This window comes from Meriones unguiculatus (assembly GCF_030254825.1).
Source record: "Meriones unguiculatus strain TT.TT164.6M chromosome 13 unlocalized genomic scaffold, Bangor_MerUng_6.1 Chr13_unordered_Scaffold_64, whole genome shotgun sequence".
Taxonomy (NCBI): Eukaryota; Metazoa; Chordata; class Mammalia; order Rodentia; family Muridae; genus Meriones; species Meriones unguiculatus.
This window is the reverse complement of record NW_026843669.1, coordinates 10,749-82,837: the sequence shown is the minus strand read 5'-3', so window position 1 is coordinate 82,837 and position 72,089 is coordinate 10,749. Positions and strand designations below refer to the sequence as shown.

The following is a 72,089-nucleotide window of genomic DNA, read 5'->3' as shown; positions in this document are numbered from 1 at the left end:
TATTCTTAATTCACTAATTACTTAGCATATAAAAAATCCAACTGGGTTAAGTCTTGACATCTCTCCATGCGTTCTCTGGTTGAGCAAACTGGAGCTTCCAGCTTTCCTCCATGTCCTATGGGCTTCAATATGGGTACCCAACAGGAACAAATCCCTCCAGACACGAAGACCCCACTCCCTTTTTGACACAGGTCTCACTCTATAGCCTAGGCTAACCTAGACCTCTTTTTGTAGCTCAGGCTGCCCCAAGAACTCTCTTTGTAGCCCTTGCTGGCCTGAAACCAGTAATTCATAAATAGATTCATACCACATCGGTTGGTTCCCGTGAACTGTGAGCAGATTTGAAATGTTCCAGCTGTTCACTGTCCTTTCAGATGTCTCAGCCACAGATACCCACATGCCCTGTGGGCCGGCCCTAGCAGGGCCACCCAGCAAAGAGAGATCACAGGTCCTCCCAATCCATTTCAAAGGGCTGGCATTGCCTCATGCATCACCGCCTCAGTCCCTTCTCATAGTTTGTCCCTCTCAGTCAGGAGTGCCTGAGTGTGCAAATTCTCTCTGGATTCTCCTGCTCCCCAGCAGAGTTACTGTTTCTTCTCCTCCCACTCGCCTTCTTTGCACACTGTGAGTTTAAGGCCAGCCTGATCTACAGAGTACTGTACAGCCAAGGCGACACAGAGAGAACCTGTCTCAAGAAAGGAGGGGAAGAAGGAGGAGGAGGGGGAGGAGGAAAATTAGGAAGAGAAAGAGGAGGAGGAGAAGAAGGGGAAGAAGCAAGAAGAGGAGGCAGAGGAGGGGCAGGAGGAGGAGGTAGAGGTGGAGGAGGAGGGGGAAAGGAGATGGAGAAGGCAGAGGAGGAGGGGGAGGAAAAAGAGGGGGAGGCAAAGAGAAAGTAGAAAGTTTTGTAACATGAAACCTTGCTGCACAGATTTTCCCAAAGTGTTACATAAAAAAAATACAGGAAAAAGTGTATGATGCATACATGAGATATGTAAACTTTCTATTTAAACTTGCTGCCCATCCCCAGGACATCTCATCAGAAACACATACAAGGGGGCTGGAGCGACGGCTCAGAGGTGAAGAGAGCTGGCTGCTCTCCCAGAGGTCCTGAGTTTGATTCCCGACACCCACATGGCAGCTCACGACCATCTATAGTGAGATCTGGCGCCCTCTGCTGGCAAGCAGGTGTATATGCAGGCAGAGCACTGTATACACTGTATATATAATAAATAAATCTTAAAACAAACAAACAAAAAGAAACACATACAAATACTCTAAAACCTGAATAGCCCTGCTTCCCGATATTGCATCTGTCCTTGTGACTTTGAAATTCTGATGAGGAGCTTAAACAAGAACGCAGACAGACAACAGCTTTGGCAGTGTGGTGCCATACAGCTTAGGCAAGCAGGCACCTCCCCCCTCCTCTGCCTTCTCTTAGCCCTGATTCTGAGCACACAGCCCTGGGTGAAGGAGGGACCCCTTGACTCAGAAGCTTGCCTCTTGCTTGGCTACAGGCAAGGGCTTTTACAACAGCCATTAAGGGACATTGACCCAAAAGGCCCATATGTTTTCATTCAAGGGATGTTTAGAAACACCCTGGCTCCTGATTCAGCCGGCTTGTCATCTGGATGACTTTCTCCTCCTAGAGGAAGGGGGTAGAGGGAGGAGGAGGAGTAGAAGATAGAGATGTAGGAGGGGAAGGAAGAGGAAGAGAAAGCTGGATCAGATCTGCCTGGAAGTAACTGGTGTATTCCAATTTCAAGCTAAGGTCTCTCACATTACTCCATACTACAAAAGCTTGGAGCTGGAAGGCCTTATCTCACCAAACTCTGAGTTCTCCACCACCCATTCACCAGTTCTGTGTTTCTGCCCATCCATCCATCCATCACGGGCTTCCCAGACAAATGGCACAGTGCTTCTAGGATTCCATCACGTGAGACTGAAGAGAAACCGTGGCACCAAAAGTTCACCTCTCAGGGCCAGCAACTTAGCTCAGTTGGTAAAGCACCGGCCTTGCAAGCACAGGAACCTGAGTTCAAGTCCCAGAACCTACCTCAATGTGAGATGGAGGCAGGAGGATCTCTGTGAGTTCCAGGCCAGCCTGGTCCACAGAGGGAGTCCTCCAGGACAGCCCGGGCCACACCAAAGGACCCTGTCTCAGAGGTGGGGGAAGAACTCAAATATTAAAATGTGAACATTTTTCCCATGACCTTGATGACTCGGCACTCACTCTCACTTCTCCTAACCATGGTGGGGACCGTCAGGTTGCATTTGTTGGACAGATGAAGGGAAAGTGGCCTGCACCAGCTCCTCATGGTATTTTGCCACAGCACTGCACACTTTTGGGGGGACCACCCATATGTGCCCGGAACTTCTTGGCCATTATAATGATGTGCAGACCCTTTTAAGACTGAAAGCCTGCTAGTCCAACTTCTTGACTGTTATAATGACATACAGACCCTTTAAGACTGAAAGTCCTGGGCTGGAGAGATGGCTCAGTGGTTAAGAGCACTATCTGCTCTTCCACAGGACCCAGATTCAATTCCCAGTACCCACATGGTACCACACAACTGTCTATAATACCAATCCCAAGAGATCTGACGCCTTCAAACTAATGTGTATAAAATAAAATTAAATAAATTATTAAAAAAAGACTGAAAGTCCTGCTAGATCTTCAAGAAGTTGACCTACTGATATAACCTCAGTCCTACTTTTACACTTGCTTTCATTTCAGTACTTATGTATGTGTGTGCATCCTTGTTCACACATCTGTATGTTATATCCGTATGCCATATGGCAGACAGTAAGTGAACTCCACAACCGTAGTGTGTGCTCTTCACAGCTGTGTCTCCAGCCAGGAGATGGGCAGCCTGTCTAACCACCTCCAAGTCTCCTTCAAGTGAGGCTGAAGATGAGAAAACCTGGATGTGCTTGCCAGGGGGACAAGAAAAAGCTATGCAGATCATGGGAGCTTTTTCTGATCTTGCACTTTGTGCCTCTTCCAAAAAAAAAAGTGGCTAGTAGAGGTGAATCCCATTCCCATGAGTGTCTCTGTGTGTTGAATCAGGATGAGAGGGGCAGTGCCAGGTCCCAAGTGACCCTTAGGGTACACCCCACTTTCAGTGCTATCAGCAGCCATGCCAGGGAGATGGGCTGGCAGATGGTACAGCTTTGCATTCTGGCCATTATGAGGCATCTTTAAAGATGATTCAGGATGCTCCTGGGTGGTCATGTGCCCTGTGCCCTTCAGAGTACATGAGATCACTCCTCTGTTTTCTGTTTATGTGATGAGAAGATGTCCACCTAACAGATGAATATTGGCAGGAGAGATGGTTTGGTGGCTAAGAGCACCCACCGGCTGCTCTTCCAGAGGACCCAGGTTCAAGTCTTAGCACCCACACAACTGTCTGTGGCTTCTATTCCGTGTGAGGATCTGACACCTTCATGCAGATGTGCCTGCACTCAGAACACTGATATTGGTACATGAAATAAAAATTGAAAGAATCAGACTAACTTTGTAACCTATGTTTCTTTTAATTGCCTTATAAATTATATTTGCAAGTTTTAGGCCCATGTTAATTAAAGCCTCTTAGTGCTTCTCCAGAGAACTGAGGAATGTAAAAGTTCCTGACATTAGCCATCTCTGAGGGCAGAGATAAGGAGGAGAACAAGCAGAGATCTCTACTAAATGGAGAAAAAACAGCCGGTGAGATGGGCTTTGTTTGGAAGCTGGAACAAATGGCCCTTATCCTTCTCCTGACCTTTGATCCAAAGCCTGTAACCCCCACTCCTCAGAACAGACATGGGATGAGTTAATCACACCTCCCCCACATTTAACTGTGCATGGCAGGAAATTCCAAATTGACTTGAAGATCAGATATTTACGACAGGGCTGACTAGACCTAAGGGTGACCAGAACTAACCAATTATTTTAAAAGTTAGACACTTCATCCAATCCTAACTTGCCAAGAAGTCAACCCCAGGAGATTCCCGCCTTGTGTCTTTTAAAAACCTAAGCTCTTGGTCTCCCGGTGCCACTCCTAGCTGATCAGCAGGGGTGACCCCATTGCAATGGTTAAGAAGAGTGAGTCTCTTGCGTTTTTGCATCGATGGATGATTAGTTTCCTGAGTTCTCTTCATACCTTCTTATATTTAGGCTCTTGCTGGGCCTAACATTATGGGGGCTCGTCTGGGATTTAGGGGTACTGAGGAGAACTCTGGACACTGGCTATCGGAGGACTCATCTGAGCTCAGAAGTAGGTACCGCAGTTGTCCTTGTCCTGTGTCTCTTGTCTGTTACATGTTTGTTCTGTTATACCAACAGTGGCAGTATTGGGTTTATGGTCTGGCTCGCAAGCATCTGTAGAAGGGGTTCGAGTCCCCTGAGTGGTTCGAGGCCACTCGCCTGGAACGGTCTCATTAAGGCAGACAGACGTGTCATTAATGCTGAGACCGCGGGGCATCCTGTAGGATGCTAAGCTTGTCCCTTTCTGTGAAAAGGGAGGAGGCGGAGAAATTCCGATCCTCCAAGCTGGATTGGGGGCTGCTCCCCCAACAATCTGAGTCTGTGCGCCTTGGCCAAATAAGGCAAGCTGGCAATTCCTGTGTCTCTCATGTATGTATGTGTTTTTCTGTGTCTGTTTCTTTGTAGACTTGGACTGACAAAAATTTGGACAGAGGACAGTTAAAATTAGGACTTGTTCTCGGCTGGGGAGGGCACATGGCTGCATGGCAGGTGATACCAAGCAGTGTGCTCTCCCTCCCGAGGAGGAGGGAGTGCTTTCAGGTGGCTGGGGAGACGTGGTGGAGCTGGCTGCTGGGGCTGAGCTTGGGCACTTGAGCCTCCGTGGAATAACAATGCACACCCAGCAGGGCACGGGTTTGATGTAGCCCCTTATGATGGGCAGCCAAAGAGGGAGAGGCCCGGCTGGGAAGCGGGTTCAGGACCTTTGGGGGAGGTAAGCTAGAGTGAAGCTCACAAGAGAGCCAAGGGAGCAGGCAAGGCTCATGGGCTTCCTTGGTGGAAGTCCTTGTACATGGCTAGGCAGGGAGCAGCACCCGACAGGAAGTGCTCAGGCCACTGAAAGTGAGGAAAAACTCCTCCCCCTTGCCTTCAAGTCAGCTCAGCAGGGAAGTGAGCAGCAGGAGCTCACCAAGGCCTCTTGCTCCTCTCTTCCCTCCTCCCACCTAGGGGGCATGAGTCAATTGCAATTTACAGATCAAACAAAGATGTAGGAAGAAAATTGCAGTTGCTGTAATGTTTAGAGTTACAGCTGAGTCTAAATTTTTAAAAAAAGTTTTGTCTGTCTATTTAAATATATGGCCATTTTATAATTATTTTCAACTGGTCTTAAATGGTTGGTATGATAAAAAATAATTGGGTATGTTTTAAGGTTAAAATTCAAATTCTTGTTTAAAACATGTATATGTGCCTATGTGTTTATTAGGTTGTTTTTCTAAGGTTAAATTTAGGATGGGTAACTATGAAGTTTGCCTATATAGATCTACTTGAAATTTGATTCTAAAACATGCATCTAAGAAATATGCCAAATTAGAGATTATAGCATTCTGTTTTATAGGACACAATTTAGAGCAGATGATAAAAATAGACAAAGAGTAACTCAGATATGCTGGCCCTCAAGCTTGTCAGAGATCTGATGAATATGGCATTTTAACATGTGTAAGTTCATTGTGAAAGAAAGTCCCAAAATCTTGGCAGTAGCTCCCCAAGGTCTCCGAGAAGATTTGGACAACGACAGATGACTGTGACTCTGGATTGTGGTATGCTAACCACTGGGCAATACTGCCTCAACTGGCCCACTGCTAGAGCCCAGCCTAACTGTGGATGCAGCTGTGGACACCTGCAGAGTCATTGTTTCACATTGTCCGAGGTGAGGTGAGGTCAATCTCTCCTGTTCCTCTCTCCACAGCAGCAGTTTCTCATCCTCTATGCCTGATGGCTGGATTGCCTCTGCTCCGGAAGCCAGGAGACCACATGAGCCAGGGACACTGCCTAGGTAATGGACTAACTAGTCATCTTTGTCATTTTAGTTGGTACATGGATTGGTACATTTACTTAGCTCATAATTTATCCTTCTCAGGCCTCTGATCACATTGATAGCTAGGCTGGAAGGCTAGGCTAAGTTAACTGTAGCTTGGCAGCTAAAGAGCAGACAAATAGGTCCACTATCAGCTCATTGGACAGTTCATTAGTTAGTTAGAACTACTAGGTACTATATCTTTTGTGTAAAAAGAAAAACAGGTTTGCCCTGCTCACAGGCTTTATATCAGTTGCCTGTGTCTTATGATAAGTAGTTGGATAAAAAGATATAGAGCTTATGTAAGGTCTGAGGATATAGGAGTTTAGGTTATGATGATTTAATTATTTATTGCAGAGCTGGGAATTGAACCTAGCACCTCAGACTTACTAGGCAAGTTCTACCACTGAGCTACATTCTCAGTGCTCAGAAGTTTAGGTTATAAAAATAAAAAATGTTGTTTGGTCTAAAAAAAAATGTTTCAGGGTTGATTATTGCAAAAAATTTAGAGAGTCTAAATGTTTTAAAATATATAAAAATGAGTTATAATGATAGAAAAATGATTTAAGACATATTAAAAAGGGGAGATATTTTAGATTTCTTCTCTTTGCTACCCTTGTGCTTATACTGGTATAAGATTTCAAAAGTTCAGAATTTTGGCATTGATCAATCGACTTCTGATAAGTTGATGAGACGCTGACTGCTTACTATTCAGTCACAAGCTTGAAATTTTAATTTCCTTTGGTTGTTTTCTGAAAATAGATTTAAAGGTACTTATCATCATGCTAAAAACATCTGTTTAATGTATATATCTGACTGAAAAGTCATAGCTCTTATTATGGTATTCTTAATGTCTGCCATTTCTGAGGTAGACTTTGACACAGAAATATCTTAAACCTACTCCTTCTAGTTTCTTTGTTAAGAAAAATCTGAGCATCCAGGGTTTAGCAGTAAAGCCATTAATGTATTCCTGTCTAAATGTACAAAAGGTAGCTGAGCTCCTTTAATGGCTGATTACCAACAGGGCTCACAGTTAAAATGTTAGAGTTTCAGACTGTGGACAAACTTAAGTTGTTTATAAAAGGTACAAAACAAACACCTGACTGGTGCCCATTCTGTTGGATATAGTTTTACCTGTTACTCTCAAAATGTTGTTGTATTAGATTTGCTAATATGTTACTTTTCTGAGTCTTTTAATATATATTTTCTTTTGTGCATGAAAAATTCATATGAGTTTATAGAAATCAAAGGTCATGAGACCTAGATCTGGCATAGCTCAAACGGATCCCAGATGAGTTTTTCCCTGGTCTTAGGATTCCTCATTTTTTCCATGTAATAGACAAATCTTAACTTCTGTCTCTAGTCTGAATTTGTATCAGCAGATTTTCACCTGGTTGACTCTATTTCTTGGACCAGCTATGGACTACAAGCTGAAATCTGGACTTTTTGGAAGCTGACATGACTGGTCCCCATCTCTTCAATTGAATCAACTAACCAGAGACTGTTAAGGACTGCCTTGCCTCATTGACCAGACTTTGACTGCCTCCTAGTAATCTTTACTAAATTAGGAAAAACTTATAATTGGACAAAAGGCCATGATTTTGGCATCAAAATAAGAGATTCTAGTATCTTGGGTGAGAGCTCTAAAGATCCAGGAGAAATTCAGTTAAAAGCAACTCCCTTGGGCACTCAAGAAATAGGACCCTTAGCTACTCTGCTTGTTTTTTTCAATGTTTGAACCCTGCATTGTAAATCATCTGGTTATGTTTATTAGGAAAAAGATTAGTGCATTGCAAGTGCTTACACTAAGATAACATTACCGACGAGTAAATATGACTGGACATAGAATGAAAACTAAAACCCAGATAATTACAGACTAAGGTAACTACCCACGTACTCACCCCAACTTTTGACCAGCATTTCAGCCTCTTTCAAACTGAGATATCAACAGCCCAGTCATCAACATAAAGAAATTCCAGAAGACGGATCTTCGACCCACTGTCCCATTCTACAGGCTGAAATGTTGACTCAAAAGACAAAATTTTCTTAAAATAGAATCCTCACTCTACAGCTGCTTCATGATTGAAGCAGTTACAAGGAGAAGGGGGAAATGAAAGAATCAGACTAACTTTGTAACCTATGTTTCTTTTAATTGCCTTATAACTTATATTTGCAAGTTTTGGGCCCATGTTAATTAAAGCCTCTTAGTGCTTCTCCAGAGAACCGAGAAATGTAAAAGTTCCTGACATTAGCCATCTCTGAGGGCAGAGATAAGGAAGAGAACAAGCAGAGATCTCTACCAAATGGAGAAAAAAATCACCGGCTGGCGCCGGTGAGATGGGCTTTGTTTGAAAACTGGGCCAAATGGCCCCAATACTTCTCCTGACCTTTGATCCAAAGCCTGCAACCCCCACTCCTCAGAACAGACATGGGATGAGTTAATCACCCCCCACATTTAACTGTGCATGGCAGGAAATTCCAAACTGACTTGAAGATCAGATATTTACGACAGGGCTGACCAGAACTAACCAATTATTTTAAAAGTTAGACACTTCATCCAATCCTAACTTGCCAAGAAGTCAACCCCAGGAGATTCCCACCTTGTGTCTTTTAAAAACCTAAGCTCTTGGTCTCCCGGTGCCACTCCTAGCTGATCAGCAGGGGTGACCCCATTGCAATGGTTAAGAAGAGTGAGTCTCTTGCGTTTTTGCATCGATGGATGATTAGTTTCCTGAGTTCTCTTCATACCTTCTTATATTTAGGCTCTTGCTGGGCCTAATAAAATGAGGACTCCATTGGTCCTCTGTAAGGCTTGGGATGTCTGAAGAGGTGTTGCCTTCACTGTGTCAAGTAGTAGCTCACTCCTTCCAGGGATGTGACACACAAACACACACACACACACTGTGTTCTGAAATATGGTGCCCAAATTTATTCTCCTTAAAGACAGCTCCATCTGAGTAAATCCTGCTCTCCAGCAAGACAGGAAGAACAGAGGGAAACAACTGAAACCGTTCACTCTGGTCTCACAAAAGTTCTTACACAAGAAGTGAAAAAACATGGGGAAAGATTAAGTTGGTTTTTTGGGTTTTTTCTTCCCCCCTTAAGTTTTCCCTGGAAGTTCCTGCAAGACTGTGGCATTTCTCTGTATTCAAATCTGGGTCTACTTACAGAATTGCCACAAGCCCTTAAGGAAATAACCTGTTTCTAAACATGAAATAAGTACATCGTATTCCCAGGCATCATATGTGTTAGTATTTTGGAACACAACCTGCTTCTGGGTTGCTCAGCAACCTATGATGTCATCACATGTCATCTGCCAGTGGTCACCCCTGGAAGGCATGGTTACCGTGCCCTCATAAAAGGGCTGATCCTACATGTGGTCGCTCTCTTACTCTTGCTCTTACTCCTACCCTTACACCCTCTCTTCTCTCTCTTGGGGCACTCCTCCTTTCCCCTTCCCTATCCCCCTCTCTTTTCCCTGCTACCCACTTCCTCCATACCCGCCTCATAAACCTCTCACAGAGAATACCAGTTGTCCCCCTGCTTCATCTATTTTTAGTTTTTAACAATTTGCACATGGGCTCTGTCCCACTGTCCATTGCTGTGGCTCTTCTGCTTCATGAAGGCAAGAGGAGGCCTCAGGACCATGTCTGTGAGCTCTCACTCAGGAAGGATCCTTCTCTTTCTCTTTGCACAGGATGCGTGAAAACCAGCTCTAGCAAACCTTGGGGTCTCTGGGGTGACCCTGAACTAATAGCAAAACAGCACAGAAACATTGGCTTTAAGAGAACATATTTGCTTAGGCTACAGGGGCAGGGTTAGGGGTGCATAATCGGATTATGCCCTGTTATCAGTGCCATTTGAAGTCCCCCACCATGGCTGTCTTGTTAATCACCATGGAGTTATGCAGGATATAGCTGGCAGGTAGCTATGCTTGTAATTAATGTAACTATAGGTGAGCGGACTGACCTGTCTTTTTCACTGTTTACCAACCTATGGCTAGCTGTGTGCATGCATTTCTCTGATGGCTGTCTCCAAAGCGGTGTTGGTAAAGTCAACCTCAGAGTGTCTGTGGACTTTGCCTGGGCAGCCAGCAGCACAGCCTGCTCTGATGGTATCCAAATGTCCCCCTACCACTCCTCAGCCTTTACCTCCATCCATTAAAGCTTCTAGGGGTTTTGCTCCACAAGGAAACCCAGAGTTGTCCTGTAGAACTTTCCAGAAAGCCACCGAGAGCACTGGAGATTGTTGCTTGGCTATTCCACCTGTTCCCCTCATTTATTGGTCAGCAAGTTCTATTTTTAGCAGCCTTTGATAAACCATTCCTTATGAGGTATGATTTTTTCATTCATTATTCTATCTGGTGAGGTATTAATAAATATATGTATGTGTATGCCTATATACCTATAGGTGTATATACATATTTAATTATACATTTAATATATATATTTATATATTTAATTATATATGTTTATACACATATTTAATTATATATTCAATATATTTAATATATTTATACATTTTAATATATTTAAGTATACATACATGTATACATACATATTTAATTACCGATAATTGCATGTGTGTTTATATGTATATGTATATGTGTATGTGTATATATATATATATATATATATAAACTATATTAGCAATTACTGCTGTATTTTTATCCATTATGTATAGCATAACTTCACTGAGAGGATTTGGAAGAGTTTACATTTATAGACGAACACTAGGAGCAAAAACACTTTTTCCAAGGTTACGAGGCCTGGGTCACCTTATTTAAGCTCGCTGAGCCCGGGTCTTTTTCTTTGTCATGGTGGGAGGAGATTAAATGACCCTTTTACTTAAGGCACTGGGCATCAGGCCTCTCCTGTCTGGTCAGCAGCAGCCACGGTTGGGAGCCACGTGGCTCTGACAGCTGCTTTGATATTTAAATCTCAGCAGAAAGACTGCTTTTACCAGGACTTTACTGAAGTCAGGGAAGAATTTGCAAGTCCATCTCTTTTGTTTGTGACAGCAGGTGGGATAGCTTGTGAAGATCACACCTCTTGCTTCAACTCCTTGTGAATTTAACCCATTGTTCTGAGCTGTTTTTACTCTGGCTTAAAAGCTCTCTGCAATAAAAAATCAGGCTTGCTCCTTGCTGCTGCTATGGCTGCTGCTGTGGCTGAGAGTCTGGAGCCTCTTTAAAAAGTCTCCTGTGTGTTGTGTGTTGATATGATTTAATAAAAGTTATTAATGAGCAAGTCTGCACCCCTTCAAGATTTAATGTAGAGGTGGCTGATCGTTTTATACATATAAATGTTTAGATTTGTGATCCTTTTAAGATGTTTATAAGATTACTTTTTAATATAATTGCTTCTTGATTACCCCAAATTTCAGCTTGCCAGTAAAGAAAAGCTGTCTGAGAAGTTATGTTGCTTGCTCATCTTCTTTATCGATTACAAGTTGGTTAATTACAAGTGCGTTTCGGGTCTTGGGGATAACTTGATTTCATATTTGTTTTTTACCCATAATAGATAAAACATTTGATCATGTGAAGGTATTGGAGAATATGTGTTTTATTTTGCATATATTTATTGTACTCATTCACTTAAAAACAGTGTTACCACATTTTGTGTTTAGTACTCCTTGAGAGATCTTGCTGGGATAGATAAGCTGTGGAAAAAGAGTAAAAGTGTCATCTGAACAGGCACTCTGGGTCTTGTTCTGTCCACCAAGGTATATGTACATAGGGTGGTTTAGACCTCACTCTTTGGAGTTTGTTTCATCCACAAAGATGTATATATATATATATATATATATATATATATATATATATATATATATATATATATATGTAAGGTTGGGATAGAACTTGCTCTTTTGTGTTTGCTCCATCCACCGTGATGTATATGTATGTAAGGTGGTTTGGTGCTTGCTTTTTGGAGTTTGTTCCATCCACAAATATGTATATATGTAAGGTGGTTTGGAACTTATTCTTCAGAGTTTCTTCCATCCACCACATTATAGATAGATAGATAGATAGATAGATAGATAGATAGATAGATAGAATCTATCTATCTATCTATCTATGTAGGATGGACTGAAACTCCCTCTCTGGAGTTTGCTCCATCTACCCAGTATGTGAATGTGTATGTATGTATGCAGGTATGTGTGTATGTATGTATGTGACTGTGTACAGTATAAGAAGCCTGTAAGAGAAGCTATATGAAGAGAAGTTTAAATAAAGAGAAGCCTTGGGAACCTACTTGCTGGAGTCTGTCTTACTTCATTGTCAAGAATAAGTGGTGTGTGTGTGTGTGTGTGTGTATGTGTGTGTCTGTGTGTAAGTATGAATCTACGGGCTACATCTGAGCAGGGGTTGTAGTACTTCTCCATGCATGTTCTTTGGAAGGGGTATCAGTCTCTGTAGGGTCCCCAGGGACCAGTATTTTTGGGGACTGTTGGTCTCCTTTTGGATCTCTTTTCACCTCCCCCCTTCTTTCATAAAATTCCATGTATTCTTTCCATAGTTTGGCTATGAGTCTTAGCCTCTACTTCGATATCTCCATCAGTGGATTCTTTCAGAGTCCATCTGTGGTAGGCTCCAGTCCTATTCCCTGTCTTCTCTCGCTTTGGATATCTATAGCATTTGCCATTCTGAACTAGGATTAAGCATCTTCCCTAGGGTCTTCCCTGTTGTCCAGCTTTTGCAGGAGTATAGATCTCAGTATGTTTATCCTCTATGTCTAATAAGCACGTATGAGTGAAAATATACCATGTGTGTCTTTGTGCTTCTGAGTTACCTCATTCAAGATGATCTTTTCTTGTTTCCACAATTTGCCTGCCAGAAATCTCCTTCAGCTGACAAACACCATCAGCAAAGTGGCTGGATAAAAAAGATACTCAAAAACATCAGTAGTCCTCTTGTATACAAAAGACAAAAGGATTGATAAATTAACAATACCCTTTACAATAGCCACAAATAACAAAAAGTAACTTAGTGTGACTTTAACCAAGCAAGTGAAAGACTTGTATGAAAAAAAAAAAACATCCTATTGGATTTTAAAGCTCCTCAGTTTCCACTCTTTCATCCCTTTGACTTGATTGCCTGGTAGGAATAAGAATATTCTAAAGACATTTATATCTCTCCCTTAGGCAAACATCTAGTGAAACTGTGGAATCCATGAAATTCTAATTTCCCTTCAAATCTCTTTCTGTGAAAAGGCTGGTTTCTCCAGATGAGAACTTCTTTGCTAAATAAACATTAACTCAATGTCTGATTGTTAGGGCCAGAATGAGCCTAATTTTAAGAAGGTATGAAGAGAACCCAGGAAACTAATCACCCATCACTGCAAAATTGCAAGAGGTTTATTTTGACCATTGCACAATGGGATCACCCCTGCTGGTCAGCAAGGAGTGGCACCAGGAGACAAAGAACTTGGGTTTTTAAAAGACAAAGTGCAGGAATCTCCTAGAGTTGCAATCTTGGCGATTCAGGATTGGATGAACTTTTAAAATAATTGGTTGGTTCTGGGCACCCCTAGGTCCAGTCAGCCCTGTCGTAAATATCTGATCTTCAAGTCAGTTTGGAATTTTCTGCCATATGAGATATAGCCACAATTAAAGGTTGGAGAATGATTAACTCATCCCGTGTCTGTTCTTAGGAGTGGGGTTACAGGCTTTGGATCAAAGGTCAGGAGCTATTCAGGAAAATGATTGGGGCCATTTGGCACAGTTTCCAAACAAAGCTCATCTCCCAGGTGCCAGCTGGTGGTTTTATCTCCATTTAGTAGAGATCTCTGCTTGTTCTCCTCCTTATCTCTGCCCTCACAGATGGCTAATGTCAGGAACTTTTACATTCCTTGGCTCTCTGGAGAAGCACTAAGAGGCTTTAATTAACATGGGCCTAAAACTTGAAAATGTAAGTTATAAGGCAGTTAAAGAAACATAGGTTACAAAGTTAGTTTGATTCTTTCATGATTACCTTGTAGGAGATAATGGAGCTCAGAATGAAAGAGGGATTTAAGGATGGGAAAAATTTATTATATGGCTTGGTTAGATTATTTAGTGTTGTGTATCTTGCCTTCCATCTAAAACTGTTAGTGTTATGCCTGGTTTGCTAGCTCCCAAAGACCAGGGATAAATAGACTCCACTGCAAATACACAGGACTCAAAACCTCCTGTGTAAACAAAACAGACATGCAGCCTCAAGGTCTAGGGGTACAGAGTTTTTAAGGGAAAAATGCAAGAAGTGACATACATCCTTTGGCATTACATGATTGGCTAAAGGAAACTGACTTTTGAAATGTTTGGTCCACTTTAGGTGCCAAGACTACAAACAATTATGGCCTGGTCATAATGGCTGGTTTCTTAGCAACTGTATAGTTGGAGGGCAAGAAAAGAATGCAGGAAGATAAGTTCTTACCTTCAGGGCATTACTGGACTAGTCTCCACCCAGATAGCCTTAGATTAGGCCTTAAACTTTATAATAATAACCCCTGATTTTTAATCTTTTGGTCTCTCATTAAGACCTCAAGGATGTATTAGTTACCTTATAACTTCATCACTGATCAAAACAACTGAATATGTTAATGTTTTCAGTTTTCATTAATAATTTCCTTTTGTCATTGTTTTCTCTCTTTTTTATTTTAAAAATAATTCCAGTATGTATCTCTGGTTGTCTTGGCACTCAGTATATACCCACCTTCCCTCCAGAGTGCTGGCATTATAGGCAACATGTCACAGCTTGGTAATTCAGTTTTTTAAATTGGCTTATTGAGGATGAATGGCTGAGCCTGACTGGTTATGGGAGTTAGTACAAGGGCTGTGGTCTTAACTCCAGTAACAGAAGAAGGCTCCCATCTAATGTAGCCCTCCTGGTTAAAGTCCACAGTCTACCATTTATGATCAACATTGCTTTACTGTATCATCAAGTGTATAACTCATCTAAGACTAGGGCAGAGTTCCATCCTTATTCTACAGAGAGTGAAACTGAGACTCACAGAGATAGTGTTTTTGTAATATAGGTAAGTGTAACTGCTCATTTACTTGTCACATCATTCTATTACACTACTAAATGAAGTTGAAGCCACCTCAGCCAGGTACGGTGACACAAGTCTGTAATCAAGGTGCTTAGAAAGAGGAGGAAGAATTTCAAGGTTTCAAGGTCACCCAAGGAGTGAATGATCAGTGGTATAGTGGGAGACCTTCAGAACAAAGAGAGGCAGTTAGTAGCCGAGGCCAAAGTCTGTAGTCCTCTTTGCAGGTGCAAAATTCAGAGCCATGGCTCTAGAAATTGTTTGATGACATATTTACTGCTTTCTCTTTTCTAATGTTTCTTTTTCAAGGGAGCTTAGGTCACTTCAGGGTCAGACTCCTGTTAGTCATTAATGGATGGAACTCTCCTGCAAGTGGGGAAATCAGCCTCAGGCAGGGATGAGCTCCCTCATTACATATCCAATGGAAAGTCTTCAGCACTGAAACCATATAAACAGAACCAACAGAAAGAGATTCATGTTTAATTCATAAATTTGCACATAACTGCTCACATACTTATAAGGAAAAATTGGATTGGACAAATTTGGTAAGGGATGATAAAAGGACATGAAAAGGGGAAATTGCTGTAATACATTTTAATTAGCATACAACAATAAATAAACCCAACAAAAAATGGATTCAGCAGGTATTGTTTATGTATTTATACAAACTTACATACTTAATAGGAAAAAAAATTGAAATAAAGTATATGGGAAGAGATGGAGAATGGAAATGTAAAGGAGGAAATGATGTAGTGTATTTTATTTAACATGTACAAAAATAAATTTTAAATGAAAAGTGCCTAGAAAGATACCATAGCAGTGAAGAGCACTGGGTGGTATTACAAAAGACATAGGTTCCAATTTACAAAAAAGCTCCTAGCTAAACAGCTCCTTAACTTCATTCGCAATGAATCTGATGCCCGCTTCTGGCCTCTGTCTGTACTCTACACCAATACATGGAAAAATACTTCCATATATACATACATAAAATATAAATAAACCTTATGAAAGAAAATTCCCTGTGATGATGTCATAGCCCTGAGATAGACTGCAGCCACGGGTAGTTGAAATGAACCCTTTCTGGTTCTGCATAGAAGCAGCTGTGACTCTCCTCTGAGCCTGCCTTCTCAGAGTCAGAAGCTGCTTTTGTTCTGCCCAATTCATGAACCCCAAAAGACAAGAATAACTAGCCTCCACTGAAATACATGAGGTTCTTTTTATTGTAAGTTACAAGCTGCAGCTTTGGCCCACACACACCCACCACCGAGGCTGTGGGAGCCGAGCACGCCGTGCCCAGGTTAGTTGGGTGATTTAAAGATTCTGGTCCATCCCAGCATGCCCAAGGCAGGGGCGATTCCTGTCTGGCAATCATCTATTGGTGAAAATGCTGCATTTTGAATTGCTTGGCTATAGGAAGGTCCCCAAACCATTAATGATCTCGTGTCCCTCCCTAGGGAGATGGGCCGATTTCCTAGCAACTGTATCTCTAGTGGGTGGGGAAAGAATGCAGTCAGGCAGGTTCTTCCCCTCAGGTCATTACTGGACTTCTCCACCCACCTAGTTCAGGCTTTAAACTTTAATAATAACTGCTGATTTTTAATATTTTGGTCTCTCACATTACTCTGAATTTAAGAGTAGCTCAGCATATCTGTTCATCTATGAACTGCAAACACAGTGCTTAGAGGTAACTTTTCCTTGATGTTTTCTGTATTTGTGTTCTCTGTTCTTTGTGTGAGAATTGTGGCATTGATAAATTCTTTAGGTCTATCTTTTAGGGTATACATTTTGATCCAAAAGATAGATTTGCTCTGTAATTATCCCAGTACTTTAAGGGTGAGATTTGCAGTCTATCATTGCTAAGAATTAAAATTATTCAAAGTAAAACCTGGGTCCTGAACCTAGAAGAGAATTAAGGATGACAGGATATGTGGAATGAAAAAACTCTATTTTAGACTGCTCCCATTTCAGTAGTATCCAGAGATGAAGCTATGCTACCATTTAAGATATTTTTATTTAATAATCTCTCAAGTGTATAGAGCAATTTCTCCATATAAAGGTTAATAATTCTAGAGCAGCTGCCTACCAAGCCTTTTATAAAAATATTTCAGAGCCAAGGTCTCCTATGTTGAAGTATATCACCATGATATTATTCTATTGCTCCCCAAGGAAATGAGCTTGTTGTCTTTTTTATTAAGATAAATAACTTCTTCAATGAAAGGTTGGCACCATCACTCACTTTAAATATTATCCATTTGAATCATATAGTCAACTCTCCATTGTAGTAACAAGAAAAAATTTGCATGTCATGCTCAGCATCTGCTTTCAGACCACAATAGAAGGACTAGTTTATTTTGTACATCCCAGAGAGAAAGAGGGTACTCAAAGAACTGCTGATTTCGCCATTGTGAAAATGAACTGATTGTGGCAAGGCAAGTGATTTTTAATATCCCAAGAATTAATAATTAATGTCAGATGAATAAAGACAGACCAGATTGGTGGGTGTACAATTTGGGAGGACAGCATTGTGGGAGTAAGGAGTCAGGTGGAGGAGGTTTGGGAGTGGTGACAGAATCCACACAGAATCCTAGGAAATCAGACTGAATGTACAGGTCTAACTATTGTCTAGTGTACAAGTCTTTAAATGACTGAAAAGCCAATGAGACCACCTCAAACACCAACAACAAAGTTTGGTGCAACTATAAGGAAATGTGTCACATTAGGAGACTTCTGTAAAGAATGGGGAAGCAGTCCCAGCCCTAGTTTCAGATCCATTTTGAGAGTTTAATAGTGAGCTAGACGTCCCTAGGAGATGAACACTGTATGCAGTAGATCAGGATCTTTTGAGGATCCATAGGAGCCACTGACATCACTCACCATTCCTTTTTGGGCCTCCAAAAGGATCATGTGGCCACTCCCCTCATAGCATGATCTATTGAATAGTGAATATCCAACTAGGGAACTGTCCTTTGCAGATATGTTCAGGCAACAGGCACATTTAAGTCAGCTCTGACATTTGAGACACAGGCCATTCATTATAGGTGTGTGTGTCAGGTAACAGCAGATCTAAACAAATAACATTGCTCTCAGGATTAAGTTCACACAATATCTTAATAATGTCTTTCCCTTTGCAAAGGAAAGGCCTGATCTTTTTCAGTGTCAGTTAGGCAACATTTAATTGGAATCTCTTTACCATTCCACTACCAGCAGCCACAGTGGTGTGATTCAGGAAAATTCAATTCCCAGTACAAAAGAAATTGCTGAGCTGCAGAGGTTTCTCAAGTGTGCATGTGTTATTCAGGTAGATTTCACATCTTGTGCCATTATCCATATGTCCAGGAAGCTGACATGAAAATATAGTTCAACATTATTTTGTGTGGGCATCACTGTGGCTGGGTTTGCTGAAATTACAAATAGGCTTGAGGAGCTGCAGATCCATAACAGACCTTTCTGATCACTTCCCTATACAGAGAGATGTATAGAACATGGGACCTCTCTGGAAGAGAAATAAGTAGTAGCAGGAGAGTCAGAAATTAGTTATTTTGTTTGAGTTATGAAATTTGTGTTTGTTTAATTTCTGTGCACACACAATTGTAACATTGGTCAGGTTCACATTCTTCCTGTTTCCTTAGGTCATTTAATGAAAACTTGAATATAATTTGGGGCTTATGTTTTCTGTATTTTGGTCTTCATCCACTTATTCTTTCACTAATACTGTATACCTTTTGAATATTTTAGTTTTAGGGAAGTACAGAAGTCATGTTGTACCAGTGTGTGTAAAATGTCTTCATAGTCATAATGGGAATTCTGAGTTTTTTGCATGGCACATGGCTTTTGAATCAGCTTTTCCTTAACAAATTGTGAGGAATTCTCTTTGAATTGTTTTTAATTCATGCTGCAAATTGAAAGTTCAAAGTCTTTTATCTTTTTCTTTTGAAAACATAGCTTAAGTGTTTGAAATGGGAGAAGATATTATATGGTCATTTTTTGGTGTAAAACAGTAAGTGTGACATTTAAACTTTTGTCAAATGATGTTCAAAGCTATATAAAGAGGGACAGAGTTTAGTGATACCTAATACATTCATATGGTCACATAACAACCACATTGATCAGAATTCTTATAAAAGGACAGAATTGCTATGGGTTAAAGCAATCTTCTCATTAGATTGTCTAGTCACATGTAGTTGGTATTTAGAAGTATCAGAGTTCTCATTTTCATTGCAGTTATAGTCATCATTGCCTACATATTAAAATATCTCCCATGCTTGTTTGCCCAGGATAATCTGGTGCCTCAAGAGGACATCATGATCAAAGAGTCAAGACAATAACAATCACTAAATGATTATACACTTATAACTGACTCTCACAGTCAGTACTGTATTAGTCATGAGACATCATGTAAAAGCAGGAAAGTCAGTGTCAACCCACCTTTTCTCCCTTCTGATTTTAATTATTAGTGCAGAGGTTTTTTGTTTTTCCAGATGGATAGGAGAGATTCGTCCATCTTGTCTACACTTCAGGTGGCAATAGTAAATGACGGGCTGAAAGCACAGAATCTAGCTCACTCAGTCTCCTTCAAAATGTTTTTCTAATGTTCTTTTAGGTTGTATGTGGATAAGAAAAATTAAATATCAAGATTTTGTAGCAAGAGTTGTTATAAAAAGGAGAAGCAAATGTGCTGTTACGATAGATTATAAAAAAAAATCCAGAAAGCTGATTTACTTGGATGGTATGAGAGATTTCTGCCAATAAGTCACACTGCAGGCAAAAGTACAAATGAGTTTAAAACACACATTGACATGGGTGAATTTAAACAATGACAATAAATTACAGTTGAACAAAAAATTATTTCTTAGAAAAGTGACTCATCTCTTTTTCTGATTAAATAATCACTGTAGATGATAAGAACTTCACTTTTGCTTTGGATACTGTGTTTAAACATGTAACATTTTTATACATCAGTTTCTTTATGTTTCACATATTATATAATAAATATATGTGTACTGGATATTATTTCATATTTATTTCTATTTGAATAGTTATTCAAACACTTGGTTTCCTTACAAAGAAAGAAGAGTATTCTCTTGGAATGAAATGTGCAGGAACTTCTGTAATTCATCAATAAAAACTAGTGAAAAATAACACCAGAAAATGACCTGAGTTTGTTTTCTTTTCTTTTTTTAAGGAGTTATTTATTATTTATTCAACATTCTATGTGTACATCAGATCTTACTATACATGGTTATGAGTCACCATGTGGTTGCTGGGAATTGAACTCAGGACCTTTGGAAGAACAGCAAGTATTGTTAACCTCTGAGCCATCACTCCAGCCCCTGAGTTTGTTTTCTTTGTTTCACTTTGTTGAGAACAATGCTTCTCATTTCACAGATTTAGACATGGCCTGAGAAAGAGCTTGTCATGAATTCCCATGTGATGTTCAGCCACTACACAAAAAGAACGGGAGTTCTGTCTGTCAAAATCAAGCTTTTCCTATCTTCATTATTTTGCTCCTCTTTGTCCTTTATTGTTTCCGTTCATCCTGCAAATGTACACAACAAACTAATCCTCCTGTTGTGGTCTGAAAGTGTAAGCTGATCATGACATGCTACAGCTGGGATACAAAATGAATGAACTGTAATTAGTAAAATTAATTAATTAATTAATTAATTAATTAATTGTAAATAGATGTAATGCTCATAGCTCCTTCTCCAGAACTATGCCTGCCTTTCCTCTATCATGTTCCCCACCATGACATAAACCTCTGAAAGTCTAGTATAGGTTATCCCAAATTAAATGTTTTCTTTTGTTGAGATTCCATGGTCATGGTATCTCTTCACAGCAATAGAAACTGTAACTAAAGCTAAAGTTGTTACTAGGAGCTGTGGTATTGATGCAATATGCCTTATCATGCTTTTCTATGGAGGAATGTGGATTTGGGAATTGTAGATTAGGAAAAGAGCTAGAGAAATTGAAATAAGGGAGTAGTGACCCCAAGATAAGACCCCATGCAGCCAAGCTTCCATTCCATGCATGCTTAGGGCCATGCATGGTGGTATGCACCTTCAACAGTAGCACTCAGGGGATAGAAACATGTTGATTTCTGAGTTCAGTGTCATTCTATGGAGCAAGTTCCAGCAGAGCCAGCCTTAATCAGTGAAGAAAAAGTTTGAAAAAAAGGAAGCTTGTATAGAATTCATTGAACAATGATTCCATGTTCCAGCCCCAAGCAAGCAGCAGAACTCAGCAGCTTCAGCCAAGTGGTTCTTCCTTTAGAGTTTAGAATAGAAGAATGTGGTTATACCATATTCTGCAGTGCTAAGATGGCTCACACAGGTAATCCAGCACTCAGGGAGGCAGAGGCAGGTGGATCTCTGTGAGTTTGAGGCTACCCTGGTCTACAAAAGCAAGTCCCCGACTGCTAAAGCTACACAGAGAAACCCTGTGTAGAAAAACAAAAAACAAAAACAAAAAGAATCAAAGGAATAAAAAAAAGAAAAGAAACAAATACCCTGAACTTACCAGTAAACCAAATTAGTGTAGTTCAAGTAAGTGACAGATTTATTTTATTTATATATTTTGACATAGGAAAACCCTTCTTTAATTTGGACTATTTGAGGTGATAAACTCCCTGTTAAGCTAACCCACACATCTGGTGGCAGCCTACATAAATAATGGACATTGAAGATGGTCAATCTGTCTTTTGTTCTGCATGCCTAAACTCTGGCTAGTAAGTTTATTATTATTATTTTCACTGACATTAGTGACTACTTCTTTGAAATTCTGTAATATTCTGATAATCAAGAAGCTTAGTTATCCAGGCAAACGTTCTGAACAGCTACTAGATTCAACTCTCCACTGTCTGTGAGCCATTCTTATAAAACAACTTTCCACATACACAGAGAACTTCCTTCTAACAGTTTTGTTCGTATAGAGAGCCTTTACTAACACAGCTTTGTTTTTTCCACACCTTTCCATCGAGGAAGAAGTGCTAGCTGATACTAATACTCCAAAGTGTCATGTGTTTCCTGCTTTTTACCCCTGGGTTGTCTTATACCTTCCCAGAGGAAAGTAGCTGCGGTTTATGTGACCACAGCATGAAATCACAGAACAAAAATCTCATTGCATTTTCTAAAATTTCTGTTTAATTCTAATATTCTTGGCAACCTGCCAGCTGTAGGTCATATGGTTCACTCTGCGGGTTGAATAATGGACTGTGTGGCATACAGGCACCTTGATTCCAAGAGGAAGAGGGAAATTGCCCACTGAGTGTAAGACAAGGTAGGCTAGGGGAGGACACGCACAAATGATGATGAAATACAAATCTCTGCAGGTCTGGAAAAAGTCTGCTCCTGAAATGGAATCTGTGCCAGGAATCACTCACTGTACCTTTTTGCTCCCATACGATGATGTAACTCTAAAGATGTGTTCATGTCACTCAAGACTCACTGACCAATCAGGACCCTGAGGCCATCCCTCCAGTCAGAGGAAGAGGCGGGTTCTTCCTGTTGCATTGCTCTCTGTTCGCTCTGTAGTTGAGCAGGTTTGAAGGTCGGTGTGCTGTGGTCTGAGCGCTGCTGCTGTGTGCTCTGAGGGGTTTCAGGCGAGTTCCAAAGTCACAACATGGTGAGTGTGTGGCTGCTGCCCCCAACCTGGGGGAGCAGGAGGCTGAACAGCAAGGCCTGCTTGTCGGGTCCTTCCTGGAATGGGTGGGAACCTGCAGCCAGAGGCAGCCACGGGAGAGATCCTTTGTGCTAGCCTTGAATGCTTTGGGGGCATCAGAATATCTTCACTATATTGCGTTAGCAGTGGAAGCCGAGAAATCTCACTTTGGGAACAGAAGGTTAAAAGGAAAGCTTTATTTTCTAAGCACAGGGAGGTGGCCTGTTCTGGATCTGAAAAGCCCCCAAGGGAGTAAGGTTTGCTGTATTATTAAAGGGATAAATCCACAAAGCTAGGCAACCTTGGTGAGTGTCTGGGTCATCCAATCAAATTTTAAAATTGTGGTTTAAGCAAGGGAGTTTCTGTTGGAGGCTGTGCTGATTCAGGACACTTCGGCTCAAGGCCTTTAACTATTTTCCAAGACATTTGGTATGGAATCCAAGGTCCTTAATTCATCGCTAGACTTTTGGAGATCTAAGTGATGAGGGAACAAAGAAGTGAGTCCTCTGTCCATAGTGAGGGCTTTGTAGGTGATGCATTTTTACAGTTTAGGCACCTCTGTTAAGGTAATAGTAAGTTTAACCAGTTCACAGATAGTTAGGAAAATATAAAGGGGGTAGGGTGGGAGATGGCCTTGCAAGCTTGGGAATGTGAAGTTAATTTAACCTTTCTAGTAAAATGAAAGAGCAAAACTTAAGAGTTGCTTGGAGAAGGATGGGCTCTGAACGGCTGCCTCCTTACACACTATGGGGCTGCAGGTTCACAAAGCATTTGCAGCAGGGGCTTGAAAGTGGAAATGTCCTTAGTAGGATGCAGACTCACAGAGGCCTAGTTTCTAGTATTTTCTCCAAGTTATGATCTTGGAATTTGACATTTAATTATAAGATTCATTTGGAGTTAAATTTTTGGAGGTTGTAAATAACACATATGTTAATTAGCACTTCATTATAAAGATGAGATGTAAACGATTAAAATTGTTGATGTAAGGGATTTACCAGTGTTTAGGAGACAGGAAGTCACACCAAGTAGAATTTAGCTAAGGGCTGTTTTAAAACACCCCATATATATGTATCATGCCAACCAGGGCTGTTAGAGATTAGGATGCTAGGAAACATGTTTCCTGAAGATGATAGTCAACAAATTTGTCTCCAACCAATAACCAAGGAAACCTCCCTGATTCATACCAACCATTTTCCCATCTCCATGTCAAAGAAGAGGCATGTAACAAGCTGCTTAATGGACCATTAGGGAATCATAGCCAACAGTAATTCCTGGGGTGCCATAAAGTTGCAGTTTCCTTCTTGAGAAAAGCATAGTTCTGTCACATGTGCAAGACATCTGGTTTGAAAGAGAGATCAGTAGGAGGTGAAGGGTTAGAAATACAACAATTTAGGGGTCAGTTTGAATTGTTTTGTAGGCGGTGTGAATTCCGCATAACTTTCTTTTACACATAGAATGAATTTAACTTGGGTCAGATTCACACCCTATATTATGTTAAGTTTAGGTGAAAACCCCAAACAACAGTTCACTAATATCTGAGCAGAAAAACCCACCAATTCCTGAGCTACAACCCCCCCACCCACAGACATTATCCATGAGTTGGAGTTCAGACCTATCTCTGAACAGGAAAACCAGGAAATCCTGAACTCCCCTAAGTGCAGAATTTGAAAACCTCCCAATCCTCACTCTGAAAATCTCTGCCCTAGAAAGATCCACGCCATAACAAATCACATTAAAAGGCTGTGTCTGCTCACTTCTCTGCTGCCTTCTCCAGGGAGCAGAGGCAGCCACTCCTGGATTTCTTCCTGCACTGGCTAGATCCTCCAATATAAACCCCTTTTATGAGATTTACTGCCAGGTTTGACTCTGCTTGGAAGGAGCCAAGAAACACAGCAAAGGAGAGGTGAAGTATGAGTAGGGCCAAGGCTCCTGATGTCCTTCCTCAGTTCAACTGGGGATACCCTCCCATGGGAGCTGCGACACCTCTGCTGAAGAGGCCTCCTCTCAGAGTTCTGTGGTTCTTTGACCCTCCTCTCTCAAAATTCCATTCCATAGGGACATTGTCCCACCTCAGAGCTGTGTGGTTTCTGGGCTCCCATATCTCAGGATGCCTTTTCATTGGGATACCGTCTCTCCTCAGATCTGTCTTGTTCCTAGGCTCACAAGTCCCAGGACAGCTTCCCAGGCCAAAAATATGGGTTTTATCTGGAGAACCAGTACATTGGTGAGAATTGCCTGTCATACTAGGAGCCAGGTTCTTTGGGGAGTCATGCTAGAGATTCTACTTTGTAGCTGATCAGGCTCGAATGATTCTGTGTGAGGTGTTCTGAGCACTGCTACTAGGTGTTCAGAGGGAACCTCAAGCAAGTTCCAAATTCTGGACTTGGTAAGTGGCGGGTCACTGCCCATAAATGGGATGAGCAGGCTGCTGATCAGAGCTAGATGTAGTCGTGGTTCCTGCCTGGAAATAGTTGGGAAGACAGATGGAGGACAGGCACAAGTGCTACTGAAATCCAAATCTCTGCAGGTGTGGAAAAGACCCAACACTCATCTGGAAACCTTGGCCCAGGAGTATGATGTTGTGTCCCTCAGCACACTCTATCCCTAAGAGAGGGGCTCATGACTCACTGGGCAATCAGGGTGTCTAGGCAGCAGAGAAGGCAGGTCCTTCTAAGTGCCCTGATCTAGGTAATGCTCTATTTCTGAGTGGAATGTCCATGTGTGATGAGATGTAAGAGCTGCTGCTGGATTTGTGAGGGAAGCTAGAGCAAGTTCTGAAGTCCGAAAATGGTGAGGGGAGGTTCATTGACTACAAATGGGAGGATTGAACATGGCAGGCTGCTGAACATAGCTGTCTGGAGTGGAGGGTCCTGCCTGAGGCTGGATGAGAAGACAGATGAATAAAATATGAGAGGACAGGCACAAGGGCTACTGAAATGAAAATGTATGCACATCTGGAAAAGGCCTGGCCCTGAACTGGAAGCTTAGGATTTGTAGTGTTATGCTTTTCCCCTTCACCACACACTAACCCTGAGGGGCTCATGTCACTCAAGACACTGTCCATTTAGGGCCTGCAGGCATAAGAGGAGGTGTGTTCTTCCAGGCCCCCAGCTGCAGGTTCTGCCTTTTCTGAGCTTATTGCAGCACCTCTGAGCACCACAGGCTGCTGTGAGGGGAGATCTGAAGTTGCAACAGGGTGAGCTCAGGTTCACTGCCCACAACAGGGAGAAGCATGAAGCTGAGCTCCAGGAGCTGGTGAGGTGTATTCTCCCTGAATTTGGGTGGTAAGCAGCGACCATGTGCAGCTACCTCTTAGGTCTCTTGTGGTCCTAGTCATTTCTTTAACCCAGGGTGGCCTCTGAATAACTTCACTATGAGGCTACATTTGGCCAACTTTTGGAGCAGGGGCTTATGTGTAGAAGCATCTTTCTTAAGATGCCAAACCCAGAGAGCACTAATTTCTCTAAAATCTTCAACAAGTTCTGCCCTTAGCATTTAACATTCAGGTGTAAGATCCATTTAGAGTTAATCTTATGGAAGTTGTGGCTCACATTCCAGGCATTTTTGTTTTGTTTTTATATTATTATCTGATAGGCCTGGAATGTAGGTTTTGTACATGTCAAGCATATATTCTTGTATTGATCTTCATTATGATATTAATACTACTTGAACCTTCTGAGTCACATTATTTCAACTGTGTGATATTTTTTTCCTTTTCAGTGCTTGTCTTAATTTTTTTAATGAATACTATTATTTTTTTATAAGTACTTCATGTGTGTCTGGTCCTCGAAGCAGTTAGAAGATGGCCTCAGAACTCCTGAACTTAGAGTAATGGATAGGTGTGTGCTCCTATGTATGTAAAGGTAAGCCTTTCAGAGCCGCATAGGGAATGACAAGTGAAGCTTCAGTGACTCCTATGACTCCTTGAAAAGTCCTGATCCACTGCACACAGTGTTGATCTACTGGGGAGTGTTAGCACATTAGTGAAGTGTCAAAATGGATGTTAGCCAAGGGCGATGACTGCTTCCCCCTTCTTTATGAATCTCCTAAGATGACCTTGCCTCACCACACAACTACCACATTTCCTTATAGTTGTACAAAATAAATTCATTGTTATTGGTACTTGAAGCTAACATGGGATGTTCTGATTGGGCTTTCAGTCATTTACAGGCTGTTACACTGGATAATGAAGTTAGATCTGCCCCTTTTAGTCTTGTCTCCGGAGTTTGATTACCAGGATTCTGCGTGGGCTCTGTTTCCACTCACTGCAATTCTCTGTGGTTCCTGATTCCCACATTTATGTCGGTATTGGCAATCAGGACTAATTATTTGAAAGACCAGCGAAAACTCTTCACTGCTGAGCCAACTCTCATTCCCTATGTTGCCTATTTTGACCAACATTTACATTGCTGATGCTTTAATTTTTTTTTGTAACTGTTTAAACATAGATTTCATTTTAGGAAGATCATATCAATGTTACAATTTAAAGTGAGGCACTTCAGGTTTCTAGAAGATGTGTACATAACTAGCGGGAATGAATAGCTCTATAGCTCTTTGCAGAAACTTGAGCAAAGATCTGTCAGTTCTTTCTATCTATTGTTTGTTTGATGCGTTTTTGCAGAGTATTATGTGCCTCTGACTATCCTGGAACTCATTACATAGACCAGGCTACCATCCAACTCTATAAGATATACCTGCCTCTGCCTCATGAGGATTGTTGGAATTAAAGGCATGGCAAAATATACCCAGCTTGCCCACTGTTTTATACTTAGGAACTGTTCATACAATTTCTCTGAGGTGGTCTAATAACAGTTGATCTGTTTACTTATCTCCCCTTCTTTATGTCTGTTAGCATTTCTCTTACAAGGCTACATCTTTTTTTGTATTTTTAAATTTATTTTTATTAATTACAGTTTATTCACTTTGTATCCCCCTCCCATCTCCTCTCCCAATTCCACGCTCCCTCCCTCTCCCTTACCAATGCCCCTCCCCCAGTCCACTGATAAGGGAGATCCTCCTCCCCTTCCCTCTGATTCTAGTCTATAAGGACTCATCATGAGTGGCTGCATTGTATTCCTCTGTGACCTGATAAGGCTAGGTGTGGGGAACACACCTACAGGGTAAGCACCCAGAAGGCAGAGGCAGGAGGATCACATTTTCAAAACTTTTTAAAGATTTATTTACTATTTATACAGCATTCTGCCTGCACACTAGATCTCAGTATAGATAGTTGTGAGCCACCATGTGGTTGCTGGGAATTGAACTCATGAAGATTCTTTGGAAGAATAGTGAATAGTGCTCTTAACCTCTGAGCCACCTCTCCAGCCTCATCCAAGAACATTTTTAAGAAGGAATTTAAGGTATTAATTTGTTCATGGCCCTTTCTTTCTTTCTTTCTTTCTTTCTTTCTTTCTTTCTTTCTCTCTCTCTTTCTTTCTCTCTCTCTTTCTTTCTTATTTCTTTCTCCCTCACTCCCTTCCTTCTTTCCTTCCTTCTGATTTATTTATCTATTTATCTATTTATCTGTTTATTTATTTATTTCACAGTATTCGCCTGCATGTACCACTGCAAGCCATACGAGGGCATGAGATCTCACTATAGGGGGTTGTGAGCCACTATGTGGTTGCTGGGAATTGAACTCAGGACATTTACAAGAGCAGCCAATGCTCTTAACATCCGAGCTACCTCTCTAGCACTGGTCCCACTTTCCTTTACTTCACATTACTTAAATTTTCTAAAACATAAATGATGTGTTACAAACATATGTAGAAGGAGGCATTTTTTTTTCAAGGAAGAAAATGAAAAGATGATTAACAAATGTCTTAATGATTCTTTACTATGGTCACACATAAGTTTGAATACTGTCGAGTATATCTCAACAGTTTATGTCACCATGTGGTGAATCAAATTTATCATTGTGTTTTCAGGAGGGTGTTTCTTACTCATGACCACTAGGAGGCTGTATGCTGCCTTAGCTGAGCTAATTGGATGGATGAGTAAATTATGCCTTTTCATCAGGAAGTGGGGAGGCCAACCTTGAACTTGTGATCCTCCTGTCTCAGCCTTCTGAATGCTGGGGTTCAAAGCTTGGGCCACTAAAGTAAGAATACTGAAGCAGATCGTATATTTATCTGTTTGTGATGATTATCACCTTTTAAGATTTCCAAACTTGACATGTTTAATATATCTCACACATTTAATAAGATATTAAAATGTATCACTCTGCCATGTCAGGCAACCCCTAACCAACTGAAATTCCAATTCCAGGGAATCCAATATCCTCTTCTATCCTCCAGGGACACACACACACACATGAACAAATGTGTCTTTTAAAAAGTAAATGTGTAATCGGCATCACAACCAGAAAAGCACATTTTGAAGAGATACAGCTGAGAAGCACCATGATAATGTGACCTTAATGTGCATAATATTTCCTCAAGTGTTTCATACCATTCTTCTTCAGTAGAAGGGGTTCACATGTTCTCTATACAAAATAAAAATAGAACCCTGTGTCTCCCCCTAGCCCTTGCCCCATGGGTCTTCTATAGTTTCACCTGCCATCTTTGACTTCTTTTGTTTTCAACCCATTAAGAATTTCTTATAATGGAGATTTAAATATTGAAATAAAATCAAGATTTAAATCTTTCTTCCATCTGCCATTTTTTCTATTAACTCTACTGTGTGCCTTCCTTGTGAAAGGAACCCTGCAAACTGCCTGCAGGCATGGCTCTGATGTTTGGTTTAATATTATTATTATTAATATTTTGAATTTTTTGGACAAGGTTTCTCTGCGTATCCCTGGCTGTCTTGGACTTGCTCTGTACGCCAGGCTGGCCTCAAACTCAGAAACATCTTCTTGCCTCTGCCTCTCCAGTGCTGGGATTAAAGTTCTGTGCCACCATGCTTGGCAGCATGCTCTTATAGCCTAGTTAAAGTCATACTATGTAACTTAGAACATGTCTAGACATGTGAGTGTGATGAGCTGGCAGGGGATGCAAGCCCTTGTTTTTGGAGACAGGGTTTCTCTGTGTGGTCTTTCATGTCCTGGACTTGCTTTACAAACTTGGATGTCCTGGAACTGACACCTGCCTCTGCTTGCCCCACTGATGGTCACAGGTGTGTGACACCACACCTGGCTTCTTGTTATAATCATTAAAAATGATTTATAATCTCTGTGTATGTGTCTGCCTTTTTGAGACCAGCCTTGTTTTGTCTAGGAGAGTTGGCACTTCGTAACAGAAAGGAGTCAAGTCCGCCTACCCTAAGCACAAGGTACTCTACTCTCAACCGCTGAGTCAGTGAGGGTGTGGGCCCTATAGCTTGTAATAAAAAGATCCTCATGTGTTCTGCAATGGATTCAACTCCTGGTGGTCTTTTGTGGTCTCATGAACTGAGCACATCTGAGGTAGTCACACGAAGTATTTCTACTATAAGAACAGCCATATATTCTCTCAGTTATACCTTACAAAAGTGGGTTATGGGAGAGCATAGAAAACTCAGCTATGGGCCTCCAGTGCCATCAGGTAAAATTCTTAACACCGGGTCTGGTAGAAGTTCGTGTTACAGTTAGCACAAACGTACAGATATTCCTCAGTCCTAGTAGAGTAGGTCCACCAAAGAGGCTGGCAAAGAATGGCCAATAAGAGCTAAAGATGGCCCAACACAAATTGTTATTAGGCTCTGGACATACCAACATCATCACATCACTGCAGATGAAGCAGCAGCAGCACCAGATAATCAAGATATGTCTTAGAATTCTGGGACCCTCAACAAAGGGTCAAGGCTTAGTAATCTACACAATGACCGGAACCCACAGCAGTGATAACAAAGACCGACAGAGCTGTGCCAAAGCGATAACCAGAGGACCCTAAAAGGTGGGGCAGATCACTTGTTTATCTCATGGACACTCACTTTCCTATTTTATGAAGAGGAAATTGTTAGGCTCCAGTTTTCCAGAAATCATTAAAATGATTTACATGTCTATTGTAATTAATAAAACAGCAAAGAAAGAAGATGTGGGACATGTGGGTACAGTGATACAGATGTCCATTCACAAAGAAATACCATAAAAGCATGAAACCAGAAGCCATAATGTACACAAAGGAACAGTATATAAATATATATGTGTGTGTGTGTGTGTGTGTGTGTAGGTAGAAGTGTGTATATATATATGTTTATATATGTGTGTGTGTGTGTTTATATACATATAAAGCATTGACAAACCACAAGTATACCCTTGAGCTTTTCTGTTGCCATCTGTTGCTGCTCATGGGACCTAGATGTTAGTCTGTTTTGTTGCCCCAATGAGACTCCCTTGGAGAAAACTAAGTTTTTCATTTATTATTATTAGTAGTAGTAGTATTTAAAGGGGTAGAGAGTGTTCTTTTTGGAGTGAAACTTTATTTATGATTCGTGGTGTAGTTCTTTTTATTATAGAAGATTTGTTTATTATTTGTACAGTATTCTGTCTGCATGCCAGAGGAAGTCGCCAAGTCTTACAAGATGATTATGAGCTGCCACGTGGATGCTGGGAATCGAACTCAAAATCTTTGAAAGAACAGCTGGTGCTCTTAAGCTTTGTGCCGTCACTCCAGCTCCCTTAATTTTTATTTTTATTTATTCATTTTACATCCCTGTCATAGACCCCTTCATGCTCTCTTCCCAGGCCTACCCTCCCTGTTTCCCCTATCACCCCTCACCTGGCTCCTCAGAGAACAGGATCTGCCAACCCCATGTCCACCCATGTCAGCATATCAAGTCACATCAGGACTGAGAGCATCCTCTTCCCTTGTGGCCTGGTGAGGTAGCCCTGAAAGGGGAAAGTGATAGAAAAGATAGCTTGTGGGTCAGGGTGCATTCTTATGTGTGTTGGTCCTGAAGTGTTTACAAGGCATTGTTACCCTCCTGTCCTTCATCCCCTCTGGCAGTTACACTCTGCACACAGAGTACCTTGAGCCCCTAGGGGTGAGAGTTTGCTGGAGACATCTCATTTAGGGTGGAATGGTCCAAGGCCTCTCTCTCTCTCTCTCTGCAGGTCAACTGGACATGGGCCTCTTTATTTGTTCCCATCTGATGCAGGAGGAAGTTTCCAATGATGTCCAAGCAAGGCACAGATCTGTGACTATGGCTGTTCTCCTTTAGAGTAACTGTAGCATTTAGATTTCTCTTATATTCCTGGTGTGTGTAGACTCAGGCTCCTGGGTACCCAAGCAGTATTGGATCAAGGTTCCTTCTCATGGAGTGGGCCTCCTGAAACCCAATCAGATATTAGTTGGTAATTTCCATGACGTGTGTGCCACAAGCGCACCAGTAAATCTTGTAGACAGGTCTCCGTTGGAGAGTGAAGGCTGTATGGCTGGGTTGGTGTGTACTTTACTCTTCCAGTGGCATGCAGTATATGTTCAAGTTCCAGTATAATGAACAGTAGTCCATAGGGGGTGAAGGTTCTAAATAGGCACCAGCTGGGATTCTCTGTGTCCAATGACTTGTGGAGTTGTTCTCAGCAATAGAATGTTATCATAGTTTGGGGAGAGCCCAAAAGGGTGGACACAAGTTCGGTGGTCCCAGGCCCTGCTTTGATCTAGCACAGAGTCCTCCAGAGTTCCGACCCCACAGGATTCAAGGAGGAGGCTGGCTCTCGAGACACTCCTTGCTCTATTCTTATTAAATTGAAATAAATACATAGTATTAAATTAAGTACAGCATCTATGTAAAGCATTATTAAGTGACACATGCTTGCCACGAGAGGGCACAACATCCCTTGACAGATGACCCTGTGGTTGCTGGGTATGTAACCAGGCACCTCAGGAAGAGAGAGGGTTTCTCTGCTTCACAGAGCCCTCTGGCTGTTGGGATAACAGGCATGAGACACTGAGTCAGGTGTTTTGTTTCTTTATTTTTTCATTCATTCATTCATTCATTCATTCATTCTCCAGCATTATGCCTCTGCACTATAAGATGGCACAAGATCTCATTATAGATGGTTGTGAGCCACCATGTGGTTGCTAGGAATTGAACTCAGGATCTTTGGAAGAGCAGCCAGTGCTGTAAACCTTTGAGCCATCTTTCCAGCCTCCGGCTTTTTTTTTTTAAACTTTAAAAAATATTTATTATCATTGTGAGGGCATTTATGCCTTCTGGAGACCAGCCCTGCTTTGACTGTGAGAATCAAAATGACTAAAAAAAGGGGACAGGGACCCCATAATCCCTTCTCCAACTAAGTCAGATCAGGAGAATTCAAAGTGTACATTTTGCCTTCACACAAATGATTTCCAGCAGCCGGGCCTGTTTGCTTCCTGAAGCAGATGGGCGGGGCGATGTCATCAGGAATCAGCTTCCTGGATGCTCTGGATCCTGAAGACAGCCAGGGGCAAAGGACAGGGACATTTACATGACACAGGGGAAACACTGTGCTCTGTAGGGACAGGAAAGGGCTTCAGGGGAAACTTCTGGGTCCCCTGTATGTTTTCAGGATGGATTGTTAGGTGTTGAATAACTAACTGATTTTATGCTTTCTCATGGGAAGATTTTTTTTTCTCACACTCGCAGCTTTTATTAGTTCCCTGCAGATTTTTGCATAGGATTAAGGGCAATGGTTTCTTCCTGGGCCACTTTTGCATGCCGATTGGCATTTTCCATTATTCAGTTCATGTTTATGCAGATATATTAGTAAGCCTTTTTTAATTTTTTATATTGATTTGTCTTATGGCTGTAGCTTCTGGTATTATTAGGAGACACATTACCAGAACATACTCTGATCCTCCGCCTTATATAATTTTTTCATCACCTATTCTGCATGATCTCTGAGCCTTAAATCTGGGTATTGTTTTGTAGATTTATCAGGTGTGAGAGTTCTTCAGAATTATGCCTTGTGATTGGTTGTGCTTTTCAGTCATGATTGCTGTTGCAAAGAAAAGCTTCTTCTGACAGTGGTGAACTATACTTATCTATGTGCATTATTAAAAATGTTTAGGTTGTAACATCTAACATATTCATGCATGGACTTACATGTATTATAGGGATTTTAAGTAGATAAGTCACAATATGATTGCTTAAAACTCTTAAAAATATTTACTGTTATTTGTCCCACTTCCTTCTTTCATATTTATCCACCTTGATAATTAGGGGACCTTCGCTACATTATCCCAATCAGATCAATTATACCCACCATTTTATTGCTTGCCCAACATATTTTCTTGTTTCTGAAGTTATTCCATGGTGATACTCACATCTGAAACTTTGGAGTTAGATGCCACAGAGTAGAGAATGAGAGATATTTGTCTTCTGGATATGGGTTACCTAAATTATGGTTTTTCTACTTACAACTATTTATGTGTATGATATTTATCATGTTAAGCATATTTATGAGTTTCCATTTCCTACACATTGTGAACACAATAGTAATGAAGGTGACTGAACAAGTATTTCTAGAGTGGGATGATGAGTCATTTTACATATGTCTAGAAAAGGAGAGCAGGGCCAAGTAGTAGATTTATTTATTTTTTCCTTTTAGAAAATTCTCTACTCTGATTTTTGGAATGGCTCAACCTGTATAAAAAACACCCCTCCCTATTCCAGAGATTGATTTTCATCCCTGTTCTATAGAAGAATCTCAAATACCACCCAAAGCCCTGTTATACTCCTCAAAATAACAAAGAAAACAAGTATTTAGTTCATGTACTGTTTATCTCAATTACTATCATGTAATTACATTTTGAATATATATTGTCCATAAATTAATAAGTAACATGCATAACTTAGTAAAATGTGTTTTCAGCAGCAGCTTCTATTCTGAAATAGAATGTCTGTGATTGTGAGACAAAGTGAGGAGTTCTTATTTATGTTTAAATATACATTTCAGAAAAAGGTTACTTAAAAGTATATACATAATTTAATTTTAGTATACTAATGAGTTTTATTAGAAAACTAATACATCAAAATGATCCAATTTTTATTTGCTATTTTTTTGTTTTTAATACATCTCAAAGAGTTCTTATCAGGTCTTAAGAGAATAATGTAGCACTTTGGGAAAAAGATGCATCCCAGAAGTCCTGCACTGGAGGCCAAGATGGAGAAGACTTACACAGCCACCATGGCTTTTCCCTTGGTGCTCTGGTAGACAGTGATGAAGGTGACCCAGACACTGCAGAACACCAGCATGCTGAATGTCAGGAACTTGGCCTCATTGAATGTGTCAGGCAGATCTCTCACTAGGAAAGCCAGAGTGTAACTCCCTAGGGCCAGGGCCCCTAAGTAAGCCAGCACACAGTAGAAAGCAGTAGCTGAGCCCTTGTTGCATGAAATGATGACATGAGCATGTTCAGAGTGTTCATCTGTGTCAATATGGGGAGGAGAGGTTCCCAGCCAGACTCCAGAGAGAATTAGTTGGATCAGGACACAGATGGGGATGACAGCATTATAGATGCCTGACACAAACAACCTCATTGATCTCCCTGGTTTCATTACTCTAAAAGCCAGAATTACAGTTATAGTTTTTGCCAAAATGGTAGAAATAGCCAAGGTGAACACAAGTGCAAATGTTATTTGTTGCAGTATGCAGGAGACATTGTTTGGGTGTCCAATGAAGAAAAAGGAGCAGAGGAAGCAGAAGAGGATGGAGATAAGCAGGATGTAGCTGAGAGTTTGGTTATTGGCCTTAACAATGGCTGATTCTTGGTGTTTAAGGAAGATCCCCAAAACTGCAGTTGTGCTGACTGATAAGCACAGAGCTGTGCAGGCTAGAGCCATGCCCAGAGGATCTTCAAAGGAGAAGAAAGCCACTGTTTTGGGCAGGCAATAGTTTCTCTCAGGGTTTGGGTACTCTTGACTTGGGAGAGGGATGCACACCTGCTGATCTGTGGGGAGGATGTGAATCAACATTTCAGCTTTTACAATTATTTAGTCATTGCACATTTAGTTCATGAGAGTGCTTTCCATTGATGTGTGTAGCCTGGCATATTCTCCTTCCTGATTCTGCCAAGGAAGGATCTCTTTATAATTCCCATTTCTACTGTTTATCTTGTTTAATTCATAATAAGCTTTCTGCTGAAGAATTTATCAGTTTCTCTAAGGCAGTGAAATATATAAATATATTATTCTTATTCAGATGAAGTAATGCTGTCAAGCAATCCTTCAAATGCTTTTTTTATATACTGTGAGTTTCTAAGTATGTACACAAAGTATTTTGATCACATCTGTGTAAAAAAATATACTTCCTTGATTCCACCATTATGGGTTCTTCTCATTTTTATTGTTACTCACAGTTTCAGTGGATATTTGTTAACCCACTTCTATATATTTTTTTCTAAGGTAACATGGGAATAAGTTAGATCTGACCTCCATGGACTATGGAAGAATAATGATTTGGCAGGAAATATACAACACTTGCATAAAAAAAACAGAGCTATCTGCTCAGATCAATCAGTACCTATCTCAGCTGTGGAGGTTGCAAATAAATTTCTATATCTTTAACATCCTTTGACTCAGGACAGGAATCATAATCTTTCATTATTAATTCTAGAATAATCCTGGGAATTATTCTAATTTTCACTCTTGTTCTTTCAGTAATATTCTGAAGACTAAAAAAATGACCTACATGTCATATAATAGTACCATAAATCTATAAAATATTAAATCATAAGGGAGAATGACACAGCCAAATTCACTGAAATTGTTGAGATTCATAAAGCCAGCACCGTTGCTTGACACAATTCCAGATTGTTACGATCATTCTTATTCTATATCTAACTGTTTTTTTCTATGTATTGCATTACAGGGGACTTTCTGCACTATGATTCAATTTCTGTTTGTTTTTTTTCTACAGAAGTTATGTTTATGTCTTTTTATGAAAATTCTAAACTTTATCTGTCCACTGTTTGGAAATCTTTACAAGGCTTGCAGATCATTAAGCACAGACAAGCAGATAGAGAGATGAGGCCATTATTTCAGGAGTTTTCTTGGGGTATATACCCCTAAACAGTATATTGGTGCAGGGTAAACAAAGACAATATGCAAACCCTGAGAGGCCAAGAGATTTGGGTAAATCTCTTGTTTCTTTTATTATAGGCTGAGAACTCCCTGAAAATGTTGTTTAGAGATATGAGGCAATTGACCGTACATTCCTGATGAAATAAAACTCAGTAAATAAGATAAATTGACTAAAATAGACATTTTTCTACTTTATAGCATAGATGATAATACATATAGTGAAGGGAATTATTTATTAGTATTTTCTATTCATAAAAGACAAGTTCATGTATTTTCTATGTCTCTGGACTGCAATTATTCTGCAACACTGCCATCCTAAAAGAAGGCTCTCACACATGTGAACGACCTAAAAAAATAATGAAGAAGTTATAGACACAGCCAAGAAGAGTAGACGGCTGGAAATAATCACACTCAGTGCTGAAATCAATAAAACCAAAATTATTCAAAGAGCCAACAAAACCGTTTTCTGATTTCTTTGAGAAAATCAACAGCATAGACAAACCCTGAACCAAAGTAACAAAAGGCAGAAAGACACTATTGAAATGAACAAAGTAGAAAATGAAAAGTGGGACATAAGAACAGATACCAGGGAAATCAAAAAGAATCTTTAAGTGGTACTTCAAAAGCTTATACTTTACAAAAAAATTATATAGAATGGACAATTTTCTTGATAGATTCCACTTACCAAAGTGAAATGAAAATCAGGTAAATAAATTAAATAGGCCTATCTCCCCTAAGTAAATAGAAGTAATCATCAAAAGTACTCTTCCTAAAAAGCCCTGAGCCAGATGGTTTCTGCAAAGAATTCTACCAGAATTTCAAAGAAGTGCTAACTAAATCCAATACTCTTCAAACCATTCCACAAAATAGAAACAGAAGGAACATTACCAACCTCATTCTCTGAGACCACAGTCACCATGACACCTAAATTGCAGAAAGAGCCAACAAAGAAAGAGAACTTCAGACCAATTTCCCTTATGAACATTGATGCAAATATACTCAATAAAATACTCGCAAACAGAATCCAAGAACACATTAAAGGTATCATCTGCTACCACTAAGTAGTCTTCATTCCAGGCATATATTGATGGTTCAATCAATGGAAATCCACCAATGAAATGCATCATACAAACACACTGAAAGAAAAAACAACAACCCATGATCATCTCCTTAGATGCCTAACAATTATTTGACAAAATCCAACACCTGTTCATGTTTAAAGTTTTGGAAATATCAGGAATACAAGTTACATACCTAAACACAGTAGGCACAGTATACAGCAAGGCTATAGCCAACATCAAACTAAATTGAGAGAAACTTAAACCAATCCCACTGTAATCAAGGACAAGGCAAGGATGCCCACTCTCTCCTTATCTCTTCAACACACTTGAAGTCATATAGCACACTGCAAGAAATTTATCCCATGGTAGCATTTTATTGTAGAATATAAAGAAATATTTAATTAATCTTTCAACATTTTATTGTTTTAAATAAAAGATAAAAAGTTCTGTTTCTTATAAAATTGCCTAAGGGTTGGCTTTTTTCAGTTTAATAAATAAGAACAGATTCTCATCATTATAATAATGCGTATTCCCTCTGACTTTATTTTTTATAAAAAATTTAATTTAAAATAACATATTTGCCTCACTATATCTCTTTTTGTTCTTCTTTCCAGACCTTCTCCTGGACCCATGTTATATTTATTATCTCTCAAATTCATGGACTCTTTCTCATTAAATGTTGTATTTGTGTCTTTGTGTGTGTGTGTTTGTATTCATAAATACTACTTGCTCATTCCATGCAATGTTACATGTATATGTTATCACACGGTTGACCACAGGCAGCCATACTTTTACTTACGATGATTGGCTTTTTCTGCTATTGTTGATACTTGAAATGTCAACTATAATTGTTTTAATTGCTGTTCCATTTCTTGTGCATTGAGGAAACAATTACACATCTACTTTTCCTGGAGTTACTTTCAGGCACCAATCATTACATTTGTTTATTACAGAAATATAATTTGTCCTTGGACAACTGGATATCTCACATTCAATGGGGAGCCTATTGCATGGATCACTGTAAGAGTTGAGATGGCCATTCTAGGCACCAAAAGGAAAGTAGGTTTTTTTGTAGGTTGATTTTTAAGTAGGTTGATTTTGACACAATAGCAAGAGAACTGCCACTCAAACCTTCACACATTGAGAGGAATCAGCAGTGGTTACTAATGGATGCAGGAATGAGTGAAAGAGACATAGGGAAGAGCACTACATTATGACACCATGGTCACTTCTTAGATTTCCTGTTCTACATTCCCAAGCAGTTTGAGGAAAGATATTATTTTTATACCTGTCTACTTGGAAATGTGCTGCTCTGGACAAAATACACAAGAAAAACAGCAGACAGGTCTTTCTTCTTGTGGAACTTTCCAGAATCCTGGACCACAGCTCTGTGCACATACAGATTGAGGAGTCTGAGGCAATACAGAAAAACTCGTAGTAATATTTTACATTAATTTAAAATACTTTATGCTAAATAGCTTAAATGCATACATCCTATGTAAAATCTATGTATTTATGAGGAACTCAGAGGTTTTAATATGGGAGTGTAGAATGGAGTAAGTTAGCACATTTCCCAATGCTAAATGTTCAACATCCCTTTATGGTGTCTAAACTATGACTCACTTCTTCCTAGCTTTTGCAAAATGTGTACAATATCCATATATTCTCTCCTGTGAGGTAGCAAGCCAGAACTCATTTTTCATATAAATTATGGAACTGTTGGATTGTCAGACAGAAATCCAGTCACTCCTGCCTCATCTATTTCTACCTTTACATTTCTAGTCCTGTAGTAATACCCGCATACTCTCCTTCAGCTGCAAAAGGAAGTTCAATTTTCTCATGAAAGATGGTTTGGTCTTTGGTGAAATATGATCTATTACTGTGACTTTTACCCTTGACTCTCAATGCTAGGAATAGTTCTATGCTTTCTTTTCAAACATTAGTGACATTGTCACATAAGATTTTTTCCAGTTGCACTTTAATTAATCATATTAAGTACTAAACTTCTAAGACAACTTTAGTTTGTTATATGTTAGAAATTGTGTAGGAGAGGAACTATTTCTGTCTATTCTTAGACCTCTTTTCTGCCTTGATTTGGATTCAGTTTCTGTCTCATAAATATGAATATATTAACAGGAATATGCTTCTGGATAACTGGCTCAGAAGTTAAGAGTGCACACTGCTTTTGCAGAGAAATACAAGTTTCTGACACATATTTCTGGCAGCTCATATACATTGATTACAGAAATGGGTTGTATCTAAATCCATAGTTTATTGTTCATGCTAGTTCACAAGCTTGTAAAACTATTGATATGCTTTAGTATAAATTGTGTGCATGGAAGGATGCTTGAGCATGATCATGCATGTATAATAAAAATATGTGATTATATACATAGGTTTGTATGCACGTGCGTGTACACACAAAAAAACCCACACACTTACACATCTATATATTTAACCAAGAACATTCAGTCATTCACTGTAGCATGAATGAACACACACTGAAATTCAATTCAGGTAGATCTATCTATAGGAAGTACTTGTTTTTATGTATATTTGTATGTGCATATATAGATATACATAATTGTGAAATGCTGGTTTATTTCTGAATTAAAGTAATCAAATAGGAGTGAAGAGTTGATTTAGTGTTTAACATGCTTGTCACATGAACATGAATACCTGGACTTTATCATGCTGAAGAGATGGAAATAAAAGTTGGGTGAAGAAAATATACCTCTAATAGGAATTTTGTGATCATAAAGACAGTAAGAAAGTCAAGGAAACTCTGTCTACTGAATACTGTAAAATCAATAACCAAAGGTTTCAGAGAGAGAGACTGATAAAAATATAAGGGTGAGCAACAGAGGAAGATAACCAGTGTTGGGTGTGGACCTAACAAGTATATGTGCTCAGTCACACACAAACTCACAATAACAATAGAGCTAGGATCATAGAATATATGAATCATTTTAAATTTTTAAAGAGACATCACACAGTCAGGGAGACAAGGCACATACATAAACATAATAAAGGTAATGTACAGCAAGCCAATAGCCATCATCAAGTTAAATGTTCAGAAACTTCAGCGTTCCCACTAAAATCAGTGACAAGGCTGCCAATCTCACCATATCTCAATACAGTGCTTGAATTTCTACCTAGAGCAATTAAACAAGTGAAGGAAATCAAAGGGATATAAACTGGAAGATAAGAACATGAACTACCACTATTTACAGATGATAAGTGACCCCCAAGATTCTAACACAGAACTCCTCCAGTGGCTAAAAAATTTCAGTGAAGTGTCTGGATACAAAATTAACTAAAAAATTCAAAAAAATTCAGTTGACCTTCTGTACACAAGCAACAATAGGGCTGAGAAATAAATTAAGGAAACAACACACTTTACAATAACCACAAATACTACAAAATATCTTGGTGTAACTCCAACAAAGAATTTGAAAGACCTGTATGACAAGAACTTCAAGTATTTGAACAAAAGAAAGTGAAGCTTTTTCGAAGATGGAAAGATCTCCCATTATTGTGGATCAGTAGAATTTAGATACTAAAAACAGCAGTCCTGCTGAAAGCTATCTACAGATTCAGTGCAATTCCCATTAAATTTCAACACAATTCTTTACCGACCTGGAAAGTGCAACAATTAATTTCGTATGGAAAAATAAAAAACCCAGATTATCTAAAACAATTCTGTACAATAAAAGAAGTTCTGGCAGTATGATCATCCCTGATTTCAAGCTATACTACAGAGCAATAGTAACAAAAATTGCATGATTTTGGCAAAGAAACAGACAGATTGGTCCATGGAGACAAACTGATGGTCTACCTGGATGCCTGCATGTAGAAAATGCAAATAGAACCTTATGTATGACCCTGCACAAAATCCAGGATGACTTTGATATAGACTTTGACATAAAATCAGAGACTCTAAATCTATTAGAAGACAAAATGGTGAAAAAATCTGGAACTCATGAGCATAGGAGGCAATAGAACAACAACAGCATAGGCTCTGAGATTAACAATTAATAAAAGGGATCTCATAAAACTGAAAGGCTTCTGTAAGTCAAAGGACACTGTTGATAGAACAAAACGACAGCCTACAGATTGAGAAAAGATCTTCATTAACCCTACATCACATAGAGGACTAATATCCAAAATATACAAAGAGCTGAAAAAAAAACATGAACAAATAAAATAATCCAGTTAAAACATGTTGAGAATTCACAATAGGAATCTGAAATGGCTGAGAAGCACTTAAATGCTCAGTGTCCATAGCCATCAGAGAAATGTGAATCAAAATGACTTTAAGATTCCATCTTAATCCAGTCAGAATGGCTAAGATCAGAAACTCAAGTGACATGACATGCCAGAGAGGCTATGGATAAAGGGGAACACTCCTCTGTTACTAATGGAAGCAGAAACTTCTACAACCTCTCTGGAAATCAAGCTGCACTTTCTCAGAAAGTTTGGAATAGTTCTACCTCAAAACCCCTGATATACCACTCTTGGGCAAATAGCCAAAAGATGATTCACTATACACAAGGAAATTTGTTAAACTATTTTCATTACAGCTATATTTTAATAGCCAGAAACTGGAAACAACAGTTATGTCCCTCAAGCAAAGAAAGGGTAAAGAAATTGTGCTATATTTACACAATGAAACAGTACTCAGCTATTAAAAATAAGGAAATCATGAAATTTGCCAGCAAATGTATGGAACTAGAAAAGATCATCCTGAGTGAGGTAACCCAGAAGCAGAAAGACACACATAGTATATACTCACTTATAAGCAGATATTAGACCTAAAGTACAAGATAAATATACTACAATCCATTGACCCAAAGGAGCTAAGTAAGAAGGAGGGCCCAAGGAAGGGTGCCAAAATGTCACTCAGAAGGGGAAATAGATTATACAGCAGAAGTGGGTGAAGAAGGGGAACTGGAAAGGAGACTTAATTTGGAGGGAAACATGGGTGGGGATCAGATGTGGAGACAATGGAGGTGGAAGGTTATAGGGCTGGGAACAAGAAGGGAACACAAAGGGAGTCATTGCTTTGTCAAGATGGAGGTCAGTGACAGTGTATGCTCCCGGGAGGATATGGGTGTGCCTCTAGCTGAGACCCCTAACAGGGAGGAAAACCTGAAGCCTGAAGTTACCACCTCCTAGCCAGGCAGGACTACTGAAGTGAAGGGAAAACAACCCATCAACAAAAACCTTGATCCAAACATTACCCTTCCTACAAGAAGTGGGAATAAAGAGGGAACAATGATTGAGGGTAAGTCCAACCAGTAATTGGCCCATCCTTAGACCCACTGCACAGTAGAGAGCCTTACAGGATAGTTGTCTGGGAGGCTCCACCTGGAGGGAACAGGAATAAGAACAACAGATGACTAACTCAGACCCATGGGAGCTTACAGAGACTGACACATTAACTAAGGAGCATGTATATGTGGACCTAGTTCCTCTGCACATATACAGATAATGAGTACTTTGGTCTTCATGTGGGTCACCTGGCAAGTGGAGCTGGGAAAAAGGGTTCTAACCTGGACTTTATTGCCTGCTTTTGGAGCACTTCCCCCTGACAGGGCTGCCTTGCCTGGCCTCAGTGGATGCTGGTATACTAAGTCTTGATGGGACTTTATGTGTTGGAAAGAGTTGATATGGTAGGAGGGGAGATCCTTTATTCTTGGGGGAAATCAGAAAAGAGGGAGAGGGAGAAGCTAGGAGGTGAGGAGGGTGGGACCACCCGTGGGATGTAAAGAAAATAAACTGAAATTATATATATATATATAATTTCAAACAGACATCACATAATCAATTTTAATATTCTTTACAAATATTTCTCTACATATTAAATATCGAAAAATTTCAGACCTGATTGAAGTTGCTTGGCCATTTAACTAGAACTTCATTAATGAAAAGGCCTTGATCTTGTGGACTCTTGAAGATAAACTCTCCCACTTTAACTAGTAATGAATTATGCATAGTATGTTCCACAAAATTTTGAATATCATACATTTCTATAATATTCTTGTTTTCATTAAACTTATTTCATCTCCAGCACCATTTGTCACTTTAATTTTCCTCAGAAATGGATGCAGCTGAAGAGAGACATCATTTGATATGAGTGGGCCATACAAATTACTGATTGATGATCTTTAAGAGAGATCCATTCTCTCTCTCTCCCAAACATGGCTATCTTTCTGAAGAGGCTTAGTTTAGGTGTCTCCCCATTTGTTTTAGTGAGACTGAGGAGTTTAAGTTAGCCCGAGTATACCTCCATTTTGAAATAAAGAGCTATCTTGACTAGGAGCTGAATTCAGGTACCAGGAAATACCACAGAATGTACATTTGGCAGAAAACGAAGTTAACTCTCTTAGCAACAGCCTCCAGGAAATATTACAGAATAAATGCTTCATAGAAAATAGAGACAATCATCCTGGCAAAATTCAATGAGAATTGGTTGAGAATCGGCTGAGAAAATTCTCCCCAATGTTTCAGATATAGTTCAGAAGAATAGCAATTGTGATTGTATGCCTTAGGTAATTGTGATTCAGAGAAGGTCACTTCACCCCTCTAACTTTTACCTAATTCTGTAATATCAAGGCATGTGCCCCCCCTACACTTGCTGTCATGGAAACTCCCTGATCACAGACTTCCCCTTTAAAAACCCTGCTCACTCAGGGCTCAGAGTCCCACTTCTCTATTGCTGCGTTGGTGAGACTTGGGTCCCAAGTACAATTGCTCTCTTAATAGCTCTCTTGTTATTGCATCAAGTCATCTCCTGTTGGTCTCTGAGTGTCCTGTGATCCTGGCATTACAAGATAAACAGGTCTCCCCATGAAAATAATGCAAGAGTTACTGAACACAAGAAGAAATGTGTACGTTATGGAAAATGTAAACCTTGTTCTTACAGGGAACAAGGCCCTGTGAACTTCCTCAACACCAGCAAAATGTGTCTAATCAGAAAATGTAGATTTTTGTAGAAAATATTTTGTGTAATAATGTAAATAACATCATTTCAGTGTATGCATATGTATTAAGATATCTCCATTTTTATGTCACACAATGAATATGAGTGTATTTCAAAAGGTATGCATGTATATACAGAGTACCTTGATGTGATAATATTAGTAGGAGTTTATGTAAAGCTCCAAATTGATTTAAAAATGTATATTAAATATGTACAAAATTTATGTCATTTATAACTCAGGAAACTGAAAAGAGACCCACTGCCTGCCTTCATTTCTCTTTGGTTTGTTTTCTGTCACAGCACTTGACTTTCAGCTTTGATATGAACACTATGTGGGACAATATGCACTACAAATGTGCCTGGTGCCTCTGGAGGCCAGAAGAAGGTGCTGGATCCCCCCTGAAGTGGAGTTACAGTTGTAAGCTTTTATCTAGATACCAGGAACCAAGTATGAGTCTTCTCAAGAGCATGAAGTACCTCTAAACACTGAGTCACCTCAGGTATCTGGATATGTGTTATTTTTGTTTATTGCATACAAGTATATATATATTTACATACAAAGCTAATGCCTGAAGCCTGCATAGAGCAAAAGAGTGTGTCAGATTCCTTGGAGCTGAAGACAGTTATTCGCCACCAGATGTGTGCCAACAATTAAACTCGGGTAACCTTCATGAAAAGCACATGCTTATAACTGCTGAGTCATGCCTCCACCATGATTTAATTACATGTCTAACAAATTAAACAGGTTAATACTTCAACTTATGATATTCAATGTTGTGTTACCTAATTCCAACTTGTGTTATAAAGAACTTTTGCTTAGGTACTCTGTTATCTATAGAAGGGATATAGTAACTTACCTAAGATCACATCTCTGGAAAGCCATGTTGACATCACAACATGTCTATGGAAAGCTGTGTCATTGTCTATGTTAAATATTATTGTTTTCTATGATTCTCGAGATTACATAATACACTATACTTTCAGAATTTATTTTTATTTATCTATCTTTGATAGAATTTAAAATTAAATTGACTTGTTCAACAGTCTTCTTGATACCCTATTTGAAGGTGATCATCAGGGCTCATATATGTGGATGAGTCCTGCTTTATATCTTGTTGTTTTAAAACACGAACACATCCATTTATTACTAATGCATGGAGATATAGCCTTGGCTTATGAACACTGTTTGTGCTCTAACCTTTAAGATGAAAGCACAGTTTGGATCTAACTTCATTTTACACAATTAAGAATAAAGAATTTGTAAAAGCAATTACTTTCCAATTAATCATGACTCTAGAACAGGCAATTTATTTACTACAAAAATTTCCTCCTATGGTCTTGTGATATTAACATAAATTGAATTTTATGTGATAAAGCACCTTTGGATATGGTTTCTATGTCTATATCTTATGGCACATGACCATATTCCATGAATGAACATAAATTTTGATTATTGAACTTGCTTTATTTTTACATGGATTACATTTACTTCTTACAGAATTCCATATTGCACTACAAAACATTTGTTAAAAGATATACAAACTTACTGTCTTCAAGTCAGTGCTTTCAGTCCCAAAATCATATAAGACAATTACAGACATATACACATACACTGTTACAGAACCATTTTCCATTTTAACTTATACTTTTAATTATTAGATGAAAATGTTTTATTGGATTGACCACAGTAAATTACTTAGTAATAATGTTAGATCCTGAGGTTCCCTTGCTTATGAGTGAGGCTTACCTGCCATGGTAGAAGCCAGTCTGTGTTTCTGTCTTCCATAGATCCCATTTCAGTTTTCTTCAATAGCATTTTATCGAGGGCATGGGCCATTGCATGCATTGCATTCCATATGGAATAGCTGGGCTCAGAAATGGTCATCATATCAAATTTTTCATGCTTAATCTTTAGGGAAATATTTGCTGGGCAAGGTTTAAGAACTTTACATGGCAAAGCAGAAAGTGAACACAAAAAAACGTCCATCCAGAATTTATAGAAGTAAAAATCTCCTGGGTACTGGTTTGGTGTAAGATCCTCAAGAAAGTTCTTGAAGCCGGGGATAGTTCTCTTCTTTGAAAATGAGACACTTCCTCTGAAAAAGTTTATCAAATGATACTCCTCTGCTGCAGACTCTAAATATATGAAGTGCTGCTTTGCCATGATCCACACCTTCCCTCTGGCTAAAATGATTTTATTAGCAATGCAGAACAACAGCAAGTCATCAATATCACCATAGAATACCTGCACATTTACTTGTGTATGTTGGTTCAAGTCCACCAAATCAGCAACATTTTGTAACCTTAGCTTCCAATAAGGAGGGAAGTTTTGTGTAAAAGCCACACAGATATCTTCTGTTGACATCTCTTCTTTCAGGTGAGAGAGGAACTCCTTTCCTTTCAGATCATCAACCACAAAAAGCCCCACCCAATTCCAGCCGAAGTATAGCAATAAAGAGATCACCCCATGGGTTAAACCTCTGTCTTTAGGAGACATCTGATAAAGGGATGGGAATGTAACTATGTCCCTTAGCTCAGTATCAAAAGGTCTGTATGTGACCTGAAGAAGTAAAGAAAAAATAATGTGATTCTGATGTTCTAGGTATTTGGGGTCATCACCCTAATAGAGAAAATGGATTCATTATTCCCATATGAATTGTTTAAGTGAGTGATAGTAATCAGAGTTACACTGTGGGCTTTGTACTCTTGATTTTTCCTGACACTTTATACTTACCCAATAGTTTATCTGTTTGTACTAACACCTTCTGATGAATGCTTTGCTTCAGTATAGGTTTACAATAGTCAGTAGTGGAAATATACCTAAGTAGATATTCTCTATGACCGCTCTTCTGAGTTCTATTATCCTGAGTGAGATCTTAAAATTTCTTTGGAACATTTTCACTGGTGACCATCTTGAGGATTTTTCCTAATTTAGTTACATGTTCTATGCTTTCTATTTTCTTATGTCATATATTGACCACTGTATGAGTTATGAGATGTTTATATGGTAAATTGGACACATAGATATCTGTGTTTTAGAGTTTGACTTGTGACCAAATACAGCCTGGGTATCCACAGTACATCTTGCCAGCATTTGGAAATAGACTCATGAGCACTGCTAAGTGATCTGCTTTGAAATTCTCAGAATGTACTGCTCATTCTTTTCACCACGCCCTTTCCACTGTTAATCATTGCCATATCAAAGTAATTCATTCACTACTATTTGAAATCTGCCTATAGTAAACATAAACCACTTATTTGTTTTCTTTTGGTAATATTTTCCTATGTGACTATGAACAAAAATACTCTTCTAACTTACTTGTGGGACTTTGTAGAGCTCCAAAAGTGTTCCAATAGCAGCAGAAAATTCCGGCCTGGTTCCTGAAATGAGTCCTAGAGCTTTGTGTTGTGTTTTGCATTTGTAATTAGGGATAAAATCACTACTTCCAGACAAGAACATCAGAGGGCCCTCCAAGGTTCTATTGTTAGAATTAAAGGCATTGTAGATATGGAAGCCCATGGTCACATTAGGAAGCAATTGAGATTCCTTATTGATTTCCTCAATGGCAAAGTATAGGGTCAGCATAATTTGATAGTTTTTCCATCTCAATCTAAACACATAGAGATAGAAAGATGATTATACATAGTCAAGTTTCTTCAGAAAGTTTTTATCAAATTCAGGAACCTAGAGGTCTTACTCCTTGACTTTTCCTATGACTAATGAAGCTTCTGTGACTAAGTCCATGACAAATCAGGAACATCATGGAATGGCTACTAAACTCTCAGAAATTAAACTGCATCTAGTAATTGTTTTTTGCTGTGCATTGTCACTTATCTGTGTCCTATGCTTGCTGAATATGTAGGTGGTGATGATGTTTTTGTTCATGGAAACATTGGGATATGGAAGAGTTACTAAGGTGTTCACTAGGAATGTGAATAACCACTTCATGTCCTTTTATTTTGAAATGATTCAATTTCATACTCACTTAAAAATTGTAACAAGTTTGTTTGTATGCATTCCTAGTGTTAACGTGTCTCTTTGGGGAATAGGCAGATGTCCAGGCATCTAAGCACACTGACCCCTTTGAATAAAAGCTAGTATCAGTTCTCAGTGCCCACAGGGTGGCGTTGGAACCATGTGTAGCTCTAGGTCATAAGACCCCACCTGGCATCTTTGGGCACCAGGCACATCTGTGGCATTCACACATATAGAAAAAGGTAATCACTCAAGGACATGAAAAAATATATACCTGTGTAAAATAGTGTTCTGGGGCCTTGAGAAATGACTGATATGTTATGACTACTTGCTTCTCTTGTGAAACCCTGCTTCTCTTGAAACCCTGATTCAAGTTTCAGTAGTCAGTTTTAGGTTCCAATAATATGAAACACCATTTCTAGGGGATCTGTGTCCTCCACTGGCCTCTGACAGAACCGTGAACACAAGTGGTATATACACAAACATGTAAGCAAAACACTTGTAAACATAATGTAAAAAATAATAAATTTTTACAAAAGTCTAAAAAGTAGTAACTAATGGAAAGGTATTTCTCAAAGTTTGAAGGAAACCCCCAAGTACATTAAGACAGTACAAAAGTGCTCTCAAGGGGAAGATGTGTAACTTTGTTGCAGGTAGGTGGTCTAAACTGTCTCACTCATGGCCTTCATTGTTTGCAGATTGGTTCTCAGAAGCTTCTTTCAAAACCTGTGTTAGAAAAGAGTCTGGGTGACAATTAGAGAGGGACCTTAACAGAAATCATGAACCTGAAGGCTACTGGGTTCTACTGAAGGAACGATTCTGCCTTCAGATCTGCCATCACCAGGAAGAAACACCATTTGTTTGTACTACAGTAACTTGAGATATATGGCCAGATGAGAATGTATTGGTCAACACCAGGCCATTAGGAACAACTGAGGGAAAGAAAATGAGTCTTTCCCAGGGGTTATCCTACAGAAAATATTGAACTGTATGAATGTGTACATGTATCAATGAGATCTCCTGGAAAGACCTTTGTCTGCAAAGACTGGCAATAAAAACATTAATGATGTGGAGAAATTGGAATGTAATAGTTTTAAGGGTTCATTACCATAGTCCAGGATACCTGCAGAACCCCAAATAACCATTTCTTGGACACCTCTGCTTTTGAGTTGATCTCCTATAGATAATGAAAAAAATAATTTTGGAAAGTAGTAAGCCAACACTCCTCTGGCTTCTGCCAATCTAAAAGACAAGAATGGCATCATATAATATCTTGGGTCTGTATGGTAACTTTCTCCATCTTGCTGTTAACCTCCTCTCTGATGTTTCCAGCAATGTATTGGATTTATAGCTTTCTTTATTCTGTTACTATGAAAACTGCATGAAGCTGCTTCCATGTTATAACACAGAATTTGGGATAATGTAAATTGTGTTCAAAGACTCTCAAATTTATTCAACAATAAATTCTCTCTTTTTTTCAATTTTAGCTGAGGGCTGATGTTTTTCAAATCACATAAAAGTAATACAAAAGACTAAACAATGGATCCAGTTGTTTATATCCATATAATTATTCATTTATATATGTGTAACAGAAACTCCACATGAAGATTATCAGAGCCACTCAAACAGAGACCAGAGGGTTCTAGAGAGTCTGAAGCACCAACCAAGGACAATGCATGCCTGGACTTAGGTCCTCTACATATAATTAGCCGAGGAGGTGATTAGGCTTGATGTGGGCCCAGTAGTTAGGGGAGTGGGAGATATTTCTCACATAGACTATGTTTTCAGTTTGTTAATCAATTTCCACTAATGGTACTGCTCTAAAAGAGCAAAGGGGAGGAAGACAAACTCAGTCATAAGACTACAGGAGTTGGGGTGTGTAGTTATGGGACAGAATAGGAGAGGGTGATGTAGGAGAGAGATTTGGATTGGAAGGAGAAGAGAGTGTGGCATATGACTAAGGTGTAACTTGACTTAATAAAAACATTCAAGTGAAAAATTATGGTAATATATTAGATGCTCTCCCTCAAGTCCCTCAGAGTTCTGCTGAATATGGAATTAAGGAATTTAATGAGAAAGGCTTTGTCTGACAGACTTCATGAGTCAGTAGCTATGGCTATCCACAAATAAGGTGGGAAGAAATGGCCTTTTCATTGATCATATTTCAACTGTGGTAATGCTGAACCATGAATTGCCACATGCTTCTTCCACTAATACATCCATGTCCAAACAATGGACATTGTTGAGTTAAATGCCATATTTGGCCTGGCTAAGGTAGGATAATTTTCCCATGGTTCTCCTCCATAAAAAAATCTCTCAATCCTCACGAGTCTGGTGTTTGGAGGCTGATGATGCCCTGTGTGGCAGCTGAAACCTTAATCCTGTTTTGTGTAGCATCCAAAAGCTGTCAACCTCTGCTCCCTACAAAGTCTTTGAGATTGCCATGGAGGATCCCAGACTGGGTGCTCAGGTGTCCATTAAGTGTCTGTCATTTTGACTCATATAGAGGCCAATTGGATTATACTCCCTGTCAATTTTACCCCTCTCAGATCTCTTGATGTGTTGACAGCAAGTTGTCAGGACAGAAATTTAGCACAGGTAATAAAACCTTAGGCAGCTTCTCTAAACAAGGCTGCATCTGCACGGTCCATCTGTATCATACATGAAAGTCAGGCCTTATTTGTTTCTACAGCTCCTAGGTTCCCTGCTGAAGAAGGCATTACCTTGCTGTGAAAAATCTAATATCACAAAATTAGATTTAAATGAAATTCAAACTGAAGCTACTAATACATAAAAGTTTGCTTTTTATGGTTCTTTAATTTAAAATAACTTGTTTCTCTATCATTTCTCCCAATAATCAGACATCTTTGTCTCCTGGTGAATGCCTGTAGGGGGAACAAACACTTTAAAGTTAATGGAAATTTTGAATGTCTAAGAAAGTGATTTAAGGTGTGTAAATGTCTGAGAAGTGGTTTAAAATATGTGAAAATGAGACTTAAAGATTTCAAAACTTCAGAGTTTTAAAATATGAATCAATGGAGTCCTGATATGCTATGAAAACCTTCAGGTGATAGCACTGGCTTCTCTCTCATAGTTACAGAATCAAACTTTTTAATGTCCTTCCATTCCTGCTGAAGATATACTTCAGTGCTTCTCATTGTGCTGAAAACTTATCTTTCATTGCATATTCAAAGAGAAGAAAGGTTTTTCATTTTTTTTCTAGCCTAGAACCATACTTTTTGGTGCTCAAGCTTTAGCTGTAAAGCATGAGTCTACTCCTGGTGTTTACAAACACTTTCTTTTCTTACAATGGGGGTTTCAGTGTGGATTAGAGATTGTGGTCATGTTAATATATTTAAAACTTTTATATCTTCATGTAAACTTTAAAAAACTATGATTTATGCTTCAAGGAATTGAGACTTCATCCACCTATCCATGTCAAACAGAATCTAGATTAAGACTTTTGTCAATTAACAATTCAGTCTTTTCTATCTTTTGTCTATATTTGTGCATGGGCTCTTTCATTCCCCCTGTGTTAGGATTCCTTCTCTCTCCAGATGGAGTGGGCTACTGAACTATGGTTTCTCTATCTTGTGAAAGCATTCCTAAGAGGTCTTTACTTACAAAATAAATTAGGTATTTTTTTTCTAATTCAAATATTCCATAACAATACAACTGCCTGGATCACAAGTTTTTATGTTTTTTTCCTGCTCAGAGAGGAAATATGTATTGAGGTTTCAAGAAGACACTTCTCAATAAGTGACCATTCTAATCCTGAAACTGATGTTCAAATGAACAGAATTACCAATTATAGCATCTACAGAGAAACAGGAATATGAAAAGGCTTAATGATTCCTCCAATTTATCATAAATAACCAACAACCTAACACACAGTTTCTTAGAGAGAGAAAGTGGTAAATGAATACTTCAGAAAGTAAAGAGATGAACAACAGAAAATAAGACAGAACCAAGCAATGAATTTAACTGGGCATAGAGAAAATATTCAACAGTCTCCAGGAGAACTTGAATAAGGGATAGAATAAACAGCAATACCCAGGAAATAGTACCATATAAGACAAATCACAAGACAAAATTTAGATTCTGGGAGAGGAGAAGGACAAAAAGAAAAGGTTGGAAATGAAAATCATATCAAATCAAATCACGGAACACTCGGTTTCCAGCAAAGCTTACTAAGCAGAAGACAGAATATGGGCACGAAAGACATGATTTTCAGAACACTGCATTATAATATCAATGATAAATAAAAAGTCATAAGTATGACCACAGTATCTAAACTCTGAGATACTTTAATGATACTAAAGACATAACGCATGAAACTGAAAATTCTAAGATTTGTACTGGGAACATAGGGATATTCAAGTTCACTTTAGCAGAAATTCTGCAACTCTCTGGAAAGAAACTGATATTCAAACATAAGACATTTAGATGGACAAATAGAGCTGAGAAGATGGAAACTTATCTTGACATATTAGAGTCAGTGTTTTAAATATATATAACTCTGACCATGGAATCACACCATGGGGCAGACACAAAAGTTGGTTTTATTCTATCCCTGATTTCTTTCTGACTGGAAACATAACAAAGAGAAGTGGAAATCTCTGCAGATGCACCATGAAGCAGAAAAAAAAATGTGAAACTGTTTTTCACATTGTTCTGTATCTACTTTATTATTCTCAATGGAATTACATGTGTTTAGCAGGTCATGTACTATCTTGTAGACAGAAAAACCATAGGACATTCAAGCAAGTACTCACAGTTAGCCTCCCATAGATGACTTGGTTCTCTGTCAAAAAAGTTCTGGACGTTGTAAGGTAGATCAAGTGGGGTGGAAATGGGGATAAATGCAGCGAGGTTAACATCTGCTTCCATGTAGGTGTTGGGCTTTGAGTAATGACCACAAATCAACAGAGGCATACTCATTGATACATACACAGGTCGCAGGAGGAGGCTGAAGAAAAGCAAAGGAAGGGACATGTCAGACTCTTCACTACACAGAAACAGTCCCCTGCATTGAAGCAGATCCAAGGAGATTCTTGGCTTAGGTACTGGAACAGGCTCAAACCTCAACAGTGTCAGAGAAGTCTTTGTATGCTACAGCTGCTTCCTACTGTTGCTTCAGGCTCTCAGTCTGTGTATACTCAAAGCTTCTCATGACACGTCAGTAAAAACACTGTAGCAAAGTCCAGAAAACTGAGGGTCACAGTACTGAGATATGTCTGTCACTGTAGCCATACTTGTTCTGAATTTACTGTCTTTTTATTTTTCTGTTTCCCTCTCATTCATGTAGTCTTGGAATCCCATAGCCCTAGGGCTCTGCACCTGGTTCCACCATGTGGGTGAAAAACATGTTTGGTTCTTTATTTCTTTCTTCAACAACCTGTATGATTTCATCATGGTCCACAGTGACTTTGAAGAGCACCATAGTCTGAGACAAATAGAAGGTCATCAAAAAACAGCTTGTTTATTTTGGATTGCTGTTGTGAAAGGTAGTTTGAACATTTGATTTCTCCTAGTAATGGGAGAAGGGGCAATCACTGGCATGAACTTAGTTGTCTGCTCTTTGATCACTTCTCCCAGTCATGATGGCTTTACTAAGCCACAGGAAAAGAGGATCCAGTCTGTCCTGGTGAGACCTGATAGGCTAGGGTCAGGTAATAGGGAAGGAGTAAATCTCCTTTCAGTGGACAGGGGAGGGACATTGGGGGTAGGAGTGGTGGAGGGTGGGACAGGGAGGAAAAAAAGGAGGGGGGCTAAAGCTGGGATAAAAAGTGAAATAAACTGTAAATAATAATAATAATAATAATAATAATAATAATAATAATAATAATGACAAAGTCATGAAAGTAGAACAGGTGGTTTTAAAAAAGCCTTAGCTGCATTCCACAAAGCACACACTTATAATATTAAATTCAGTGATTTTTTTTAAGAGGAGGAACTGGTGATGCCAGTTTTTAGTATCCATCATCCAGAATCACATTAGCCTTGTATCTATCTTAACATCCTTGCAGCTATAATAATAATATTGTAAAAAAAAAGAGTAAGTATATTACACTCAAGTATAGATGGTACTTTTCTACCTCACCCTTTCATAGTATTCAGATTTTCAAGCCTTAGTCTCACAGTCGTGTTTTGCCATTATTACACTCTGTACCAGCCATTCTACAATTACATTTTTCAATAAAATACAATGTTGGGGTCAGAAATACCAAAACAATCCAAGAAGTTGCAAAACTCCATTAAAGCAAGATCTTTATTTGAATTAGGAGGCAAAAACTGACCAGTCAGGGACAATAGTGCAGAACTGGGCACTGACTAATTCTCTAAACATTCACCTTAGTATAAATATTTAAGCAAATGACAAAATCTTATTGTACTCAGGCTGCTAATGATTGGTCAGTTCCTCAGAACAGATTTGAGAGCTGAACTACACCCTTAAAGTGAAATTGTACAGCATTTTTACAGGATGGAATCACAAGTCAACTTGGAGGAGAGTGAATTGTAAAATTTTCTAATCATACTTTGACACGAGGTTTTGATCAAGAAAGGAAACACTAGTGACGCTGCCTTATCGAGGACACTTGGGCTCAGGGTTCTCAACTCAGCTTTTGCATTCAAATCTTCTCCTGGACATCTGGCACCAAATTCAGAATTATAGATAAACAAAAGAGGAGGAAAGCTACTCATAATCAATTTAAGTCATGACAGGCAAAACATTTACAAATTTTGTGCCTTAGTTTAGATGATCAGCAACTTCCCTCTTTACATTTTTTCCTGATTAACAGACAAACATGAAACACATGAAGAATCAGGATAGGATAAGGTTCTTGGGCCTGTGAGTATGAACTCAGTTTTGAGTCTTGTAGCAGAAGTCCTAAGATGCCTGGAATCAGGCAACTGTCTTTTAACAACAACAACAAAATAATACTTCATCTCTATGCTCTTTCTACTTTCCTGCATTACTGTTTATTATTAATACAATTGATATAATTTTATTGTATTCTTATATATTATTGGTATTATAATCCAATATATACAATATAATGCAAATCAAAACATGATATCTCACTTATGAAAAATGCATTCATGAAAACATGGCCATGATTTTCCAAATAGCAAAAATTACAAGAGGCTTTAATGGGAAAATGATGTTGTGATTGATTAATATATAAACAAATAAACAAAATAATTAATTGATGTCTTCTATGCACAATCGTACAAAATTTTGGTTACTGGAATTTTAAAAATATATACAGATTATACACACAAATTATATCTATCTCTCCCTATCTATTATCTATCTATCTATCTATCTATCTATCTATCTATCTATCTATCTATTTATCTATCTATCTGTCTGTCTGTCTGTCTTTATGGATATAGAGAAACACACATATAGTGAAATTTCTATGTATGCACCAACTTGATTTCTCTATGTTCATTGAGTTGTGTAAGTGTAGGGCCTTACAGTCAATTTGTGGAGAGCAACCTATAATCTTGACAGAAGTTTGCACTCTTTGAGCATTCCAATAAGACTCCTTTGGCCAACACCTCAAGTAGATATTACCCATTACCAGTATTGGAATCTTCATTTGATGACAAGTGAAATCCTGCTAGTATTCACTCATAATATTTCATTAAATCACTTTCAGATATGTATACTTTAGGAAGCTTCTCCTGGATTAGGTTACAACAGTAACATTCAGATGACATTTAATTTTATCTGTGTTTCCTTGTATTACCTCCCATATTACCCTCTTTCCTCCCTACTTCCAACTTATTCTCTTTTTTGAGCACAGCTTCTATCTATAAATAAATATTTTATTACCCTATCCTCTGGAGATCCATTTGGTTCTTCTTGAATCCTAGTCTCTTATTCTTTTTGTATACTACATGTTTTATGTGCTGTAGCATGCTTATTATTCACTTTACAAATAATGTTAACATGTCAGTACATACATGACATATTTGTATTTTTGAACTTGTATTACTATACCCAGACTGATTTTTTCTAGTTTACCTGTAAATACACATTTACTTTGAAATTACTTGACTTATTTTGTCAATGTACAATGTACATTACTTTGTCATTGTACAAATTACTTGACTTACTTTGTCAATGTACTTTGTCAAATGACTGAGTAATATTTTGTTGTGTAAATGTACTATATTTTCTTTAATTATTCTTCTGTTGATGGACATCTGTGTTATATCCAATTTCTGGACATGTTGATTAGAGCAGACATAAAGATGTTTGAACAAATCTCTCTGTGGTAGAATGAAGCATCCTTTAGATGTATGCCGAAGAGTGGTATAGCTGGTTCTTGGTGCAAAGCAAATCCTGGTGAGGAACAGCCCCAAATGTATCCTTAGTGGCTAAACATGTTTGTCCTCCCAGCAATGTATGAGTATTATTAGCCATTGTGACTCTTTTTAGACTATATCTCAAACAACTTTTGATTTCCATTTTCCTGGTGACTAAGGATAATGAACATATCCTTATGTTCAATGGGCAGATCATCAAGACAGAAACTAAATGTGGAAATAAAGAATCTAATAGATATCATTAATCAAATGGACCAAAAGATATCTACAGAACATTTCTCAGCAGTTCATGGATTCTTCTCTAAAACTGAACATATATTCAGTCACAAAGCAAGCCTTAGCAGATATAAGAAGATTGAAATAACATCTGAATCCTTTCAGACAACCATGGATTAAATCTGGACTTTGACAACAAGAGAAACAACAGAAAGCCTAAAAAAATCTTGGAAATTGAACAACTCTACTCAGTAACTACTGGGTTAGGAAAGAAACAAAAAAAGAAAGACTTTCTAGTTTTCAATGAAAATGAAGACACAACAAACCCACACTTATGAGACACAATGAACACAGTAGTAAGAGAAAAGCTTATAGAATTTAGTGCCTTCATAATAAAATTGGAGAGATCCTGTATGAGTAATGTAGTAGCACTGTTGAAAGTTCTCAAACAGCTTTCATGGAAAGCAAACACACCAAGGAGCAGTAGTGGACTGAAAATATTCAAACTCAGGGTTACAATCAATATATTAGAAACAGAGACTGGTACAAAGAATCAATAAAACCAACCATTAGTTCTTTAAGAAAATCAACAAGATAGACAAATTCTTAGCCAAACTAACTGAAAGGCAGAGGGAGAGTATCCAAATTAACAAAATCAGAAACAGAAAGAGTAACATAACAAATTATAAAGAAATAGAAAAAACCATTAGGTCCTACTTCAAAAGCCTGTATTCCACAAATTGGGATAAGGAAACAAATAATTTTTTGATAGATTTCACATACCAAAGCTAAATCAAGATCAGAAAACAGTTTTAAAAGTCCTATAACCACTATGGAAATAGAAGGTGTCATCAACATCTCCCACCCCCCCAAAAAAAATTCCCAGGTCCAGACAGTTTTAGAGCAGAATTCTAGCAGATATTCAAAGAAGAGCTAATACCAACACTCTGAAAAGTATTCTGCAAAATAGAAAGAGAAGCAAAATTGCCAAATTCATTCTAAGAAGCCACAATCACCCTGTTACCTAAACCACACAGACTCAACAAAGAATGATAATTTCAGACCACTTTCATGCATGAACATCGATGCAGAAATACTCATTAAAATACTCACAAACTGAACCCAAGAACACATACTATACATCATCCAACATGACCAAGTAGGCATCATCCGAGGGATGCAGGGATCGTTCATTACACAAAATTTCATCAATGTAATCCACCATGTAAACAAACTCAAAGAAAAAAATCACATTAATATCTCATTAGATGCATAAAGTGCCTTTAACAAAAATCCAACATCCCTTCATAATGAAAGTTTTAGAGAGATCAGGGACACAAGGTCTGTATTTAAACTTAATAAAGGCTATATACAGTAAGCTGATTGCAAGCATCAAAGTAAATGCAGAAAAACTCAAAAGTGATTTCAGTAAGATCAGGGACAAAAGTAGGATAACTACTCTCTCCATGCCTCTTCAAAATAGTAGTTGAAGTTCTATCTATAACAACAAGACAACTAAGGGAGGTCAAGGGCATAGAAATGAGCATGGAATAAGTCAAAATATTGCTATTAGCAGATGAAATGGTAATGTATGTCAGTGACCTCAAACATGCCACCAGAGAACTTCTACAGCTGATAAACAGCTTCAGCAAAGTAGCTGATACAGGATTAATTAAAAAAACTTCAGTAGCCTTCCTGTACCCAAGCGAGAAATGAGCTGAGGAAGAAATTAGGGAAACTACACCATTCACAATAGTCACAAATACTATAAAGTATCTTGGTATGACTGCGACCAAACAAGTGAAAGACCTGTTTGAACAGAACTTCAAGTGTCTGAAGAAACTGAATAAGATATCAGAAAATAGAAAAATCTCCCATGCTCCTGGATCCAGAGGATTAACACAGTAAAAATGGCCATCTTACCAAAGTCATTCTACAGATTCAATGCAATCACCATCAAAATGCCAACTCAGATCTTTACAGACCTTGAAAGAACAATTCTAATCTTCATATGGAAGAAAAAAAAAAAAAACAGAATAGCTTAAACAATCCTATACAATAATAGAACCCCTAGAGTTATCTCCATCCCTGACTTCAAGCTATACTACAAAGCAACAGTAATAAAAACTGTGTGGTACTGCGATAGAGATAGGATGATTGATCAATGGACTTGAATCAAAGATGCAGAAATAAACACACATACCTTTGGTCAACTGATTTTTGACAGAAGCCAAAACCACACAATTAAAAAAAAGACAGCATCTTCAACAAATGGTGCTGGTCTAGCTGTTTTTCTGTTTGTAGAAAAATGAAATAGATCATATTTATTTCTCTGCAAAAAATCTGAAACCCAAGTAGATCAAAGACCTCACTATAACAGCAGATACACTAAATATGTTAGAAGAGAAAGTGGGGAAGAGCCTTGAATTCATTAGCACAGGAGACAAGTTCCTAAATAGATTATCAAATGCTCAGTCTCTAAGATCAACAACTATTAAATGGGACCTCATGAAACTAAAGGAGATCAACTAAAGGGGATCAAGGGCATACAAATCAGCGAGGAAGAAGTCAAAATATTGCTATTTTGGACTCATAAAAAGTTCATGATATTGGCACTATCATGAAGCAGAATATGTCAGGCTACACATATCATAGAAAATCACACTGATGAATTAAATGTTCAGTTAGTAAATAAGAACACAAGCTGAAATGTTGATTGTCTTCCTCCCCAGTGATCAGCAGGATTGCATCAATCCTAACCCTAACCCTGGCCAGAGTCAAGAGTACCCAAACCCTGAGAGAAACCACTGCCTGCCCATGTCAGTGACTTTCCTGTCATTTGATGATCCTTTGGGCATGGCTCTTTTATTTATTCATGTATTATTTATATATTAAAATTATAAATAAATCATTTTTCTTTCACTTTCCTCCCTTCAAAGCCTCCTGAAAACACTTTTTGGTCTTTTAAAAATTCATGGCCACTTTTTCATAAACTGTTTTTATGTAAGTAACATTTCAAAATTTTGTTTGTATTATAGTAACAATAATATATAATATAACCATGAAATTATATCCAGCATAATTATGATAAGCAGTATTAAAGAATAGCAGAAAAAGTATAGAAGTAAAGTATTATTCTTTTTAGTTGTTAGTAGATGGTTGAAAGAGTCAAGCCATCTCAGGAACAACCTGCTTTTTACTGGCAGGGTGAAAATTGAGTTCACGTTCCCAGGCCCCAGACCCAACTCTTAACCTTCTTCTTCAGGTGTTACCTGTTAATAGGTAAAGAAAGTAAAGAGGGAAGTTGCTGATCATCTAAACTGAGGCACATAAGTTGTAAATGTGTTGCTTGTCATGACTTAAATTGATTATGAACAGCTTTTCCCCTCTTAGTTCCTGTAAGGCCAGGAGGGGATGTGATTGCAAAAGCTTAGTCAAGAACTCAGAAAGTATGTGTCCTGGATAGGGCTCAGTCACCAATGTTTATTTCCTTGATCAAAGCTCTCTGTCAAAATATGACTGGAAAATGTTACAGCCTTCCCTGCTCCCGCTTGATTTGTATTTTAATCCAATAAAAAAATGCTGTGCTGTACAATTTTACTTTAACATTGTAGTTCAGCTACAAAGTCTGTTCTGAGGCCCTAATTGATCAGTGGCCTGAATGCAGTAAGATTTTTGTCATCTGCTTGCATATTTACTATGAGGAATGTTTAGAAAATCAGTCAGTACACAAATTTGTGTTTTGTCCCAGACTGGTCAGTTTTTGATGCATAATTCAAATAAAGATCATGTTTTCCTGGACTTTTGTGACTTTTTGAATTGTTTCGGTGCTTCAAAATTCAACACTGGATTTATTTAAAAAATCTAATTGTGGAGTACATGAGTGTGCTATTAGCAGAGCACAGATTGTGAGATGAATACTTGAGTATCTTAATATTATGAATGGGTGATATAGAAAATGATCATGTAATGTCTTTACTTAATGTAATATCTTTACTTTAAAAAAAAAGTTATAATTATTGGTGAAAAGAGAAGAAAACAAATCAGGAAGTCAAGATAGATACATGGCTATTTTGTTTTTGAATGGCAGAAACAAGAGACTGACACCACCAGTTGCCAATCTTGAAATATTTTAAGTGCAGTTTTGTGGAATACAGCTATATTTTAAAATCACCTGTTCAAACCACCTTTAACAACAGCAATCCAAAACAATAAAGCTAGTTTTAGATGAGCTACAATTCTGTTTCAGACTATGGGACTCTCCAAAGTCACTGTGGACCATGATGAAATCATGCAGGTTGGGGAAGAAAGAAAGAACCAAACATGTTTTTCACCCACATTGAGGATGCAGCTGCAGAACCCCAGGGCTATGGGATTCCCAGAACACAAGTATGAGAGGAAAATAGAACAATGAAAAGCCAGAAAATTCAGAGTGACTCTGGTTACACTTAAAGAAATATCTCAGCACTGTGACCCACATTCTAATGTCTGGACTTTGCTTCAGTTTGTGAGTGGGTTTGTCAAGAGAACCCTTGGTTTTGCACAGACTAAGAACCTGAAGTAACAGTAGGAAGCAGCTGTAGCATACAAAGGTTGAGGTCTTGGACAAGGTTGAGGTCTGAGCCTGCTGCATGACTGAAGCAAATAATCTCCTTGGATCAACATAGATGTAGTGCATTGTCTCTGTGTTTTGAAGACCCTGACATATCCTTTCCTTTGCTATGTCTCTTACTACTCCTGCAGTCTCCATTTACATCAATGGAGGGGTCTCACCACAGCTGTATTGAGTACTGGCAGCAGCCGAACACATACATGAAGGCAGATGTAATCCTAGGTGCATTTATCCCCATTTACACCACAGTAGAAGCACCCATCAAATTCATGAATATTTTTGACAGTGAACCAAGTCTTCTATGGAAAGTCTTTCTGTGAGTACTTTGTGAATGTACAGTGGGTGTTGTGGCTACAAGACAGTACCTGTTTTTCTGTGAACATGTAATTTCTTTGAAAATATTCAACTACTTATAGAGAAATGTAAAAGACAGTTTCAAACTGTCCTCCTTCATTACACATCTACAAATATTTATATTTCTCTTCCTTTTATGTCCAGAGAGGAAGAAATCAATGAGAGAATCCACCACCTTTTATGTTTGCTCCACTGTAGAATTCCATGATCAGGCTTATATATTTTTGACACATTGACTCTAATACATCAAGGTAATTTTCTACTCTGTGCACCTTTATTTGGGCATTTAAGCATCTTTTTGCTTGAATGTTTATTTCCCCAGATTTGGCAATTTTCAGCTAAAATGAAGTTGAGTATCCCCACCTCCTTAATACAAATCTGAGCATCTACTGTTTCACATTCTCTGGCATTAGTTTCTTTAAAGTGTCTCAGAGTTTGGACACTGTGGTCATAGTTATGGCTTATTTATTTCTCACTGATACTTTAATGCAGTCCTCTGAAAGTCATGTCCTTCATGCATGATATTCTGTTGTCTACTTAGTTCTGCTTGAAACAGTGCCTTGTGGTGTGATTGGGGTCTTAGAAGTTTTCATTTCCAATATTAACATTTGTCCTTCTCATACCTGATAAAACAGGATCAGATGAATGGGGAGGAGGTCCCCCCCATCAGTGGACTTGGAAAGGGGCACGGTGGAGATGAGGGAGGGAGGGAGGGAGGGAGGGACTGGGAGGGAATGAGGGATCGGGACACGGCTGGGATACAGAGTTAATAAAATGTAACTGATAAAAAAAATAAAATAAATAAATAAATGATATAAAAAATAAATAAAAAAAATAAAAAAAAACATTTGTCCTTCTCCTCTAGAATCTGAATTTTGTCATAGGATTTGTTGTTTTTGGTACTGAATGTTTTATTTGTATTCCTCTTTTTGATCCCTCATCCAAGTTCTCCTGTGCACTGTTAATTCTTGTCTCAATGCCCAGTCAAATTCACTGTTTGTTTTCATCTTCCTTTGGGTTATTCACCTCTTTACTTTCTGATGTATTCATTGGCCACTTTATCTCTCTGAGTACATTTGTGTTCATTTGTTGGTTATGTATGATATTATGGAGGAGTCATTTGGGCTTTCCATATTTCCTGTTTTTCCATTCATGGTATACTTGGCATATTTGTTCACTTGAGTAATGAAACAACTGAGAGATAGGTATGAAATACGGGTTCAGACCTTAAGAGAAGAGTTTATAATACTAAATAAAGAAAATGCTCAGGCAGAGGCAAATGATAAAAATAAGAAAGCCAAACAAAAGTAGTTAGAAACCAAAGTTAACTAACCCAGTCAGTATACAGCAGAGACCAGCAGATGGTGATCATCCACATGATTGTCATAAAGCTGAATTGTGCTTTGTGGAAGTGCTAGATCTGAGGAAATTTAAGGAAAGTATCACGAATTTTGGAATGCATTCACCATTTGTAAAACAAATGCTGACTTCCTGGTCAATCAGAAGTAGAGTAATGCCAAAAGACTGGGAGGATATGGCAAAGGCAATATTACAACCTGGGTCATGATTGCAATGGCTATCATGGTGGAGAAAACAGGCTAGAGAGATATTACACAAAAAATAGAGCCAGAGGTGTTGGTATTTCTAAGGACCAGCTTCTTGGTGATGGCCAATATGCTGACATAGAGATAAAAGCAACATATAATGAATAAACCATAGCATTCTGCTTCCTAGCAGCCTTAAATGCCTGGGACATATAATATAATAACCAGACAATAAATGAAGGTTGAAGCCCGGTGGTAGAAAAGTATTGTGTAGAAGCCTGTTAGGTTGAAGCCTGCTAGAATTTGATTTATCCAGAAGTATTATATACGTAAATATATCCATCTGTTTGTATCATGTACATGTTTTACATGAGGGTATGCCTTTTTTTTTGTACATAAGAGCCCCATTTATATTATCCATGTAATGTGTTTAGGAATATGAACAGTTCTATATGTCTGATCATTTATCTATGTGTGTGGATACTTTGGAACCAGCACCCTGAGCTTGCTGCAGTTTCTACAGAGGAGATGCTAGCTAAAATCAACATCGTCGTCATATGTAAATGTGAAAATTTGTTAAAACTGAACTTTAAGATTTTAATTTTATTCACCCTTTCCATCAAACATATGTGCATGGATGCTGTTTGTTTACTTTCATCTTTCTTTTTCTTATGAATTCACAAATAAGTGGTAGATTTAGGACCTAACTATGAAGGTCTCGGCAGAAGCCTGTTCCTTCAGAGGAACTAATCTCAGCTCCGCTTTGACTAGAAGCTGCTTTTTAAAATTTTTGTTAGAGTGAAAAAAAAAATGTAATCAGTTTTAGTTTTACTCCTTAGCAAAAGTGTAGCTAGTCCCTAATCTTAGAAAATAAATATTGGCCTTCTCACCCTTACCCACTTCTTTTTCCTTTCAATCATCCTTCCTGGTAAGTTGCATGGTAACCCAAGTGATAAAGCGCACAAGGAATCTTTATCCTGTCCCAGATCCTAACCTGAAACATGCCAAAGCAGAAAAAGAGACACAGAGAGAGATTAGCATGTGAACTTTAACAGTGTATTATACTTAAAATATTAGAAACACAAAAATATTATTAAATTTGAATTGAGAAAGATCAAATAACTTACAAAAGTGAAAGCCTATTAAAATAATACCAAAATGTTTGAAATAAACTTTAACATCAGAAGGAAATCAAAAGATATACTTTTACTCCTGAGACTTCATCACTGTTAGGAAGGATGTTCTAGTCAGAAAAGGTATGAATCAAAATTGATGGAGGAATAATTTTTGTGAGTTTATGTGTAAAAAGACAGCTGTACAGACAAAATTAGCTGAAGCAATAGGATAACTAAAGGAACTTAATGGGTTATAAACTACAAAGTAAGAAGTCAAACTATTGCTAATCACAGATGATATGATAGTATACACAAGTGCCCCCCCCAAATTTTACCAGGAAATTCCTACAGCTGATGAACACCTTTAGCAAAGTGGTTGATACAAAATTAAATTTAAAAAACATATCAGTACTCCTTCTGTACACAAAAAAATAACAGGCTGGGAAAGGAATTATGGAAACAATGTCCTTCATAATAGACACAAATAAAATGAAATATCTTGCTGTAATTCTAACCAAGCAAGTGAAAGACATGTATGACAAGAACTTTAAGTCTATGAAGAAAAAAATGGAAGTGGGAACATTTCCCTTGCTCATGGATCAATCCTTAGGATTAACATAGCAAAATTGGCCATTTTACCAAAAGCAATGAAATTGTTATCAAAATTCCAACACAATTCTTTATAGACCTTGAAAGATCAATTCTGAACTCCATGTGGAAAAATTAAAAATTCACATTAGCTAAAATAATCCTATCCAATGAAAGAACTTCTGGAGGTATCAACATCTCTCATTCCAAACTTTACTACAGAACATTAGTAATAAAAACTGCATTATACTGGCATAAAAATGGAGAGGTTGATCAATTGAATTAAACTGAAGACCCCCAAAATAAACCCACACACCTACAGACACTTGATATTCAACAAAGAAGACAAATCTATAGAGTGTGTGTGGGGGGAGGAACTTCAACAAATGGTGTGGGGCTAACTGGTTGTCTGCATGTGGAAGAATGCAAATATTTATGCTGAAAAAAACTCGATCTAAGTGGATGAAAACCTCAACAAACAACGAGATACATTAAGTCTAGCAGAAGAGAAAATAGAAATAGCCATGAATATGACAGTGCAAGAGGCAATCTTCTGAACAGAACACTAACATCTCAAGCTCTAAAAATAAGCAATTAATAAATGGTTCCTCATGCAATGGAAAAGCTGCAGGTCAAAGGACACTGTCAAGAAGACAAAATGGCATCCTACAGAATTGGAAAATATATTCACCAACTCTACTTCTGACAAAGGGCTAATAACCAAAATACATAAACAACTCAAGAAATTAAACACCAGCAAACCAAATAAGCCAATTAAAAATTTGGTACAGAACAAAATACAGAATACTCAACAGGAATTTCTAATGGCTGAGAAGCATGGAGATTCCATCTTACACCTGTCAGAAAGTACAATCAGGAACTCAGGAGACAGTATATGCTGGCAAAGATGTGGAAGAAGGGGAACACTCATCTGTTGCTTGTGAGGATGCATACTTGTACAACCACTGTGGAAATCAGTCTGGTGGTTTCTCAGGAAATTGAAATAGTCTTACCTCAAGACCCAAGCAATCCTTCTCCAAAACACTCTTGTCCAACTATGTCTGTAGTAGCTTTATTTATGAGAGGCAAGTATCTGGAAACAACTTAGATGTCCCTCAACCACAGAATGAATACATAAAATGTGGTAATTTTACACAATGAAATACAACTCAGGTATTACAAACAAAACACGAGACAAGATTGGCTATGTTCAGGGTGGTATTCATGGGGCTCCTGAGTGTCTATGGGGTGACCCTAGCTGAGACTATTAGCATTAGGGGATATGCAGCCTGAAGTGGCCACCTCTTATAGCCAGCTTTGACTTCCAGTGGAGGGATGGGGACAACAACATGCAAACAAATGATAGAGATTATAGCAATCTTTTCTAACAGGATAATGACACAGGCCTGAAGAGTGTCTTTATTCTTGAGGTAAAACTGTAAAAGCATACTGCTTGCCTTGCCAACTGGAAGCTAATTGTCTCTGATAGTCCTTATGTACATGTACTGAGAACAAGGCATTTCTTACATCAACAGCTGAATACCATGTTTCAGATGTGTTAATTTACTCAAGAAAGGATGCAACATGTAGTTCAGGAGCTGTAATTAGACTCAATACCTGATTGAGTTTCAGATTATCAGCTGTCATTCTCCTAGGTCCATCTGTCATCTTTCATGGGAGCTGGATAAGAGCATTAAACGTAGATGTGTTGGAAAACATACTCCTGTATGTCTCAAGCTTTTGATGGTGGGAATAATTGCTATTTATTGACAAATGTGATACTTTTTACATAGTATTCATTGGCATGGAAATTAAAACCTGCCATTTATCATTTTCAAGCATGATAACTCTCACTCTGTTCTAACCTGCATAACCTGCTTAAGCTCTATCGCCCCTCCATTGAGACCTATTTTAGTTCTTAGCATAACTGTAGCTCCTTTGTTAACAACTACTGAATCTTTAGCATATCAGAAGCCATTTTGCCTCTCTGTCTCCATGTTGATCATAAGGTGAAACTAAGTTCAAGTTCTAAGGCCCCCTACATGCCTGAGACCAGAATACAATTCAATAGTTCGATAATTGCTGCTTTGAATAACACAATAGATGATAAATGCACGTTGTGCTTGAGTTAAAGATAAATGAATGTTCTGTTAGGGTTAAGAGCATAACATCCAGCAATGTCCCTTACTCCCAGGAACCTGGAAAGGTCCTAAGAGCTCCCATCCCTAAATTCCAGCCAATTACCTTAAAATGTTTTGTCTAGATACGAGATACTTGGAACAAATACTTAGACCAAAATTGATTATGTTTAGCTAGTCAAATGTAATAATAATGTAATGCTATCTCATCTTGTCTCCTCCACCTGGTTACCTGGTTGTCACTTGATTATGGCCTTTTGAATAAAAAAAGCCTGCCTTAAAAACAAACCGGCATTATAGTCTGGCTCCTGATTCCAGATTATGGCCCTGACTGGTCAAGTTTTGTTTAGTATTCAATAAACTTCCACCAGTCTGAGTTTGGTGTTTAAGTGGTTAGTGTGCGGCTATTCCTGAACCCCCCCCAAAAAAAACTCCACAGGTACAGGTGGCAATGTGAAAATTCTGCTATCTTTTATGTAATCTACCCCATTATACCTTCTCAGACTGGGTAATATCATTGGATCACTGGACCTATTGTAATTTGGGTATTGACCAAAACTCTATTAAACACCTGACTTCCAGAGGTCCCTACTTTATGTGAAGTGCTGCAATATTTCTTGGTATCTCCAGGAATCCATATTAATTCAGAACAAGCATACAATAGATACAAGAAAGTTTGATTTTTTTCCTTTACCCTTGGGTGAAATTACTCTTGTAAAAGGTCGTAGGTCCTTCTGGGGAAGGACTGCAGAAAGGCGAAAAGTAAAACTTTTAGGGGATTTGTCAGGCTCCTTCTTCAGGGAAACCTTGTAGTCCCTTCATTCAAGAGGTACTGGATTCATTCACCACTATCCCACATGCTTAAAATCCATTCCTAAGATTTCAGTTTACCATCACACAGTTTTTAAAGCAATTGACCACATTAAGTCTTTGCACAAGGTAATAAACTCCTTTATAACATGAACTGAAGGCAGTTAGCAAAGTTTTGCTTAAGGTGTTTTTATACATCACTAAACTTGGTAGCATTAGTGCACTTCTAGACACATTCCTATGTAAAAGAACAGTACATAATACTGTACATTTACATATGCTTAAACTTCTTTAACAATTAACCTCATGGTGTCTTTGCACAAGGCAATGACAGCCACATGTGGGAGGCAGAGGTCATCTCATTTAACACATATGTTTCACATTTCTGTGAGTTATGAGAATCAAATTTATGTTGTCATGTTTGCACAGCAAGAACATTGATTATCTAGCTGTCATACATATCACCTTGATACAGAACTACTGCACTCTGTTCTTGTCTTCAAAAATTGTGTAAGAATGAATTAAAAAGTAACAGACCAATTACTATTGCACAGGAAATGAAGACATTATCAAATTTACACAAGTAATGTTTATTGCTTATTATTTCAATTAAGGACTAAAATAAAAAGAACAAGATATAGAAGAAAATTGTGAGAAACTGTTCAAATAAAATGCTTGATTATTGGCTTGCCTTTACATATGAGAAGATTGATTCTTGGCCTATTCTTTTTCCCTGAGGAATTTCAGAGTGAATGCTCCATGGATTCATTATAAGATTCGTCATAAGAAAGTGCAGAGGATGGTAATCCAAGATGGTAGTGATCAACACGCACCAGATTTGAGGGGCACAGGATTTGAAATGCCAAAATTGGTGAGTGGAGGAGCGCTGAAGCCAGAACATCAACTCTGAGGCTTCCTGGATGAGAAGGGACAACCTGTTGACAGTTTCATATAAACTTAAGCAGATATTTGCCCATGATATAAGATTTTTTTTTCTGTTTTTAACCCAAGAAAAATAAAAACATATTCAAAGATCCTGTTAAATATCTATTTTATTCTGAGTAACCAAAATCTGGAAACATAAGTATCCACCAACAGATGAATGAATGAACAAACTTTATTTTACATCTCAATATAAACAAAAAAATGTTATTGCTAAGGCTGGAGATGCAGCTCTATTGATAAGAGTGCTTGCTTACCATGTAGAATGCCAGATTCCATTTCTAGGACCATAGAAATTGGGCATGAGGGTCCACAACTATAATCATAGCAGTGGGGATAGAGGCAGGAAAATGATAACTTCAATATCAAGGTCATCCTTGACTATATCATAAATTTCAAGTTAGCCTGAGCTCCAAGGGAAAGTGTAAATTAGTCTCCACTGGGAGAAAGCAGGGATCCCTAGAAGAATAGTTGATTACAGGGCCACGCTTGCTTATTGTGTACGTGGCCCCATATCAGAGGTGTAATGCCATAAAGGAGAAAAAATGGGTATGCATGTATGCCAGAAATACCTTAGGTCAAAACGCAATGATGCTCAAAGAATGATAGAAATGGGACATGCCAAAAAGACACAGAAGGGGCTGGAGAGATAGCTCAGAGATTAAGAGCACTGGCTGCTCTTCCAAAGGTCATGACTTCAATTCTCAGCAACCACATGGTAGTTCAAAACCATCTATAATGAGATCTGTTACCCTCTATTGGCCTGCAGGCACACATGCAGGCAGAACACTGTAAAAATAAGATACATTCTTAAAGAAAAAAGGCACAGAGTTCTCATTGCTCAAATGACAAAATAATTTAAACATCAAAATTATCTGAATATCTAGGTCCTCCCAAAATTCCTATGTTGAAGTCCTAAGACCCCAACAAACAAACTGCATGAGGTCTTTTGGAGGTACTCAGGTCTTGGAGGTGAAGTCCTTATAAATAGGTTCATAACCTTATTAAAGAGATCCTATAAAATCATGTGCCCCTTTAGGGCACTGAGGTCAAAATGAGAACAGGACTGTAGACAAGCATGCCCCCAACTAGACCTCATATTTTAACTTTAGATTTTCCAGAGTTTACAAGTGTGAAAGGTAAAAAGTAACCGTGAAAGGCCTTTTTTTATAAATCATTTATTGCAACAGCCCCAGCAGACTAAAGCATACAAGAACAGTACAGTCCACTACAAAAGGCACATAAATCATGAATCCATATTGATCTAAATGTATGGCAAATGCTTTAACATTCTGATGAGGACCAAAACACAGAGTGTCAAGATACTCATGGGGGTGCAGTGTATTAACTCTGTAGTAGAAAAGCCTTGCAGCTACTAATTACAAGTAATCAAAGTAAAAGTATGTACCACCTAACAAGACACAGTGTGTGTAACTTGTTGTGATACCCTTGCCCAAATGCATGTATTGATCCATGAGAGCACAGACAGCTCAGGGACAGTCTACAAAAATAACTAACCTGGGATATTAGCTATATAGTACACTATAATCATGGTACAATCCACAGACTCAAATAAACTAAGTAACATAGAGGGTTCAAGTCAGGACACATGATTTCCACTAAAAAAGAAAATAAAATAGACATAACAGACATGGGAAGTGGAGGGAGAGAAGAAGTGGGTGGGAGAAGGGAGTGAAGAGAGAAACAGGATGGGGGATCAGGTGTGGTAAAAGTGGGGATGAGGGTGAGATGGCTGGGAGAGAAGGGAAATTGGTGTTGGGCATCTCTGAGACAAGATGAAGACTAAAGTTTTGGAGGTGCCTGGGAAGATATGGGGGTGGTGAGCTTGGCTGAGGCTCATAGCAGCAGGGATATTGAGACTGAAGTGGACACATCCTGTAGCCAGAGGAGGGAGGGGGACACCAATGAACTCACAAAACCCTCAACCCAAATTTTCTGCCTACAAGATATGCAGAGATAAAAGATGGAACAGAGATGGAGGAAATGGACACCAATTACTGGCATAACTTGAGACACAACCCATGGGAGAGCCCCAACTTCTGACACTATTAACAATACTCTGCTATGCTTGTAGATAGGACACTAGCATAACTATCATCTGAGAGGCTTCAACCAACAGATAATGGAAACAGTTGCAGAGACCTACAGCCAAACAAATATTAGGCAGAACTCAGGGAGTCTTGTGGAAGAGTTAGAGGAAGGATTGAGGAAGCTGAAGGGGTAGGACACCACAAGAAGATCTATATAACTAGATAACCTGGAATCATGGCGCCTCATAGAGAGTGAACTACCAACAAAAGAACATGCCTGGACTAGTCCTAGGCCCCACACATATGAAAATGATGGGCTGCTTGTCCTCAAGTGGGTCCTCTAACATCTAGAGCAGGGGTTGTCTCTGATTTGTACTCTGTTGCCTCCTTCTGGATCCCATTTCCCTAGCAGGGCTGCCCTGTCTTGCCTCAGTGAAAGACGAGATACTTAATCCTGATGTAACTTTATGTGCAAGGGTAGGTTGTTTGGTGGTGGGGTGTTATAGGGAAAAAGGGAGGTGGGACTTGGAAGAGAGGAGGGAGTGGGGTTGTAAGTGGGATATAAAATGAACAAATAGATAAATTAATGAAGAAAAAAATAACTGACCCACAGTCATCAAAAGTGACATGATCATGAAAAAGATTAGG

The 72,089-nt window shown here is 38.7% G+C and overlaps 1 protein-coding gene across 1 annotated transcript; it reads right to left on the bottom strand.

The window, feature by feature from the left end:
- Positions 1-34,690: 34,690 nt before the first annotated feature.
- LOC110542576 (vomeronasal type-2 receptor 116-like) lies at positions 34,691-48,363 on the bottom strand (the record flags this gene model as incomplete). The annotated part of the gene is given in 6 exon segments (XM_060376608.1): positions 34,691-35,574; positions 39,056-39,179; positions 43,654-43,826; positions 43,829-43,880; positions 46,500-47,312; positions 48,072-48,363. Coding segments are annotated over 6 exon segments (2,338 nt in total), but the record flags the coding sequence as incomplete, so codon positions are not given.
- Positions 48,364-72,089: the final 23,726 nt, after the last annotated feature.